General features: G+C 41.2%; 1 protein-coding gene and 3 long non-coding RNA genes across 12 annotated transcripts; 3 read left to right on the forward strand and 1 right to left on the reverse strand.

The window, feature by feature from the left end:
* Positions 1-11,337: 11,337 nt before the first annotated feature.
* LOC133720218 (uncharacterized) lies at positions 11,338-13,151 on the forward strand. Of its 2 annotated transcripts, none has more exons than XR_009851765.1 (5): positions 11,338-11,719; positions 11,808-12,003; positions 12,169-12,380; positions 12,713-12,983; positions 13,088-13,146. It is a non-coding gene; the product is annotated as an uncharacterized LOC133720218 (long non-coding RNA). The 2 variants fall into 2 exon arrangements; XR_009851766.1 differs by having other exon boundaries at positions 11,340-11,719; positions 11,955-12,003; positions 13,088-13,151.
* A 1-nt stretch (position 13,152) lies between these two features.
* Positions 13,153-15,836, forward strand: LOC133720217 (uncharacterized). Its single transcript, XR_009851764.1, has 6 exons — positions 13,153-13,393; positions 13,732-13,810; positions 14,399-14,527; positions 14,885-14,955; positions 15,151-15,350; positions 15,518-15,836. It is a non-coding gene; the product is annotated as an uncharacterized LOC133720217 (long non-coding RNA).
* Positions 15,837-36,443: 20,607 nt separating this feature from the next.
* LOC133721929 (uncharacterized) lies at positions 36,444-40,568 on the forward strand. 8 transcript variants are annotated; one of them, XR_009852388.1, is made up of 8 exons: positions 36,444-37,270; positions 37,929-38,054; positions 38,789-38,875; positions 38,968-39,033; positions 39,304-39,361; positions 39,852-39,942; positions 40,087-40,161; positions 40,265-40,568. It is a non-coding gene; the product is annotated as an uncharacterized LOC133721929 (long non-coding RNA). The 8 variants fall into 8 exon arrangements; XR_009852383.1 differs by having other exon boundaries at positions 39,852-40,161; XR_009852385.1 differs by having other exon boundaries at positions 40,087-40,568.
* Positions 40,569-44,321: 3,753 nt separating this feature from the next.
* LOC133721670 (transcription factor UPBEAT1) lies at positions 44,322-45,229 on the reverse strand. The gene has a single exon (XM_062148352.1). It carries the CDS (start codon positions 44,859-44,861, stop codon positions 44,439-44,441), a length of 423 nt encoding a protein of 140 aa, XP_062004336.1. The 5' UTR covers positions 44,862-45,229; the 3' UTR covers positions 44,322-44,438.
* Between the last annotated feature and the right edge of the window lie 26,860 nt (positions 45,230-72,089).

Raw genomic sequence — 72,089 nt, forward strand, 5'->3', positions numbered from 1 at the left:
CCACTTCACTCCATACCAGTACAAGGTGAAGTATTGTACATATACCTAGCGATATCAACACTAGCGGTCAGATGTGCTATTGTACAAAGAGAAGGGCAGAATGAGCTCCTGGTCTTTTATGCCGGTAGGGGTATGATTGGAGCAGAAACAAGGTACACTCCCCTCAAGCAATTGGCCTTAGCGCTCACTATGGCCGCTAGGCGCCTCCGCCAATGTTTTCAGGCTCACACCATTCATGTTTTGACAAACCAACCACTGAGGCAAGTCATGCAAAGCCCTGAGCACTCCGGCCGCTTAAGTAAGTGGGCGATCGAGCTCAGCGAGTTCGACATTGAATACAAACCACGAACAGCCATGAAGGGCCAAGCGGTAGCGAATTTCATCACTGAGCTCACTGAACCACAACCGGAACCCACTTCTGGGACGCCGGCAGAGAATACCACCATAACCACAACTGACATGGTCTCCATCGGTCAAAAGTCAGGATGGAACCTCTATGTCGACGGTTCAGCTTGTGCCAAGGCTTGTGGCGTCGGAATACTCCTAACGAGACCAGGGGGACTGAGCGTGGAATACGCCCTAAAATTCAACTTCAAAGCTTCGAACAACATGACAGAGACAAACCGCTCATCACTGGGCTACTCCTCGCCATAGATTCAGGCGCTTATAGCGTAAACATTTTCAGCGATTCCCAACTTGTCGTCAACGACAGTTTTCAAGCCAAGGACAGACAATTAATGGCATACTTGGGGTATGCAAAAATCCTCCTTGGAAAATTCAAGTTTCACTCCATCACACAGATCCCTAGAGAAAGGAATGCCAAGGCAGATTCTCTTGCAAGGCTAGTGTTTATGGTGGCTTTCTCCGGGTACCTCACGCAGAATGCTGTACCGTCTGGGGTACCAATCCAACTCCTAGATCCTGAATCAAGAACACAGCGTTAGAGGGATAAACCGTACCGGACTGTTTACATCTCTCCGATGCCTGAGTGAGAAACTAATATATAAGTGTATAAAGTAAATAGTGGATGAAGGAGTTATTACCCGTAAAAGGTAGTTGTTCTGATGCTTTAATACTCGAGCATGGGAAAGGAGTTTCCCCTATCTTTGATGTGGGACGCAGGTTGTTCTCCTGATGCCTCATCAACCTTCTGCTGTGTAATCAGATGGGCTGTGCTGGCCTTGCCCCGGGCCCTGGGTGCTCGGGGTGACATCCCATATGAGTCCCGCCATGGTGGGTCGTGAACCTGGCCCATGGCATAGTACCTGGGAGTACCGATAGGGCCCAGTCGATAGTGCCAAACCTAGTTAAGACTTCCCTAGTATGTACAGCTAGCAACCGCTCAACCACATCAAAGTCCAACTGACATAAGGGTGGAGTGCCTTGACAAACCAAGCATCACCAAAACTCTAGCGGAAATATTCAACATTGAGGTCAATCTCTGTTGGATGGACGAAATATAGAGTACAAGTGCAATGGAATGCTGCTAACCGACAAAGTCGAAGCACGACAACTCAAGGGGAGAGCCACCTGCTACAACATCCAAAATGGTAAACTTTATCGCCAGGGTTTTACTCACCCAAATCTAAGACATCTAACACCGGAGGAAGGGAAGGCAGTACTAGCAACGCCGGAGTGTGGAAATCATTCAGACACACGATCTTTAGAAAATCGAACCATGCGTCAAGGGTACTTTTGGCCCACGCTCGGCGACGACGCTAAAGAAGTTTCCAAGTCATGCTACAAATGTCAACAATATGCTGACCTCCGACATGCACCAGCGGAACCTCTCTCAATCATCATCGGTCCTTGGATCCACTCAACTTAGGGCCTTAACCTCATTAGCAAGCTACCAACCGCCAAAGGTCAATTTAAGTATATCATCGTCTCCATCGACTACAACAGCAAATGGATTGAGGCTGAACCACTAACAGCAATCACAACAGCCAAGGTAACCCATTTCCTCTGGAAGAACATTTACTACCACTATGGCGTACCCCACACCAGTAATTCAACAACGAAGAGGTCATCAATTTCATCGCTAAGTTGGGCACCAAGATGCGCTATGCATCTGTGGCGCACCCCCAAACCAACGGACGGGTCGAAGCGGCAAACAAGATCATTAAAAAGTTGCTCAAGAAGAAGCTTGATGACGCCAATGGCTTATGGGATAAAAAAATCCCAGAGGTCTTGTGGGCCATTAGGACAACCCCAACATCCGCCAACGGGGAAACACTGTTTTGCATGATGTTTGGCACAGAGGAGGACAGGTGGTCCTCCCAATCGAAGTCACACGGCCAACCACTAGGGTTGAGGGCTACTATGCCAAAACCAGTGATGACGGCATCTGCCTCGACAAGGACTTGCTCGAGGAATAACGCCGCAAGGCACACTTGCACAACTTGCAAAACAAGCAACGAGTGTCGCGTTTCTACAACGCCAGAGTCAAGGCCAGAAACCTCCAACTGGGGGACTGGGTCATGAAGGAGGTCATTCCACCGCCAACCGCCTTCCGCCCCACATGGAAAGGTCCATACCAAATTATAGAAGTCGTCGGCTCTGGCACCTTCTACTTGAAGGACAAAGGTGGCGCCACATCCTCTGACCCTTGGAATACCAAACACCTCCAGTATTACTACAAGTAATTTTACCGCCAACCCATGAGCATCTTGACTTAGCTAAATTTTTGTACAATGTTTAGCTAAGAGAAGCTACCCCACGGGGGTACTCTCATTCTTTTGTAAACGCTGACCAGTCAGCTATCAATGAAATGAGGAATTATTCAAACAATTATTCTTAAACGCATAAACAGCCAACTGGCAGTGCCAGCAAGGTCGACCAGACCATGTCCGCTACGTCGTGCACTTAGAACAATCTTAATTCCTTTAATGTTTCATTGAGAGACAAAAGAATCAAGCAAGAACTCTAGCGGTCTAACGGCAAATAAAGGTAAAAAAACATTTGCCAGCAGCAACCCAACACTTAGAAAAAAAATTCACAAATGCTAAACAAAGGCATAATTTTGTATTAAAAAAAAAGGGTAATTATCATAAATGGTACCTGAACTTATCATCTATCTTATCGATGGTACTTGAACTTCAATTTTGATCACAACCAGTACCTGAACTTTTCGATTTTATTTAAGTGTGAGGAGGGGTCCCTTTTATAGGTAAGGGAACCCCTGTCATTTACATGTTCTTCAATGTGGGATGCAAACCCATTATTCTAGTGTAGAAAGGCTCATTATGGAGGCAACTTGGCAAGGCCGGGAAGGTGGCTTCCCGGCGAGGTATTGACCGCTTCTGACTACCGTAGCGTAGCTTAGACATCGGGCTACAAGATGCAAGTCGCGGTTGGGCCCCACCAGGGCTTGTGGGCCCCCCAAGAGGGTGTTACTTATGCTTGGTGATGTAGAAAATAGCCTTGCTAGTAGAGGTATCTACAAGGATGAAAAACATTAGAATAAAAACTCAAAGATTATTGCTTCAGTTGTATCTATATAGTAGGAATTTAAAGTTGTATAGTAGAGATTTAACTTACCTAGACATATGAAGCAGTAAAAAAAACATAGAATATATTACCAATCTAATCAAAAGGTACAAATATGTACATATAGAACCTATACCTAATTAAAAGATAAAAAGTATGAAAGAGAAAGTGAGAGATAATGAGAGAACCTTAGATATAGAGAAACTGGAAATTTTTTTTTTTTTTTAACTTGTGAAATCTTACCCATGAATAAGGCATGTAAATGTGAAATAAAAATGTCTAACCAGTTCTTGGACAAATGTTACCTATAACACCATAATTGATTCTATATCAAAGATAAGCAAAAACTTCTTACTAAAGTTAATAATAAAGGTAGCTGCAAATTAAAAAAGTCACATTAGTACTTAAAAAATAAACAAAGAAATGAGAAGTATTTTTGGAAAGAAGATATGCATGGAAGAAGGAGAGGAAAAAAGAGATGATTTCGGTAGAAAAAAAAGAAAAAGGAGGAGGAGGAGGAGGTAATACGTAATAGGTAAGATCAAGGAAGAATAGTGTTAGCTAAAATTTAAAAAAAAAAAAAAAAAAAAAAAAAACTAGGTTCCTCTAAGGATGAGAACGGTGTGCTGCTTTGGTATGTCGTATCTAGCATCTTCTCCCTTAGGCATGGAGATTTTTCTAGGCCTTAGCCTAGCTCTCTCACTCTCTTTCATCACTGACAGTGGAGGATTTGCAACAAGCCCGATTTGGGCAGAAGTTTAGAGCAGCGAGAGTTGTCGCGGGAATGGTGGTCGTGGTTCGTGGGTTCAGGAGCACAACAGTGGATCGTGGTTCGTCGATTGTGACGGACTTTGTCTAGGCCTTTTAGAATTTGGGATTGGCACATTTTTTGGGTCGCCTATGGTAGTGATGGTGGTTGGGAGGCGCTTAGTTGTTGGTAGGCGAGTGTCTGGCTGTCTCCGGCAAGGATGGTGGTTTCACAGGTGATGGTGGTGGCTGGCTGAGGTTGGTTGTGACCAATGAATAAAATATCGAATATCGAGGATATTTCGACAGTCTAGAAACAGAAATTTCGACGGAAATATCGATATCGATAAATATTCGAGAAAAATGATGGAAATTTAGATAAAAACCGAGAAATTTTAAATAAGACCTTTGGAATGTTATTTAATCAATTATCTACTATATTTCAAAAGAAAATGTTGAATATGTTATAGAGAAACTGAAATTGAGAGGAAATCGCTGTGTATTCTCATTGATAATAGGAGCCTCTTTATATAGAGGATTACAATGCATAGAGTCTGAATCATACAAGGAAAGATAATCTCTAGATTCTTCTAATTAAACCCTATTACCACTAGGTCAAGTAACCTAGAGTTTGGGCCAAACACAAATTAGGGTTTTACATGAACACTCCCCCTTGTGTTGCCCAAACGCGGTGCTTCTCTCGTTGCCTAGCTAAAAACCTTGCCGAGTAACAAAAACCCTGTGGGACAAAAATAACCTCGGTCGAAGGGGAAAAAGAGCATAACATACCCTTCACGTTTCGAGACTATACATGTAAACATCTCCCCCTGATGTGTGCATCTCCCCCTGATGACAACGGTCATTGGAGTTCGGATAATTTCCGTAAACGATGCTACCACTACACCAATTTCGAAATCAGACAACACATATCAAACGACAGCGAACATTTTAACTGTCGTCTGATTAAATCAGACGACAGCAAGAAATATTATGTCGTCTGAGTTTTTGAATCAGACAACAGTTTTTTCTTGGCTCTTGTGCAATAGCATTTCAGACAATAGTTGATTTTTTTGATGTTGTCTGAATTAATTCATTCAGACAACAGTTATTATGTGATGTAGTCCAATGTTCATTTATACAATGGTTGATTTTTGCTGTTGTCTGATTATTTTCAATCACACAACTGTTATTAGGTGTTTGTTGTCTGATATCTTTTAAGTCAATGCCTGCTGAAAGATGTTGTCTGATTTGAGTGGTTCACACAATGCTTTTTATTTGTCTGTTGTCACATGAGTTTCAGACAATGCACCTTATATTTGATGTCGTCTGAGTTTTACATTTTTTTTTTCCGATACAATAGCTGACTTTTAGCTAGGGTTGATATATTGCTTTAACACTTGGACAAAAATCAAAAATTTAACTTTTTCCCTCTCCATTCGACCAAAACACCCGAGCTCCCGCTTCTCTCTTCAAAATCACTTTCGATCTCCCCAACCCTCAGTCCTCAGTACTCTCAGCCATCTCTCTCTCTCTCTCACACCCAGTGACCAGTGACCAGTGACCGCCAATCGACCACCACAGTGACGGCCTCCATTCGATTCTCTTCCTCCTCCGCCTCGGAACATAAAAGATTAAATCCTTCGATTTCCTCCACCTCGAGAACGATCAAACAGCTTCATCTTCACCACCATTCCTCTCTCTTCTCTTTGAATTTTGCAATTTTTGATTGCATATTTCTTTCATTTTCGATTAATCGCAGATTTTCATCATCTATTTTTGTTTTCTCTGTGCCTCCTTCTCTTATTATTGTGCATATTTGTGGGTTCAGGTACTATGGATTCATCAAGAAAAGTTAAGTAAAATGGGGAATTTGATTCTACACCCAAATTCACACACCCCTTTTAGAATAAACCCATCCATAAGAGTGTTTTAATATACACCCAAACCAATTAATTAGGTTTATTCAAAATAAAAAAAACCTATTAAATAGGATAAATATTAAAACCCAATGTTGTTAAGAATCACTAAAGCTGCCACTATCAAATTCCCCACCTATTAAATAGGATTAATAGTCAAAATCATCTAGCAAAGATTATGGAGTTTGATTGACGTTATTGTTGTTATTACCTTCACTTTAGGTTTTAATCAGTACTTAATTTTAGGTGTTTACATTAATCTCATTATTATGATACAATGATGAATTTTTAGTATGTTTCTTCCTATATATAGAAGCTAAGGAATTCATTCGTCATTTTTCCTTTGGGTGGAGACCTTTCACAAAGTTGCATATGATTTCAAAGGATGATTTCAAACGACCTATTCATGAGATTTATTTCATCAATTTCTTATGGGTTAGAGACTTTCTTTCAAATAGGTACATATATCATATTCGTAATTCAAATTACTTATTCATTAGATTTATTTAGTATAATATCTTTGTTAATCCCTTGATTTTGTGTAAAGCTTGAATTGGATGGATTTTTAGTAATTAGAAATTTCAATTTATGCATCTGGTACAAAACTTAGTTTCATTCCTTCAAAATAGAATCGTTATTTCTAATTACCTGATACTTAGATTGCTTTAATATGTAATACCTATGATTTAGATGTTTGTTTTTGTAGTTTTAAATTATTTGTGTGACTCTATATCGTAGGTTGTTTATTCCATAACCTATAGTACATTGACAATTAATATACCTATAATTTAGATAATATATTTTGGATATATGTATGTAAATCCTAATAGAGTTTTACCTTTGAAATAGATCTATGAAGGTAATTTGCAATTGTATAAGGAATCACAACATGCAGGGCACTAGTAGTTGGGAGATTTTTGAAGACTACATTGCAAAGTGCTAGTCGAGATGACGGATGAAGTGTTATAATGGTCTTTATATTAGGTTCGAAAATGTAAAGTTTATATTTCAATTGTAAAAACAAATTTAAAATTGTTTATTTCAATACTGGATGAACGTCATTTACGGTTGTACTCATTGTCCCTATTTCAATAAATTTTTAGGCTTATTCCTTCAAAAAGAATGTGTATTTAAATTACCTTGATATTAGAAATAAATTTCTTAATATTGTAAAGTTCATTTTCAATTGTAAAACAATGAATGATAATAATGAGTTTGCTAAATTATAGTGCAAAAACTCTTGCACATTCAAAATTATTCAATGCGCCAAAATTAAGGGATAATTATATATTAAGCAAACTCTACAGTTACACATAACTATTAGGGCTAAATACAAATTACTATCCTGTGGTTTAGGTCCAAAATCAATTCAGTCCCTGAACTTCTAATTTCATCAAAAACACCCCTGCACTTTCAATTTTGATCTAATAGGTCCAATTTGTTAGTTTTCCGACAATTGAGTTATTTAAATTGTTAATGTGGATCATATATGACCTATATTTTATGATGTGGTGTCAAGGTGGTCTGCATTATCAATTTAGGAGTGAGTCCTACTATTAAAAATAAATAGTTTTTCAACAAATAATCCAACTATTTGAAAGAATATTAACGAATTGGACCTATTAGATCAAAATTGAAAGTGCAGGGGTGTTTTTGATGAAATTAGAAGTCCAGGGACTGAATTGATTTTGGACCTAAACCACAGGGTACTAACTAGTATTTAGCCCTAACTATTATGTGGTCCTTGACCACCCCATAGAATCAGGCACCTATGTGGAAAAAAATGTAGGGGTGAAAAAAAAAATCTTAAAGCAATCAATCTACATCAAGTACATTTTACATGGGCTAATTACATTAACTCGACCATTTTAGAAAATTAATGAATATGGAATGATTGTATAACTACACCTATTAGAACAGATAAGGAAAATAACATAGCTTAATGAGTGGATGTTTAATCATGTCGATAAAGAGAAATATTTATATAATAGAATCTGATAATACACAAGCTGGAGGATAGGATGTTTAATCACGTTGACATATCTAATGATAGGAATATCTCCACAAAAGGATGTTATCTCCACAAAAGGATGTTTAATCACGTTGAGAAATCTACGAAATCTAATAGGAATATCTACATAAACACATCTACTAAAAAATAGCAAATATATAGATCAAATCTGAAAGGAAGAGATATATATACAATAATTAGGCAATTAATATTTTAAATAAGGAATATCTACACAAACATATCTTCTAAAATATGGCATCAGTTACATACAATAATTAAGGCGCTTAATCACGTTGAGATATCTAATAATAGGAATATCAACACAAACATATCTACTAAAAAAGGGCAAATATATAGATCAAATCAGAAAGGAAGATATACAATAATTAAGGCAATTAACCGTCTTTAAATAAGGGAAAATAAATTGAATGTATAAAATTCTAATTTGTGTTTATAACTGATGCCATATTTAAATTAAAAAAAAAAATCAACAGCTATATTTGATGCATATTTTCCTTATTCAACCAGAAGGGTAAAATAGTCAAACTAAAAAAAAACGTGAAAAAACTTAATTATAGACTTAAAACCTATAAAGAAGGTTCAAAGTGTGAATGGGTGTAAATTAAAAGAAAACATATGGTTGGGTTTTTCTTAAAAGGGGCTTCATTTTTTGGGTTTTTTTCTAATTTTCTCAAAAGTTAAGTCCCGGTACCCAATTCAAGATCCGCTCTTTCCAAGACAGCATAGTCCAGAAAATGTAAGGAAACCTCTGGGTTCTTTAATTTGATTCGATTTTATTTCAAATTTAGGGTTTTTCTTTGTTAACGATTTGCCCCAATTCTGGGTTTCATTCTTTTTGAGAAAAAGAATGCAGCTTTTCTTTTGCTGATTAACATGTGTTTCTGGGTTTGATTAGTAATAGGATTTATAGTCTTGTTTCTTACTGGAGGGCCAGCTGGGGCATTGATTGTTGCTCCTATGAGGATGAAGCAGCCTGCCATTGTATTGATGATCTAGAGAAAATGAAAAGTAGGTGATCTTTTATTGAATGTCCTAGCATTTGATTTTGACTCGGAGATAATGTTGTAGTGCTTGATTGATAAGCATATTGTTTTTTTTTTCTCAGGGATTTATCATTGTGCAGTGGAGGGGAATGCTCTTAAGGCAATTGAACTGACTAAACAGCTGGCGAATGACTTACTGGAGAAAAATAAAGACTTGCATTTTGATCTTCTCAGCCTTCACTTTGTTGAACTTGTTTGCTCTAGAAATAAAGGGAGCACGGATCAGCATGCGTGAGTTTTCAATTTACTTTATTAAGTTTATCTATATCTTGATGTATCTTGTGCAGATACATCCAACAACTGAGAGATGCATGGCGTACACAATTTCTTTGTGACATTCATTGAAGTACTACAAGATAGGCCTCCTAGTCATGAACTAGAGAATGAAGTATTTCTTTTTTATTTCTCATATTATTATCAAATTTTGCAGTGTAAATCCGTTTAAGCTCATTGGACTTGGATTGTCAATTTGGACTTTTGCTGTAACTGGTTGTGGTTTTTCATTCAACTTCTTGTCTATCTTAATCTGCCGCATGTAAGTGACTTGATCCTTCTTGTTTTCTCAATACACCCCTGGCCTAGCTTCTTCTTGTTGATGTGGGATATTTTTATGCTATTTTGGTTGGTTTTGCCTGTATTAATCCAAGTTATGTTCTTTAAAGGCTAGTTGGTGTTGGTGAGGCTTCGTTTATTAGTCTTGCAGCTCCGTTCATTGATGATAATGCCCCAGCTCTCAGGTATTGGATCTTTTTTTTCTGTTTATACCTATTCTTTTGCATTTGTTTGACCTGAGGTAATTACAGTATTACTATTTAGACCATCATTTCTGTTAAAAATATGATGACACTAAGGCAGTGAGTATATGCTCTAGGATTCGCAACTTCTCTATTTTATTTGGATATCTTGACATCTGTGGCTTTTGCTCCCTCTCTGATAAGAACAAGTTTTGTCTATTGTGTTGGGCTTGGCTTCATTTGCTAAACTTTTAACTTTTTCTCTTTTAGAATGCTATACATAAGCCTTAAAGTTCTGCAGCATAATAGGTTGTCTTTCTGTAACAAAGATGGTGGGATATAGTTATGAAGACTAAAATAGAATCTCATCGGTCATAAGCTACAGATATTCTGAACAAAACAGTCTCATGATCAGTTTCATGTCAGCAACAATTAATTGGACAATGCTTGACCTTATAATTTTCACGTGAGCTCTTCTTTTACTATTCTGTTAAGCTGAGAATCTGCCGTGCCTTATAGTCTCTTGTGATGCTGTTTTGGTTTTGTTCTTGTTGGGCTTCTCTGCTTGTAAAGGTGTCTCACTGGTGTTGACAATTACTGCTCCTCATTGCATTTGAATAGAGGAGGGCTTTGGAGATGGGGTTAGATGTATATCTTAGATCTAGGTTGATGGGCGGTTTCCATTCTTTAAGTCGGTACCATAACTGTCAGCTGTTTTAATCGATGGAGGATTACCAGTCATAGAATGAAGCAATCTAAAGGTACAAGATAAAAGTTTGTAATAAAGCTAACTTTTCAGAATGTTCTTACAACATTTAAGTGAGGTGTGGATGGAGTATGGCTGAGCTATAGAAAATAGCAATCTATAAGATTCCAACAAATGGCTAAATTTAGCTCTGCATAAAGCTGCAAGCTTAGTTGCCATTTCGGCCTAGAGAATGGAGGGCTAGCTTATGAGTGATTTTTGTATTGTTCAATTCCCTGTATTGTGATGCTCCAGTAATCATTATCTTTTCCCATTGAAGCAGGGTAAACCTTTGTAGGGAAAATAAACAGGTGCATCAGTTGCAAAATGGAAAGAGAATAGGTTCATCACTAGCTTGCAATTACACATTTTTTTGTTAAAATGCCATGCTATGTACCACACAGTTTTTGAGCAACTTCTCAACTTTTAATTTTTGATTTTTGATTTTAAATTTTTTTTTTTTTAGAATGGGTGCTAAGTGTTCTAGAAATGCTACAAGAGAAGTTTCATAAACAGCTGGATAAACTCCAATCACTACTAGAAATCTGTTCATTTACATCACCACTATTAAATCGGTCGGAATTGCCCGCGATGTAAAAAAAACATATAAACATCGGCTTATGAAATATCGATTTCTATTGTGGTTATAAACATCGGTCGTTAAATTAACCGATGTGTAAACTTTCGTTCAAAAATTTTGAAAAAAACACGGAGGGACTAAGTTAAAAAGTTTGAGAAACGCGGGGTCCAAAATTTTAATTCCTCCAACACTTAGTCATTTTGTCTGAAACTTTCGAACCCTAATTGATAAACTCTCACTGCCTCCTTCTTCGCGTTCCCGACCTCAGCTCCTTCTCCAATTAACCTGACCCGCGCCCCCGACCACAGCTCCTTCTCCGACCTGACCCGGGGCCCCGACCTCAGCTCAGAGCCTGGAGCTCGTTCTTCGTCCTGACCTCGAGCTCATTCTCCGACCTAAGCCACCTCAAGCCTTTTCTCCGACCACCACCAGCGTATGTTCTCTCTCTTCTCTCCACCACCATTACTGATTTTGTCTCTCTTCTAATATGACACTGCTCCGGTGAGCCCGCTGTTAAACAGGTCCGGTTTCGAATTTGATTTCTTCTAGTTGAGGGATTCAAGTTGATTTTGCTTCCGCCCGAAACCCTATTCAACTCTTCCCGTGATTTGGTAATTTCTTTCCGATTGGCAAATCTCTCTTTTCTAACTTTGTTTCCGACTTTCCAGGTTGCCCAAGCGAAGAAGCCCATCATTGCTCCTCCTCCCAAAAGCCAGTGTGAGTCAATTTGCCTCATTCCTATTTGAATTTTGAATTTGGATTTGTTTTATATTTATTGTTGCTTCAATCCAGTTTTCTACTTTTCATATCCCTCAGATCCAATTCCTCTTCTTTTCGATTTTGACCTAACTTTTTTGGTTTTCTGAAATTTTTATTTTTTAGGGATTTTGATTTATGATGCGATTGCTTTTAAAATTGTTGCAATATGGGGACCAAGAGGGATTTCAGCACTGCGATTCTCGAACAGAAGAAGGCAGTAAATCTCCTTGTCGTCGATGAAGCCATCAACGATGACAACTCCGTCGTCACTGTCCACCCTGAGACCATGGAGAAGCTCTAGCTAGCTCTTTAGGGGCGACACAATCCTCATCAAGGTGCGATTTTGATGTGTTTTTGTTGGTTTATTTGGAATATTGTTGAAGAAAATTGATGGAATTTTGCTTAATTAGGTTTTGGGTAGTGAGTGAAGGATGGATTTATAGTTGGGTTGATGGGTTTTAGGTGTTTTGTTTGAGATCTGGTGACTGGGTGTATTTGGGTGTCCGGAAGTTGGGATTTTCTGCTGGCTCTGAACCCCTGTACTATTTTTTAATTGTCTTAATCACCTTGTTTAAGTTGCACTCTTGTGATTCCTAATTCTGACATTGCATTGGATGATAGAAAGATAGGGTGGACGGTCATTAATGCTAAAATGTGAATTATGCAGGATGTCTCAAAGAGTGTGACAAAACTTGCCGTGAGAGAATCCCGAGCTCAGGATTTGAGGAATGAAATTCTCACCTCTAAAAAGTGACAAGGTTCTGAGCAAGAAGCCCCCTACTCCTCACCTGCGAGTTGTGGCTGATTATCTGTTGGATGCAACAACTAAAGAAGCCAACAAGAGAGTTAAGCTTGCGAGAGCTGCAATGGGTAACAACAACCCTGGTTGCCGTGGATTCAAGAAAGATAAGGACCGCCTTAAGTCTCTCAGTGCTCAGGTATACTTTAGCTTCCTTTTTGTACTTATTTCTTCATGATTATACTTCATGTTGGTAGGCAGAGACCAGAAGTTGCTAATTGATTTGTTATAATCTAATGCTAGGGACCCAAGAAAGGAAGATGGGAAAGAAAAGATGGCAGTGACAACCATAAGCAAAAAAGGCAAAAGACTTAATTTATCTATTTATCTCATCCATGTGTTGTATAGACAGAGGGTTTATTAGCCACCTCCCAATTTGTTTCAATCCTTAGTGTTGGTATTTGGCTTTAAAGTAGCTCATGTATCATTCATTGATTAACTACAGAAACAAAGGTGAGATACAAAACAATGAGACAGAAATGATCATATAATCATCCTCATGTGGACGGACTACTTGCGTCAAATGGTGGCGGCAAGCAGAGAAGATTGGTATGTTAGTTGTATGATACTCATTTTTAGCTATTCAGTTTCTGTTCTTGTATTTTACAAATCATGGTAATGAATTTATAGAAAGAATTTTTAGATACTCCGATCGTTTTTTTTTTTCTGGCATTCACTTCTGGTCAGGATTTGTATTCAGGCACCACGAATCATAGACTAATTGGACTGTTTGTTTATGACTGGATGTTTTATCCTCTGGTTCAACAGTTCTAGTACTTGTGTCCCTTGGTTCAATTTCTACTAGTATATGCTATAACTTTCTAGTCACTAGCATTGTTTATAAACCCCAAGTCCTGGTTTTGCCTCATTAAATTTATATGTTGCAGAAATTAAAGGCTAGAATTTTCTTTAAAAGAATTATTGGCACTGTTGTGCGATCTATGCAAGCGGATCAAAAGGAGCAAGGTTGGTATCTTTATGTTTTTCCTTAGAATAGAATACGTACTGCATATCTTTCTTGTAGAATTTGATCGTTTCTAATTTTTATACTTTTATAGCCAAGTTACTTGCATGCATCTAAAACAATCAAAATATGTTGTCGTATTATTAAGTTTTCAGAGGATCATCATTATTTCTTTTCTATATAATGAATTTCCATAGTTGTTTTATTCAGTTTATCTCCCTGATACTCTCTCTCTCTCTCTCTCTCTATATATATATATATATATATATATATATATATATATATTATATATATATATACTCTGTCTTCAACTGTTTCTTTGAGCTGATGGATAGTAAAGATAATACTAGAGTGCAGAACAAGATAGAAACTAATTAAAATGCCCTTTACAATATCATTTTGTGTTGCTAATATATATCACTAGTCACTGCACCATCAAACTGTTCAATCTGAGAAAGGGGTTAATGGAGACTTTAATTTTAGGAGTGGGCAGACTAGTATAACAAGACTTAATTAAGTGATGACATCATTTTTCTGCCCTTACGTATCTAGATTTTCACTGTATTATGAAAGTTGGATTTATTTTACAGTTTGCCGTGTCTACTATGCCTAAGATGTATGCGGGACACATGTATACCTGATAAGAAGATGCTTAAAGATCCAAGGAGGCTGTATGCACCTGGCCGTCTCTATCATATTGTTGAGAGAAAGCCTTGCAGGTGTTGTTCCTTTGAAATAAACGTTGGCAAATATCTGCTTGATTAAATCCAGAAACTTAGATTTCAATTCATAAGAACAAGATTCCATTGCTGTTCTCGCACCTGTCATTATATAGTGTCTGTATATTCAGTTGTAACCTAACATATAGTATTATAAATGCATTTCTATTAGGGATGTTATACAATGCCACTCGTGTCAGTGGGATAGATTTAAAGTATATGATAATAAGGCTTTTGCCTTTAGCAATGGTTCTCAGTGCTGCTATGCTATGCTTTGAATGCCTCTTTTTTCTTTTTTGGTTTTGCTTGATATTTGTCTGAGGGTTTGTAAATGTTTATTTTGCTTGAACTTGACAGATCAAAGTTTCAAACTTTGCACTTATTAGTGCATTTATGACGGAGTTGGAAGCTGAACACCTGTTATCCAGGTTTATATGTGATCCTTTTATTGGAAATTCTACATGATTTTCAGATTATTTGAGTACTTATTTTATCAAGTGTTGCTGGACAGATTTCAGTCTAGATTGTGTTCAGATGCTCATCAATAATATCTACATTTGTAGGATTTTGATGTATGCTGCAGATAAGTGACACATGACCTTGTTTCTGCAATTTGTATGCAGAACGTTAGAGTCAACTAGCTGTCAGTCTGCTGATCAGGTGGAAGCAACATTAGTTAACAAAGGAGTCAGAGTAATATCCGAAGAATCAACCTGTTGGTGTTGTGCTTGTGCGGGCGTGGCTGGCCAGAGATAGCTAATACATGGGAACCCTTGGAGAATCTCCAATCTGTCTCTGATGTTATAGAAGCATTTGAAAAAAGGTATTATTTTGTTTCTGTTTCTGTTTTACGTTCCAGTTACTTCCAAGTCTTTATATTGCCAGTGTTGGCCTCTATAGATAGTCCATAGGGTTTCCACACTAATTATCTTCATTAGCTTGTTTACCCAATCACTGTGCCTTATGTGTTGCATGTTTATATATTTCTAGTGGGCGGTAAAGACGCGGAAATCATATAGCCAAAATCAAATTGACGAGGTGTGCATTGAAGTGGCTGATTATATACAGAGTTTGATGTAGGACTGTGACTGCCAAGATGTTTTTTGAGTAAGGCTAGCTAGTTTTGGCTTTGAAGCAAACCTTGGTGTGGAACTTTTGTACATTGTTGCTCATATGTTTCCAAGCTAGCTTTTGTAAGTTTAGGGGTTTATTTTCTGAATTATGTTGAATCATGAATTTGGAAAGAAAATTAATGGAAAGCCCCTAATTTTGGATGATGAGAAATGCACTTTTTTTCCCAGCAATAGCTAAATGCAAACTTTTCACATCATGCTTGTCAAAATGAAGTGAAGTATATTAAAGCATAATAAAACAGTAATGCCAAGGAAAACGAAGTCAGTTGAGAGATTAGAAATCAGTATCAAAAATGAAATCGATGTCCTATGATTATCAATATATCGAATTGTAACTCAAAACCGATGTAATCAAAACTACTGCACATCGATTTCTAATCACCAAACCGTAATCTATTATGAACATACAAATCACCTACAATGGAGCAAACCGATGTGTGGTCAAAAGGTGAACATCGGTTTTACGAACAAACAATACTCATGGGAACTGATGTCTACAAGTGTACTGGACATCACTTCTGGAATAGAAATCGATGCAAATGTTCAAGTAGGTATTGTTCGACATATACTTTTTTAAGCATAAAATGTGAAAATATGAAGAATTAGACATACCTAACATACAAAAATATGATGATTATAACGATTATACATCGATTTGTTTTTTAGAATCGATGTTGGTTGTTGTCTGGGACATCGGTTGAAAACGCGCTTATACTGATGTCTATACTTTTCTCTACACCCACTAAGACATCGGTCGAAAATTAGTTTAACATCGGTCCAGAACCGATGTCTATGAACAAAATTCTAGTAGTGAATGTTTGTGAAAAGATTAAACTTTGAAATTCTTCAACTTGAGGCCACGGTGTCGTGTTAGATCAGGTCCCATAATATGGCTTTTCAAAGGTTTTTGTTGAAACAAAAAGATCGGTGGTTTCAGCCTTGAATCTGGGATATTCTTGGCACACAAAAATTGCTCAGGGCACTGTCATTTACTTGGTGGCTGCTTGTGTGTCAGTTTGTTTTAGATATTTTAGATATATTCTCAACTTGATGTTCTTATGGTATGGTAGTGGCATATCCAATGACTCTTAATTCCATTAGAAGTATATTATAGAACATACTTGGATTAAATTAGTAGTTGCACTGCTAATTGTTGCAGTCATCTTGGGTTCATTTGGTAAGATTGTTGGCTTTTTTGAACTATTATTAGATTTCAGATATATGTTTAAGTTGTAGATTTTATTTACTACCTGCCATGCCTCCCCCCTCTCCCCTCCTTCCCTCTTCTTATCATGTCTGTTCTCTTAGATATATTGATTGGGAGTTGTTTTGGTGGGATGTGGTTTTGAGAAAATGGGATGATATCTGTAACATTCTACTACCAAGAAGAATTTTTTTTCTTCTTTGCTGTGCATTCATTTGGTTTTTGTTTTTATCTCTAAAGCTTCTATCCAGTATATACTGTATACCTGTTATAATTTGAACCTCTGTAAATTGAATACACTAGGAGAAGAATCATGTTTTATGATAATTTTTCCTCTACTCTTCAAAGTTCTAAAGGGCAAGAACTTTTGGAAAACACATTTATTTGTTTTCAATTTCCAGAAGAGGATGGACTCATATTCATTCTTTGGTATATGGGCTTCCTATTATTTTCTTTTACTTATTCAAAATGCAGGATGATGGGGACCAATTCGTGTAAACATGCATCAGGTTCATTTGACTGGAATTTCTTACATTTTCCTCCAACTTCTTTGCAGGTTCATTTGACTGGGATGTTTGTGTGACTTTTCGTCTTTTCCTTAGGTTTGCATTTTCCTTTATGCATGTCCCTTGTTTATATTATATGCATTATGTACTGCTTTTACTGCTTGTGATGTTGTAGTTATGGTTCTGAGCTGGGTGCTATTCCCCGTAGCCAGTTATCTGTTGGTTATTTTGTCTTTCGTATGAAAGAAGTAATAAGTGAGTACATACTTTGGTGTAGCAGGTATACAGTTGCTTTGGTTCTCCCTTTGTTTATTTTCAACATTTTGTTACTGAGGCTATTAAACCTTTCTGAATAATAATAGTAGAGATTTTTGATCAAATAACTGAGGTTGATGCTTTTTGATGCAGGGCTTTCCGAGGGTAAATAAAAGTATGTACTTAAAGCTGCTGGTGCATTGTTTTCATTTGTAAGGTTTAGGCAGGGTTAGTGTGCATCACATTTATGGACAAGTATAAGTTTATGGTTAGGGTTAATGTTGGGATGGAATGACTTTGTTGAATATATGGATGAATGTATCGGATCTTTACATAAATGAATTTGTTTTGAATGTGTTGTCATTTGGATTCCATATATGCAGAATGTCGGTCTTTTGAATGTCTCTCAGACCATTCTATTTTCCAGCTAAAAACTATTGTCTAATAATTATTCATCATAAAATGCCTAGCAAAAACTGTTGTATGAGCTATCTAACTATAATACATTAAGGACTAAAAGAATGAGAAAGCCATTGTCTAGCAAAACAACAGACAACAGTTTTTTGGAGAAACCTATAATATCAATAATGGATAGACAATGGGAATTTCAACTACATGTTGTCTGACCCAACCTTCAGACAACAGCAAGCATATAAGCCCCTGTTGTCTGACACAACCTTCAGACAACAGCAATCATATAACCCGTTGTTGTTCTTTCTGGTATTCAGACAACAGACAGCATAGTAGTCGCTGTTGTAGTAAACTTTATCAGACGACAGTTTTTTGGTATTGTCTGATCCATGTATCAGACGGCATTGAGATAGACAACAGCAAAGTATATAATCAGACGACAGTGAAAAACTGTCGTCTGATTGAAAAATTGGTGTAGTGTACCAAACATGTTTCTCGAAAGTGGAATTTAGGCAATGACTTAGTGAGCAAGCCTGCCACACTGTCCTCAGATTGAACCTAGTTCACTTTGATCTTGAGGAGAGTCTGTTGTTGCTGATTATCCTTGGTGTTGTCGCTTTTGATGTAGCCTTGCTTCATTTGTTCAAAACAAGCAACATTATCCTAAATGCTTGTAGGCTCATCTGTGGTAGACTTCAAACCACAACTGTTCGAACATGCGTAACTATGGATCCAATCCATATACATTCATGAACCACTTCGTGAATAGTAATAATCTCTGCATTGTTCGAAGATATAGCGACTAGGGTCTATTCTGTAGACCTCCAAGATATCACGGTCTTTACCCATGGTGAACACTTAACCAGTTTGGGAATGACTTTTGTGTGGGTCAGAGAGATACCCAATATCAGAAAAACCTTCCAAAACACATGTCGTTTTGGGATGGAGATAGAGGACGCAGGCCAGTGTTGGCGGCGTTCCTGGTGTGTGATGGGTCCGAATCCATCATCTCTCTGTAGGGATAAAACAAGCCCATATCAATCGTACATCTCAAGTATTGAAATATATCTTTTACACCAATCCTAATGGCGTCACGTTGGCGCAGAGCTATACCTTAGCTAACAAGTTCATGGCAAATGAGATGTCCGGTCTTGTGCATTGATCTAAGTACAATAATGCGGATATTGTACTTAACTAGGGCATTTCTGCCCTTAGCGCCTCTTCGTCGTCATCCTTCGAACGAATAGGATCCTTTTCAGGATCAAGACTACGGACGATCGTGGGGGTGCTTGAAGGCTTGACCTTGTCAAAATGCCTAAGCATCTATCGACACGATGCTCAGGTTCCAAACCGAGACATAATCGTGTTCTCCCATAATCTTTCATCTCAAAATCGGATTTCAAGTGTTCAGCGGTTTCCCTTAACTCTTTAAGGGCTTCTAATGAAGATCATTTCCAACATGAACCGCGATAGAATCCGAAACTTGTTATGGAAACGCGTGGGCATATCCCTTCCCGATCAAGTAGTCACTTTAGTGAGCGTTTCAACCTTATTGCAAACGCGCTCTGAGGTCTAGAGCCACTTGACTTGGGTAAATGAAGTCCACCATGAACCTTTATGTATATTTCGTATCTAGATCCCCATAGAGATACGTGTTGACAACATTTGTAAGCTGCATGATCAGTTATTCGGAAACTACCAAACTGACAAGGTAGTGGAGTGCAATGACATTCATTACGAGAGAATATGTCTCATCGTAGTCGATTCCAGGGCGTTTTATGAGAAGCCTTGCGCCTTAAGGCCAGATTGCCATATCTTTTTCTCATCACGCTTTCTAATGAAGACCCATTAGTCAATAGGTTTTATGTTAGGAGGTGTTGGCATCATTGGCTCAAAACCTTCCTTTTCGTTAGAGAATCCAACTTAACCTGGATCGCATCTTTCCATTTAGGCCAGATTTCTCTAAGTTGGCATTCATTCATCAACGGAGCATGGTTCGATATCATCTGACTCAACAAACTCATGCGCAACTACATCATCAATTATGATGGAGTTTCTATCCCACGTCTCATGTACACTAGTGTAATTTTCATAAAGCTCTATATTCTCAGGAATAGGTTCTGACGTTGAGGCGTCCCCCAACGATAACCATAACCCGGAAGATACTCATGAGACGGATTTTGAGTCTTGATGATCAAATGATTGGAATGTGCCAAAGTATCCTTCGAACCCACAGGCCTCCCAAGCATCCTAGCTGGGGCCATGGCCTATAACGTCAGAGTGCCACTCTCTTGACGTTGGCGCCATGCCTACCTCCATGTAGGGTGGCGCTACGTCCTCTCGTAGGGATGTACTTCCTTGCAGGCATATTTGCAGCAGATGTGTGATCTCGCCACTTTAGTAGGGGTCGAGATGAGACATAGTGGGGACAGGCCACGACAATTCCTGTCGTTCCTGCTGAACATCTGTGTTCTTATCTCCCCCTAATGACGGGAAGACTGTCTCATCAAAGTGACATCCGCAAATCTAGCGGTAAGGAGATCACCTTGCAAGGGCATTAAGTGGCTGACGGTTGTTGGAGTCTCAAATCCAACGTAGTTGCCCATTCATCTGTAAGGACCCATCATAGTACGCTGTGGCGGCGCAATTGGCACATAAATGGCTCACTCAAATGTGCGTAAGTACAATACTTGCACTCAGTCACTAGCTGTTACGCAGAGGTAGATTGAGTGGCGGTGGGTCGTAGACAAATTAGCATATCTGCATGCGATATTGCATCACCCCAAGCAGATATAAGGAGGTTGGTGCGCATTACCAATGTCCGGACTACCATCGTAGTCGTTTCCGTGAGACCATTTGGGTGTGTTCATGGGAATATGATGTCCAACATCAGTCCCATTGCAATAACCATTGAAAGTCTTCGATGTAAACTCTCTAGCATAGTCAAATCCAATTGACTGAATAGGATGTTACGGGGAGTGAGCCCGTTGTCATATGATATGTGCTAGGAGTGTAGCATAAGCAGCATTATAAGTGGACAATGGCACAACAAGTGACCAGCGTGTTTGCGTGTCAACCAACATCATGAGATATTTAAACGTCTGCAAGTTGGTTGAACTAGTCCACAGAATCCCTACGGATTCTATGTAAGAACAGAATGAGTATTTTCATATCCTTTGCTTAGGACGGTGTCAATCCTAACTTCCCTAAGGAACCGGCTTTGTAAAATGAGCGAGAGGCTTTAGAAGCAACCAATGAGGATTTTGGTTGGGTCTGAGCGTCTGAAACGCTATTTGAAGCAATTTGGTGATTGTAGCATCACCTGAGGCGCCATCACCATGATGGACGCCATCTATGGCGTCATGGATAGGGACTGTGCTAGCTCTAGGCTGGTGGTGGACGGAGGAGGTGCCCTAGGTAAAAGCGTCGGTCACACTTAGTCCAGGAATCAACTTTTGATTCATGCTTCGTTTCGCTAGAGAGAAAGGATGTCCATGTGAAGTCTTTCGTAGACGGATCATCATATCATGACCAGGATGACCTATCCTGTCATGACAAAGCCAATATGTGTCTAAATCTAAGAGATCTTTTGTCATAACTTCATTGGATTTAATAGCTCGAATAGTGACATAGAGTCCACTAGAGAGACACATAAACTTCTCTAAGATGCGCCTTTGTTCGCAATCGTTAGAGGTATTGCAAAGGAACTTATTTCCATTCTCTTCATGCGTTTTCGAATGAAATCCGTTGGCTATTTATAGGTGCGATTGGCCCTAGGAGCGTAGAGAGTTTCTGTGACAGTAATTAAGGTGCCATTTGGCAAGTGCAACTTGGGCTATTCCATGTCCTTGAATTAATTCTAATGGCCCAGCCATCGTTGTCACAAAAGTCATATGCTCAGAATCAAAGTGGAGTCATAAAGAACTCGAAATTTTATTCATAAGCCAACAGAGTTACATCATTGTCTCTTTGACCAAAGAAAATCTAATCCAAAATGCTAGCTAATGGAAAACAATGGTAGTCGTCTAACTTCTTTCGGTAATTCCAAAATAAATGTGACCAGGTGAGTAGAGAGATGTCGGTGGAGCAAGGCTCGCTTAAGTACCACTAATCTCAGAACCTTCCTAGACATCACACTTATTTTGGGTGAGCCTACTTTGAAGAAAGAGTTAAACCTTTGGCATTTACTACAAAGTATATCGCAATTGCCTATTACATCTCTTGGAAAAATAAAGACTTAAACAGGTGATCTATTGATCCCAGCCAGATTTGTAGTCTTCAACCCTTCACTCTAGATCATCTTCTTGATCTTCTTATTCCATATAGTGAGCTTCTCTTGCATCACAATATGCTTTGTAGGTGGTGACAATTTCTTCACGAGCTCTACAAATGTGTGCCCAATGATCAGACACTCCACATCGAGAACATATATCTCTTTGCTCAAACTCCATTAATTGAGGCGCTTTGAAAGCGTCATTTAGATGGCTCTTAGTGTTGGTGGCGACACCAACATGGCCAGAGGCGTTGCCTCCCTCTCTCTTTCCACGTTGACCTCTTCGGTTTCATGTACGCCTATATTGGCGGTTACCTTCCCAAGTAGAGCGATTATATGGACCAGAACGTCCAGAAGTATCCCTAAGGTTAGGGTTTCGCTCTTGGCGCCTTCTCTTAGGGGCGCGACTATAATTGGATTCTGGAATATGCTCTATTTCCACGGATCTCGAATTATAGTTCTTCACAAGGATGTTGTCATGCTTTTCAGCGACATTCATAGCTCCAATGAGCTTATGAAACCTTGTGATCCGTCCTGCAGTAACATCAATTCGATCAATGCAGAGACGGGGAAGGTAGAGAGAGTCTTCTCAATCAACATCGCATGTGTGATATCTTTACAACAGAATTCCATTAAGGATTTAATGCAAAGTGCTTCCGAGTTGTAGTCAAGAACTGACTTGAAATCACAGAAGCGGAGGCTATGCCATCTCACTTCTAGGTCAGGAAGCAAGGAGTCACGGACGTTGCCAAATCTTTCTTCGAGTGAGACCCACAGCCTTCTGGGGTCTTCTTCATTCATACACTCGTACTGGAGCGAATCATCCATATGACGAGTAATTAGGATGATGGCTTTTGCCTTATTTGCCTCTAAGGTTGCTCTATTTGCTTCCAAAGCTTGAGCTTACTCAACAGTTAGCACGTCCTGGCTAGGCTCGAGAATTGTATCCAAGATTCCATCGGCCTTGAGATGCTGGCGGACATCACGAACCACTTGTGATATCCAGAGCCAGTTGTTCCCATTGGAGCAAAGTCCAGTTTGTTCAGGTTACTCATCCTGAAAGAGAACAAGAAATTAGGGTTAGTTTTGGAGCGAAAAAGACTACCACGAAAACATATGAAATTTCTGAGCGTAGTCGCTTCCAAGAAATTGGGAATTTCTGAGCGTAATCGCTTCCAAGAAATTAAATTCCAAGAGGTATTGGATTAGATCGAAACAATGACGTAAGTGGTCGACCATAAATTCTCTACAAACTCTAAGTTTGGAGATCTCAACAAGCTCTAAGCTTGGAGTGAGCACGAACCCCAGTTCAGCTTAATTTGGTCTCCCCTATGATGAAGAAAGGGGGGTAGAAGAAGGGATATTGGAAGTCCCCGAGAAAAGAAGAAAAGAATGAAAAACTTCAAAAACGGGAACTAAAAAGAGCCTTGAAAACATACCTAAAAAAGTGTCAAAATTTTGCCGGAAAAAGTGCCGGAAAATTCGCAGGAATTTGGTCGCCGGAGGTGGCCGGAAAACGGTGGTGGCCGGCGGTGGTCGCTTGCCGGAGCTTCTGCGGGGCTGCTGCGCTGGTGCTGCCGAGGGCCTGCGCTAGTGCTGTCGAGTGCTGTTGACAGATGTGCGCGGGGGTTGCTGAGACGCTGTCGACAGATGCGCGCGGGGGGCTGCCGAGGCTCTGTCGAGGTCCTGCCGAGGATCTGCGCGCAGGTACTGCCGAGGATCTGCGCGCAGGTACTGCCGAGGGTGCTGGATGAGGCGGTTCAGGGGTCTACTGCAGTTTCGGTGGCCGATTCAGTTACTTTCCGGCCGGTTCTGGAGGTGACATTTCTGGTGAAGGATTCCGGAGCTCTGATGCAGGTATTGCCCAACTATGATGGTGGAAGGTGACCTGGAACTATGCGAACCGGTCAAAGACTGTTTTTATTTTCTGGAGACCGGTTCGGAGCTTTTCTGGCCGGTTCCAGTGAATCCGCCGTCGGTTCTGGGCTCCTGGGATTGATTTCTTCAAGGTTTGAGGTGGAGGCAGAAAAGGCTTCAAGGTTTTGTATTCGGATTCAAAGTTTTTAGCTTCTTCAATTAGGGTTTGGCTATTTGTTTCAGGGTTAGGGCTTTGTGCTGATAACGTGTTATAGAGAAACTGAAATTGAGAGGAAATCGCTGTGTATTCTCATTGATAATAGGGGCCTCTTTATATAGAGGATTACAATGCATAGAGTCTGAATCATACAAGGAAAGATAATCTCTAGATTCTTCTAATTAAACCCTATTACCACTAGGTCAAGTAACCTAGAGTTTGGGCCAAACATAAATTAGGGTTTTACTTGAACAGAATAAACATCGTAATACATTGACTTATAGTAATTTAAGATAAATTAGTATATGCTGAATCGTCTGACATTTCATAAAATTTAACTCAATATTCTCAATATTTTTTTATACTAGATGAAAAAGTAGATATGATTAATTCAAATTAAAAAAATAGAGTATAGAAACCAAATACTTAGTAATATTAAATAATAGTATACTTAATTTTGTATTACTGAAAATAAGAGTATAAGAAATATGTCTATTGCGAAGTATGAAGCTATAGAAAATGAATTGTGTGATGAAAATAATCTTGTTTTAAAGTAATAAAGATTATTTCAGATTCAGAATTGTTGGTAAAAATTTTTTTTATTGTAAATTGGCTATTAATTAAATAGTTCTCTTAATTTCCAGATGTAGAAATATGGATATACTGGCATATGGCTTCGGGTTTGATTCAAAACTACAAACATGTATATATATTGGTTTAGGTATCGTGTCTATGCTATATATATATATATATATATATATATATATATATATATAGAATGCACTAAATAGCCAAATGGGATTGCAGCGGCTGGTTGAGTTACCTTGATTCTCATAAGCAACCGTGGTTCGAATCTTGTTGATTGCATGCGATTTGCATTTTTAAGTCCAAGTTCAAATCTCAGTAGGGTTAGGAAAATATCAGACCCCTAAAAAAAAATGAAAATTTCGCCGATATTTCGGCGATTTTTTCGATTTTTTAGTCCTTGGTTGTGACTGTGGCTTCATGGCGGAAGGTAAATTTGGTGACGATGGTGGGAATGGCAGAAGATGCTGGTAGGAGGCTGTGGACTTAGACTAGGCCAAATGGACTAAGGTTTTTTCCTAATCATAGGCCTGGAGCTTCGTCCATTTGGACCTGGGCTTCATTGGCTGGTGTTGGGTTGCATTTTTTAGTTTTTACTTTTACTTTCATTTTGTTAGAATTCCTTCTCTTTTTGGGAAGGAATTGGTAGGCTCTCAGAGTTGAGGAATGTCGCCAGGAGTACCCACAAAGCCTGCATTTTTTATTCTCCCGTAGGTACTGTAGGGCACTTTCTGGATGTGCTTTAATAATTCCTTTAAAAAGGTTGAATTACTTAGGTAATAGCTCTATCTGACAGCCCTGCATGGGCGAGTCATTATGTGTAATTTCGCTGAAGTTCAATAGAGTTGACTATTTCTCTCAAAAAAAAAAGAAAAAAAAAGAAGAAGAATAATGTCTTAATTGTTTAAGGACATCTAATTGTGTGTCTGGCCCAAACTCTAATTACTTGAATGAGTTGTAATAGAGTTAGTCTTATAGATATTCTCGGAGATATCTTATTCATTGTATGATTCAGTTTCCTTATAAGACTCATATTCTCTGGTTGTAATCCTTTATATAAAGAAGCCCCTATTATCAATGAAAGCACAACTCATTCTCTCCCAATGTTTGATTCCCTAAAACAAGTTATCAACACGAAGCCCTAACCCTGAAACTCTAAATTCGTAAACTCGAAACCCTAGCTACCTCCGCCTTACAGCTTGAAGCCCTCGATCCCAGGTGTCCAGAATTAGCGACGGAACCACCAGAACAGGCCGAAAAATCTTCAAATCGGCCGTCAGAAAACCTGAACTAGCCAGGTTAGTCTCACCAGCGCATGCGCACAGCCCAGCGCGTTAGATTAGCCTCTCCCAGCCTTGCCCAGCTCGCAAGCCCCTGCGCTAGCCTCGCCGACACTTGCGCGCGTCCCAGCGCCGTTAGCCTCGCTTCACCTCGACAGCACAGCGCGCCTCTGCGCCTGCGCTAGCCTCGCTTCACCTCAACAGCACAGCGCGCCTCTGCGCCTGCGCCAGCCTCGCTATCTGCCGACATCTGCGCTCGTGGATAGCCTCACTCGCCCATCTCCCTGCAGATTAGCCTTGCCTCAGCAACACCCTACGCAAGCTGTTAGCCTTGCCCACGCACGCACGCACACCCACCAGGTTAGCCTCGCCCAGCAACCTTGGCCAGCACCAGTAGCAACCTCCAGCCATCTCAGGCCACCGCCGGCCACCTCCGACCACCAGTTATTTTCCGACGACTTTTCCGGCCAATTTTCCTGCGACCCTAAAAGGGGGTAAATTTTTTATAAAAGTTCCCGCTTTCAGTACTTTCAATTCTTTTCTTTTCTCGGGGACTTTCAACCTCCCTTCTTCTATCCTCCACTTCTTCTTTTATGAGGAGACCTAAGCTAAACTGTGGGGCTTCGTGCTATCTCGAAGCTTGGAGCTTGTTGAGATCTCCAAACTTAGAGTTTGTTGAGATTATACAATCGACCACATACACATCATTGTTTCGATCTAATCTAATACCTCTTGGAATTGAATTTCTTGGGAGCGATTACACTCAGAAATTTCTAATTTATTGGAAGGATTACGCTCAGAAATTTCTAATTTCTTGGGAGTGATTACGCTCAGAAATTTGTTTTGTTTTCGTGTAGCTTTTTCCCCTCCAAAACTAACCATTTTTCTTGTTCCTTTTCAGAATGAGTAACCTGAACAAACTAGACTTTGCTCCATAGGGGACAACTAGCCCTGAATATCACAAGTGGGTTCGTAATGTCCGCCAGCATCTCAAGCCCCAAGGAATCTTGGAAATGATTCTTGAGCATAGTCAGGACATGTTAACAGTTGAGCATGCTCAAGCTTTGGAAGCAAATAGAGCAGGCTTGGAGGCAAATAAGGCGAAAGCCGTCATCATAATGACTCATCATATGGATGATTCACTCCAGTACAAGTATCTGAATGAAGAAAACCCTAGAAGGCTGTGGGTCTCACTCGAAGAGTGCTTTGGCAACGTCCGTGACTCCCTGCTTCTCGACCTATAAGTGAGATGGCATAATCTTCGCTTCTATGATTTCAAGATAGTTTTTGATTACAACTCGGAAGTACTTCGCATTAAATCCTTAATGGAATTTTGTGGTAAAGAGATCACAGATGCGATGTTGATTGAGAGGACTCTCTCTACCTTCCCCGTCTATGCTTTGATGGTTGCTAAGCACTATCGAATCAATGTTACTGCAGAACGGATCACAATGTTTCATGAGCTCAATGGAGCCATGGATGTCGCTGAAAAGCATGACAACATCCTTGTAAAAAACTATAATTCGAGACCCGTGGGAATAGAGACTATTTCGAGTCCAATTATAGTCGTGCCCCAAATGGAGGGCGCCAAGAGCGAAAATGTAATCCTAGGGAAGGTAACCGCTAAAATAGGCGGACACGGAACCGAAAAGGTCAACATGGAAAGAGAGAAGGAGGCAACGCCTCTGGCCATGTTGGTGGCGCCACCAACACTAAATGCCATCCTAATAACGCTTTCAAAGCACCTCAATCAAGGGATCCTGAGCACAGAGATGTATGTTCTCGATGTGGAGCATCCGATCATTAGGCACACATTTGTAGAGCTCGTTGAGAATATTGCCACCTCCTATAAAGAGTATTGTGAAACAAGAGAAGCTCACTACGTGGAACAAGAAGATCAAGAAGGTGATCTCGAACTAAGGGTTGAAGACTTTAAATCAGGGCAAGATCAAGAGACTGGTGATTTTGAATAAAGTCTTTATTTTCCAAGAGATGTAATAGGCAATTGCCATATATTTTGTACTAAATGCCATTGGTTAAATTTTTCTTCAACTAGGCTCATCTAAAGCGAGTATGATGTCTAGGAAGGTTTTGAGATAAGTGGTACTTAAGCGAGCTTTGCTCCACCGACATCTCTCTACTCACCTGGTCATATTTATTTTGGAGTTACCGAAAGAAGTTAAACGAGTACCTTTGTTTTGCATTAGCTAGTCTCGGATTAGATTTTCTTTTGGTCAAAGAAACAATGATGTACACCGTTGGCTTATGAATAAAATTTCGATTTCTTTTCACTATGACTCCATTTTAATTCTAAGCATATTCCTCTGTGACAATGATGGATGAGCCATCAGGATTAGTTCAAGGACATGGAATGGCCCAAATTCCTCTTGCCAAATGGCACCTTGATTACTATCACAGAAACTCTCTACGCTGCTAGATAAATTGTACCTTATTGAGTTATTCAAGCCAACAGATTCCATGCGAAAATGCATATAGAGAACGAAAAAGAGTTCCTTTGCAATATCTCTAATGACTGCGAATAAAGGTGCATCTTAGAAAATTTATGTGTCTCTCTAGTGGATTTTATGTCACCACTATTCAAACTATTAAATTCAATAAAGCTATGAGAGAAGATCTCTTCAATTTAGACATATATTGGCTTTGTCACGACATGATAGGTCATCCTAGTCATAATATCATGATTAGAGTTTACTAAAGACTTCACACGGACATCCATTCTTTCGAGCGAAACGAAGCAAGAATGAAAGGCTGGTTCCTGGATTAAGTGTAATCGCCGCTGCTGCCTCTGGCGCCCCCACCATCTACTCCCAGTCTAGGGCTAGCGTAGTCCAAATTCATGATGCCATGGATGGCGTCCATCATGGTGGCATCCCAGGTGATGCTGTAATCACCAACTTTGCTTCCAATAGCGTTTCAGACGCTCAGGCCCAACCAAAATCCTCATTGGTTGCATCTAAGGCCCCTCGCTTGTTCTGCAAGGCATGTTCCTTATGAAAATTGGGACCGAGACCGTCCTAGGCAAAGGGTACAAGAATATGCTTATTCTGTTCTTACATAGGATTCAGGGGATTCTGTGGACCGATTCAACCAACTTGCGGACAATTAAATATTTCATGATGTTGGTTGACACACAAACACGCTGGTCACGTGTTGTGCCATTGTCCACTTGTACTGCTACTTACGCTACACTCCTAGCATAGATCATATGGCGACGAGCTCACTCCCCGGATCAACCCATTCAGTCAATTGGACTTGACAATGCTAGAGTGTTTACATCAAAGATTTTCGATGATTACTGCATATCATTGGGACTGATGTTGGACATCATATTCCTATATACACACCAAAATGGTGTCACTGAAACGACTATGATGGTAGCCCAGAGATTGATACTGCACACCAATCTCAGACATTGATACTGCACACCAATCTCCCTATATCCGCATGGGGTGATGCCCCGCCGCCACTTAATCTATCTCTGCGTTACAGCTAGTGACTGGGTACTAGTATCTCGTACTTATGCATATTCGAGTGCGCCATTTATGTGCCAATTGCGTCACAACACTGCACCATGATGGGTCCTCACAGACGAATGGGCAAATACGTTAGATTTAAGACTCCAACAATTGCCCGCCACTTAAAACCCTTGCTAGGTGATCTCTTTACTGCTAGATTTGCGGATTGTCACTTTGATGAGACAGTCTTCCCGTCGTTGGGGGGAGATAAGAACATGGATGTTCAACAGGAACGACAGAAATTATCATGGTCTGTCCCCATTATATCTCATCTCGATCCTCGCTAAAATGACGAGATCACACATATCTACTGCAAACATGCCTGCAAGGATAGACGTCCCTACGAGAGCACGTAGTGCCATCCTACAGGGAGGTAGGCATGACACTAACGCCATAGAGAGTGACACTCTAGCGTACAAGCCAAGGCCCCAACTACGATGCGTGGGAGGCCCGTGGGTTTGGCACAACTCAATCCTTTGATCATCGATGCTCAAAATCCTTCTCCTGAGAATGTTCCGGATTAAGGTTATCATTGGGGGACGCCTCAGTGTCAGAACCTGTAATACCCCAGAAATTCAATATTATTTTCCAAGGATTTCCCGAAATTTATTCTGTTATCGTTGGCATGAGTACATAGTTCGAGGTTGAGGTGGAAGTATTTTAGACAATTATTCACTCGAAATGCTTCGATTCAAAGGTTGAATGTTTTATATGTTAGGATTCTGTGTAAACTTCCTTCATGAAAGTTGTAGACCACGTCAGTACGATTTCGTGGATATGTGGAACGCGAAAATCAGAGTTCGTATGAAGAAGTTATGGCTTTCGGAAAAACTTTCCATTTTTGTATAAAGGACGAAATTTTCAGAAATTGCAAAGAAGGACCGAAATTCCTAATTTGGAAACCCGGCCTCTCTCTCTCTCTACCTGAGTCGGAAACCTCACTCTTTGTTCTTTCGGCCATATCTTCGCCGTCCGGCCACCATTAGACGTGCCACCGGGCTTGTTAGCTTTGCCTCTTCCTCTTCCTCTTCCATCGATTTTTGGTAGCTTTTCCACCTATCTCTGCCCCTAGACGCGGTAGCCGAAGATCCTCGATCCAAAACCTAACTTTGGGTCAACAGCGATATCTCCGCCGTCCGGCCACCCCAAGTTTCGCCACCGGACATTTTGGAACTCTCTGAAGATGGTGATCATGCTTTCCAAGTGGCTTGAGCAGAAGTGAAGTGTGGACGGAGAAACAAGGGTGATCGAAAAACTGGGCAATATATGATCTAGCCACTGTTTTGGTCTTTTTCGGGCTTCTCTGTTTGATTTAGACTTTGTGCTAATTGTGAATGTTGTTGGGCATGTTGAGAGGAAGATTTTGGCATAGGTTTCACCACCCAACTCGGGGGTTGGCGGTGGCGTCGCCGCAGTTTGTGCGGGCGCTTTGCTACGGCTTCCGGCCACCCCAGGGGCAGTTTCCGTTCCTGATTTCGATCTACTCGTCGATACGAGTATTTCGATATACAACACGTAATTTTTGGAGATTGCATGATTAAGTTAGGGTTTTTATAATTTTGATTCGTTTCGGTTTTTGATCCGTGAGGATTAGGTCGTCCGATCGACTTGTGGTTTTGATTGTATTGATCATAGAAGTGTTTCGAAGACGTTGGATGGTCTCAGATGAGGATCCAACAGTTAGATCGCCGTATAATTGTGTTTTGTGATTTGTGTGCTAAGTTGAGACCGTATATACATTGAAGTGGCTGACTATTTGCAGACTTTTCTATAGATGGAGACTAGGAAAGTGATTTTGAGTAAGGCTAGCTAGATTTTTTTGAACCATTTTGGAGTAGTTGTATTGTTGCAGCAGCTACGAACAAATTAAACTACATGTAGTTATTGCAATTGTATGTTTTAGACTAGCTAGCCTTGAAGTAGGTTGGGGTCTTTTTGCCTATTTTTTGAACTATTAACATCTCTGATGTTGGATACAAATTAATGCAATGCCCCATATTCAAATTAATTTGGAATTTCATGTTGTCAAATGTGGATTTGGTTGATTTTGTAGCAGCAATTACAAAATTAGTGGACATCATGCTCATATAAAGGATATGATGTACCTATTTCAAATCAGTATTAAACTAGAAAAACGATGTCATTAAAGAGACGATACATCATATTTGAAACAAAAATCGATATCTCTTTATTAAGTGCATATCGAGTTATTAAGTAAGAAACGATGTAAAAAAAACGAATAGACATCGGTGTAGATCGCAAAAACTAATGTTTTATAAAGGAAAAGACATCACTTCACAAAAGGAAACGATGTTTAACACAATAATGGACATCGTTCATATAATACTAAAGAATGTAGATTGAATCTTAAGTAGCGGGATATATGGAAAGTACTCATAAAGCTTGTAAACAGTACACAAAACTTCAACAATACCGATGTGTAACAAAATATAACACATCGTTTCTAGAATGAGTAACGATGTTAAAATGCATACTTGTGCAGTCGGACTTATACTTCATCAAGCATTAAATGCAAAAATATGAAGGTTTAACAATATCTAAATACACCAATTTGTGATTATAATAACGGTTTTACATCGGTTCTCGTTGCTTATCCGATGTCTATTTTGTTATGGGACATCGGTTTTTAACTGATGTCTTTTTTTCCTAATCTTTAACATCACCCACTAAGACATCGGTAGATTTTTTTTTTTTAACATCGGTTTCTGCCCGATGTCTAAGGCCAAAATTCTAGTAGTGATACCTGAACTTACAATGTTATCAATGTGATACCTAAACTTATTTTTTCTGATCAACGTTGTACCTCTAGCTAATTTCCGTCACGGAACTGTTGAAAATGATCACGTGACACGCATGTGACTGAATTTCAAAGGGCAAAATTGTCTATTTATGTCTAAAAAAAAAATTAAAGCATGATGAGTTCTTAAACCCATATTAGAATTGGCCAAAGAAAGAAACCCAGATCAGAAGAATTTGTGTTTCCTTGGGCAAATAAAGTATCATTGTTTCATTTCGATTCCCTTTGCTTGAAGTCTGAGATTGTTAGTCATCAAAGCTTCGTCCTTCTAATCTCTGCTGTTTGAGGTGATTATCTCTTTGAATTTGAGTCTGATCCCAAACCGTTGGAGAAGTGTTTGTGAGATAATCACCAATTGCAATTGGAGTCAAATTCTTAGCCACCAATTGCAACAAGTAGCTGATTGGAGCTCGATTCTTCATCAAAGGCCATGAAGCCGCCGCCAATGTTGACGGTCCAATAACAACAATCAATGGTTCCGTCAAATTTCCATCTCTGAGAGACGACGACGGCCATGAAGGATGTTGGGGGCCTTGGGGCTTGTTTAGTTGCTGGCTTGCCAGAATTACAGACTTACAGTGATATGGCTGGGATTGGTTCTAGATCTGGTGGTGAATGAAGCTTAAGGCTTAATAATCAGTTCTGGAAATTGGGTCACTCTTTAGCTTTTTGCTTTGTTTAATCGAACTGATGCTCAGCTATTCAAAGGTCAAACCATCCTTTATGAGCAAGATTGTATTTTATTGGTTTATTCAATATTAATGGACATGAAGAGAGATGAGGTGAGACTACTGAGGTGTACATGTATGTGGGTATTGATTTTGGATCAACTTCAAATTATAATCTGAAACTTGGAATTGATAGTGTTTATGCCTTATATAGCTCTGTGAACTTGTAGTGTTAAGTCCATGTAGACTAGTTTAAATTTTTGTGTCCGTGATGAACATTGTATTTGAAGATCTTCTTTTGGAGCATATTTCTTTATGTCGCTACTTCACATGTGTCATTGTTGCCATTTTAAGCTTCAATGGAAACATTGTCCATGTCAGGCCTTAGTTAATACTTGCTTTGCTTCAAAGCACTACTGATGCCTTTTTAGCACTGATTTTCATGTGGAGACTGACTTCGTTGTACTCTATATCCCTCGACCTTGAGGATTCGTTCTCCTCGTTGGATTGTTTGAGAACCAATCTGCCCGCAACAAAATCTTTCACCAGAAATCAAATTACCCCTTGCTCGCACATTTAATCAACAAGCCGTTTGAAGTCTTGGGACGTCATATGGAAACTGAAGGAAAAACATGCTTCGTCACATGGACCTATTGTAGTGACGGTGCAATTTTGACATGCTTTTGAACTTTGACCATATCTCCCTGTACACACCTTTGTTAGATGCAATTCCTAATGCGTTGAAAAATAGACAAAGAAGCCTTTCTAATCATAACTTGATACCTCTGCCCTTTGAGGCTTTATGAGCTTTGTCCTTCTGCTTGTTTCCTTTGGTTTCTGTTTTAATGAAAGTTTTCATTCCCAAAAAAAAAAAAAAAAAATCATAACTTGATACCTGTTTATGCAATCTTGAATACTGAAATCAGTCCGAAATAGATTGCAGCCATAGTTGTCTCCACTTCTGACATGATTTGTAACTTTGAGCGTTTCTCTTTGCTCATAACTCGTTTTCTATAATTCTTAATGTGTTTGAAACTAGACAGACAAATGTTTCCAATCATGTATGACTCTCTTTTTAGGTTTTGGATATTGACCTCAAAATAGGCCCAAAATTGACATAGGCCCTCGAGAATTAGGGCACTGATGTAGTGCGGGCCAAGAACCCTCCGACGATAAAGTCAGTAATGATATTAAAAAAGTAATAGGATAGAGATACATTCTTATGGTGTAGAGAAAGGTTTGTATAGAGTAGTATATAGTCCTGAATTGGAAGGTAAGAGTTCTTAAGTCGTATTGGCTAGAAATCCTTGAAGGTTATGTGTACATGGGTTATGTTGCTTGTTTACCTTATTTCTTGTCCAAAAAGGCTTCTAGAAGCTTTCTCACGTTGGACAATGCCATATCGGGCACCATAGATTCTTTTTTTATATTTGGCTCAAGTCAGTCAACCCATTGAGTTTGGAATAAAGACCTTAGGGATTTTTGGAGACTTAATTTCATTGCCTAGATCTTTAGTGCTTCCTTAATGCTAGGAGAAATGCTGACATGGCTAGGTGATGTTAAACTATGCCTATATATTCATGGGAGAGGATCCTCTCCTGAGCATTGGTTTTGCCTGAGCTACCTGAGCTATGAAGGAGATTAAGACACGTAGCACTATGAGATCTAATGGTCTACATCTCTTATTTTTATTTGCCTTTCTATTTGCCTTTCTCCCTTCTGTTACCTTTCCTCTCTGTCTCTCTTCTTTTCTTTACTTCTTTTCCTTCGCTGATATGAAACTCATACCAGGTGAGAACTATTTTTGGGTTAGAAATCTTCTACGAAACTGTTACCAAGACATTAGAGCAAACCCAGAACACTCATTCCTCTCCAATCGGTCAAAAACTAAGCAGCGTGATTATCACACCTCAACATTCACGACCAAAATGCAAAAAAGCAAAAAACCTTTACTTAGTAGTAAGATCAAGAACAAAAGCCCAGCTAGGAATTTTAGCAGGGGAAGCTAAATATGTGATCTGGGTTGCGTTCAAAACTCGAGGGCTCCAATGCAGCAATTGAAGAACAACATGCACCTCAAAATGAATCCTACCAGTTAATTCTCTTAGATTGATGAAATCGGCCACAACCTGCAATCAATTTTTGGCCTTAATTCAATAATTGAATGATCGACAGTGAAGGAAAAGAAGAAGAAATCAAACTGATTTGTCATGTTCAGATCTAAGAATTTAATTCCGATAAACCAGAATCAAGTCATGAAAATTTTTCTCTACAATTTTGGGTTGTTTTCTGTGATAGTGAAAAATATCTGATTATTATATCAGAGAAGGAAAAGAACAGAAGAAAATGAAGAGAACGAGAGAAAACAGAAGTAAGAAAAGAAAAGGAGAAGGGGTGCAGAGAAAGATTAGGGAAAAGACAAAACCTAAAAGAGAGAGGAACATTTCAGTTAAGTTGTAGACCATTAGATCTCATAGTGCTACGTGTCTTAATCTCCTTCATAGCTCAAGTAGCTCAGGCAGCTCAGGCAAAAACAATGCTCAGGAGAGGATCCTCTCCCTATATTCATATAGTGTGCACTTAAAACTTGGCCTTCAGAAGTTAAAATCCGCAGATGTTTACCACATTATTCACTACTACACAAAAGGCTTCACACGACACCTTTCAGACGACGTAACACTGTTTTCCGTGGTGTGAATAATTTCTCATTATTGAGACGACGGTTTTAAAATTTCCGTCTTCTAATATGAATTCAACCAACGGGTGTTTTTCATACTGAAATTATGTATTGCTTTAGAAGACGTTTATATATAAAAACGTGGTCTGATTGTGAAAAACTTTGAGCGCCAATCTTCCCACCATTTAGTGGTGCCCGTTTTCACCCCAAACCCTAAGCTTTAGCTTCATCTGATATCAAGAAAGTTAGAACATATATTGGTTGGTACAACGGATAAGTCTAAAACTGTGGTATAAATTAAGTCAATTAGCTAGAGAGAAATTAGAAATATGTCCCCCAAAGCGCAAACCCAAAATTCAAAATTTGAACATTTGGACAACATGATTGTATGGGGGCTTGTCCATTAACTAATGTGCCCGTGCCCGTGCCCTAAACAAGGGGTTGCCCTCTACACTTGGGCAAAAAATTAAAACTCTTTTCGACATAGCTAGCCTTTCTCTCTATCGTCGACAACTTTCTTCCTTGGCCTTTCTCTCGACAACTTGTATTCAACAAAATCATTCCTCTACAAACCGCGACCCCGACCACGACCACGACCATCACTCTTAGACAAACCCCGACCCCGACCGCAACCATCACTCTTCGACAATGCTAAGATTAGAGCCAACTCTGCTTCAAGGGTTCTTCAAATCGCTTCCCTTCCCATCCCATCGCTTTAGGGTTATTCCCTTCCCATTGCTGTAGGGTTCTTCAGATCTATTGGCGGTGGTGATTGTTGCTTTATTTGGTTGCTTGTGGCTTCGATTGGCTTCGGCGGTAGTGTTGGATTCGATTTGGCAATGGTTGTAGCTTTGCAGGCGGTGGTTGGTCTCGTGAGAGTTTGAAATTGAGTTCTGGCGACTGTAGATCTGAATCGAACTCTCAAATCAATTTTGTTATGAGGTAGCATAGTAGGTTTGTCTGGGTTTTGAGATTGGAAATCTAAATTTCTTTGATTTCCCCAGAATTTTATCTCTGCTACCATTTCTGTACAACATTCTCCATTGGCTAATCATACCAACCCACACAATGACTTTAGGTACCTTTCCTTCAACAACGACGAGGCCAGATCCCCATTCATTCTTTGCTGAATTCGAAATCCTCAATTTTCTAGGGTTTCAATTTTCAACCTCAATTTCCTGTTGTTCTGATATCTGTTTTGTTTGATAGTTTGTACTGATTTGGTTCGCGGTGCCAAGGACAAGAGGCTTAGGGTGAAGGGACCAGTGAGGATGCCTACCAAGGTTCTGCACATTACCACCAGGAAGTCTCCCTGTGGAGAAGGTATATATGTTTCGGTGTCAATCGAGCTTTATTTAGCCTATGGATTCTTAACTGGGTTACTGCATCCTTGTTTTTGTTATTGAATTAGATAGATGATGCTTTATGTCATAAAGATGTCTGCAAGTGTTTCCTCTTTTTTGGTTCGTCACTCAAGAAGTAAAAAGTTAAAAGCTCTCTAGTTTATAATGAGTTTGAGAAATGTAATCTGTTTTTGAGTATGGTGTCTCTGCATTTGATTTTCATACATGGATAGTCATTTGAGTATGGTGTCGCTTCATTTGCTTTTCATACATAGATAGTTGAGTATGGTGTCTCTGCACTTGCTCCTGGGTTTACATTTGTATCTTGAATTTTGGATTTTGATGCCCAAATTCAGAATTCATATGTGGGGTGTGTAAAGAATCCAACTTTGTTTTTTTGGATGGCTGCAATTCAATGTTATTGGATCTCTGAAATATGTAGGGTTCTACCAATATAGATAGGTGGACATGAATCTTGATAGAACTAGCAGAGGAGCTTGTGAATGCTTTTGCTTTTGCTTTTGTTAAACTGTTTCCTTTTCTTTTGTTCAGCTTGTTGCATTAGGTTTGGTATTCATTTAAAAAAAATAAATTAGTTTGGTGTTCATTTTAGTAACATATATATGGTTTATTTGCAGACAAAGTTTGACCCTGTGAGTATAGGCTGTATAGCTATTTACTTGCTCCCAACTGGGAATGTTTTGTGCCTTCATTGGATATCGTGTGCAGAAATATGACATTTCTACCTGGGAGAACCTCTTACGGTACGCTTCAATCATGGTTTATAACTGAAAATTTGAAATTTGAAGTAGTCTGCATTCACCGCCTATAACCATCTTTAATTACCACACTTACATAGCTAAGAGTTAATTGTATTGCCTATGCCTGGAATGTGTTTGCTACATTTGTTATTACTTGAGGGATTTCATGTCGGTAGCTGCATGATTGAGATTTGTAAGTATAGACAATTGGGACAAAATGCAGTTGACTATTTTCAGGTGGAATACTTAAAATGGATTTGGCATTGGGAATTTGAATTAGACACAGATGACATTGGGGATTTGGCGCCGTTGTCTCTCCCCCAACCCCCAATCCTTATTCTTCATGCCAATCAAATATGTATTCCTTTCCAATACTCCAATTGATTGTTTGGAGTGGGTTGGTTGTCTTTAACTTGTTTGTTTTGATTGTTTTCTTGCTTATTTCTTCTGTTTCTGTTTTCGCAGGTTTTTATGCTTTGTTTTCTTTTAAATAATTAGCATAACAAATGATCTCCAAAATCCCTAAAAATTTACCAGTATCTAGGTCAGTGTGTTAACTTAGTGTATATAAAATTTCATTGAAATCGGAGTAGTTTAGGCTAGGTTTTTATTTTCGTTTTGGTTTCTGGTCAGAGTCGTAGTTAATATGTTTTTTTTTTTTTTTCATTTCTCTGAAACTCATTCCATTTAGTTGTGAATTGCTATGGGGGCTCTTAGACTCCTTTCTTCCTGTGCAGGTGTAAAATTTCTCCTTAACAGGAGTTCTGGAGGTGTATGGGACGTTGCTGCATAAATTGTTTACCTCTGAGCCTTGATGCTCGATGGTATAAATTGTTAATATCTAGTTCAGTTTTCTCTGATCCCTTCCTTTTATTTATAAATTGTTACCTCTGAGCCTTGGGGGGTTGATGTGCAGATTTCACTCTCTTTATGGCGTGCAAGTGAAAACATAAATGTGGTTTTGCTCATATTTTCATAAGAGGTCAGTATAGTATACTATGACACCATAAACATTACATAAACAGATCTGATAGAGTGCACATAATGCAAGCTTGTTGTTGTTTTGACCTGATTAATTGTTTGGTTGCAGTTTGTAACTGTTATTTTCTATCAAATCTGCAGTTTTGATGTTTGATTAATAGTGATTAAATGAATTGTTTGTGAATGTATTTGGAAATATATATTAAAAGTGTTAGCATTTGGAAGCAATGGGAGAGAAAGTGACTGCTTATTCATAGGGTTGTTTTTGTAGCATTGCAGATTAGCTTGGAGAGAGCTTGGACAACAACTTCAACTTCAACTGTTATTTGGTAAGTTTATTTATTTATTTTTTTTTCTGATGACATCTATGTTGAGAAATCCTTACTTGGTAAGTTTATTTATTTTTTTCTGGACTAAACTCTCAGCATGACTGTTGAGAAATCCTTAATTTTCTTTTGTTCCTTCTTAGTGATTATTGTAATAGGCATGTGCCTAGATAGTATATGCTTGTTTTGTTGCATATATATGTCGCTGCTCAAAGGTATTCTAAAGCTTTGGTGGAGTAGGATAGGGTCTGCTATTCATTTACATCAGTTGATTTTGGTTTCTGTTTCTTACAAGTGAATATGCTTTTCTATTCTTCCTCTAAGCATTCAAGTCTTTTCTATGTATCAATATTTTATTTATGTTCTCTTGGCCTACTCGGAAAGTAGCTGCATGATTATTTTATTGTCTATTCTGAAGCTTAGATGCTTTTTATAAGTCGTTGTGCAACATTAATCTGTTCTTGATGGTTGATATGATTTCCTTCTGCATCAGGCTATGTCAAGAATGCCAAACTTTGATTGAAGACCATGATAAGATAAAGCTTCTCAGCAATGCGAGGAATAACTTGAATACAACCTTAAAGGTTTGTGAACTTTGTTCTCATGAATTTTCAATTTTCGGTTCACAAAGAGAAGGAGATTGTGCAAGTAGTTAGAACTGTTTGCTTCATGCAAGAATGATGATTGATGAATACTTTTCATTATGTCTTATTAGCACTTGATTGCAGGGATCCCATACCTTCGGTAATGTAACTTTCCATTAGCCTTGAGAGTAAACCAATTGTCACTCTGTAAACCAGTTGGTAAAGCTAATAGTTTTTTTAATTGTATACAGGACGTGCATATATAGACTAAAACTTTATTCTTTGCATAGCTGCTAAGCTTATTTTCTTGTCTGGTTAGCAGCAGTGAGGCAGCGGTGGATTCTGAGAATGCTGTAGCTGCCGTAAATGTAAGTACTTGGAGCACCAAATGAGAGTATTTGGCTGCTGTATAATTAGCACAACAACTTCCTGTATTTGGGGCACTGCAACATCCTAGAACTCTTTCAATGAGGAAGCCCCATTACTGTTCTTTAGGCCATGGAGAGTGCCAATGTTATGAAGTGAAGCCTACTTTTGAAGACAAAAGCTAAGAAGAGCAGGAGATCAGTGAATAGAACTTGACTTGGATTTTTTTCTGTTCTCTTATTTTGTAGATACAATTGCATTATCAGACCCGTTTAGATTGTTATGGGATTATAACAACTATCTATTATGATTAATTTTATGTTCTTTTGGTCATTTTCATTCCAGAATCTAAATCTTGCCATTACAACAACAATATATAGAAAAATATGTCGTATGATGAGGATTATAGGGTGGAATCAAACAAAATTTCTATAATTCACACGACGGTTCTTACTGATATCATTGTTGGATACACACACAGACAACAAGTAAGCAAAAACCATCGTCTCAAATGTCACAAGACAACGGTTAGAGTTATATTTGTCGTGTGAAAGCGCACGCACTGAATTTTTAAGTCATCACACCGCATTTTATGCTGGAAGAACTGTCGTGTGTATACAATTTACACAACGTCTTAAAAATAAAAACCGTGGTATGAGTAGAAGTCACACAACGCTAGAATCCTACAAACCGTGGTATGAGTAAAAGTCACACCACGCTGGAATCCTAAAAACTGTGGTATGAGTAGAAGTCACACCACGACATATTTCTGTCGACAACTTGTCGACAGCATGTCGGCAGATCTGCCGGTCTATCAGACGACGAATTTAGCTGCAAACCGTCGACTCAATGATCGGTATACCACGGTTAAAAACCGTCGTCTGACAGCGTTTCATCAGACGACGCCTCGATAGACCACGGAAATGTAAAACGTGAGACGACAGTTTTAAACCGTCGTGTGAAGGCTTTTGTGTAGTAGTGATTATTGTGTTGATGCTTTATATATATATATATATATATATATATATATATATATATCCTTGGTTGTTTCTGAATATTCTGGTTTCTGGGACAAAATCTTGGTTGGGATTCCAATTACATATTTGCGTAGTATTCTTTAGTATCTAGGATTCCATTTCTGATTTTTATTTAAGGAGGTTTAATTAGGTTTCATAGTTTTAGTCTATAATAAATTGTTCTTTTTATTTAGTTGTATTAGGTTTATGCTATGTGCTCTATATAAGGCACCCCTTAGATTGTAATTTTCATTCAAGTTATCAATAAAAAAACCAAATATTAGAGAAGTTTCTCTATGTTTCTTACGGTTGTGCCCGTAACTGCTAGTGGATTCTAGCTCATCTCATATGGCTTTCGATGCTTGACGGAGCCTCTTGCTATCGTGTTCACGCTTCCTGCATAATTTGGTATCAAAGCAGGTATCGCCCGCTCCTTAGCAGACGACGATCCAAGGGAGAAGTTCACTACCACCAACCTCAACGACGCTGGTCGTAGAGTATCTATCAAAGAAAGTTTAGTTGAAGAGAAACACGCCAAGGGATTCGCCCTAGGACAACCTCATCAATCCAAAAAAAAAGAAGAAGAAGAAACATGGAACGTTGGATATTCACAAGGCCAGATTACGATGACTTCCGAACTACATGTATCATCAAAGACAAGGTATGCTCGGTAATAATTGACAGTGGTCTACGAGTGAACTTTATAGCAAACAAAGTTGTGGATTATTTTCAATTACCGACAGTGAAGCTGAGTGATCCATACTGGATTCCATTTGGGGAGGATGAATATGCACAAGTAACAGAGGTTTGTAAAGTTCCTGTCTCTGTGGGAAAATTTTATAAACAAGAGATTACTTGTCATGTGATTGACATGGACGACACTAATGTGCTTTTTGGAAGACCATGGCATGAAAGAGTCAAAGGTGGTTATTGCAAAGGCAACACGTATTTATTTAGGTGGGAGTCGCACAACATTAAAATCAAGCCTGGAAGGAAGACATCAAGAATGACCATCTTGTGGTGTGTAAAAAGGAACATGAAGAAGCCACTTTGAAGATTGAAGAGAAACTCATTAAAGACAAGGAAGATGATTCATTAATCACATCGATATCCATGTCATGCATGCCTAATTGTGTTCAAGATCAACCCAAGGAGAAGTCAATGCCCATTCCTTTTCAAGTGGAGGAGTTCAAGTTTCAAGATGCTTATTCTAAACTTGTCTACGGTATTGGATTCATGGTGATATCTTTTAATTTTGAGAATATTGAAGTTGATGGCTTATCATGTTTTATCCCTACTAATGATCGAGCTGCATTCAAGAGGAACTCGAGGTCGAGGTCTTTTCAAGTGGAGGAGACTGATGTAGGACAAGATTTTAGCTAATTTCAACAAAGAATCTCGAAAAGAAAGAAGCGTCTTCACATTAAGAAGAATAATTTGAATATTGGAAATTGGTATTGAAATAGGCTTCTTAATGATGGAATTAATCATAAATTACTATTTTGGATATATCGGGATTCTCGAGCAAAATCTTGGTTGGGATTCCAATTACATATTTGCGCAATATTCTTTAGTATCTAGGATTCTATTTCTGATTTTTATTTAAGGAGGTTTAATTAGGTTTCCTAGTTTTAGTCTATAATAAATTGTTATTTTTGTTTTCTAGTTGTATTAGGTTTATGCTATGTGCCCTATATAAGACACCCCTTAGATTGTAATTTTCATTCAAGTTATCAATAAAAAAACCAAATATTAGAGAAGTTTCTCTATGTTTCTTACAGTTGTGCCTGTAACTGCTAGTGGATTCTAGCTCATCTCATATGGCTTTCGACGCTTGACGGAGCCTTTTGCTATCGTGTTCAGACTTCCCGCATCTTGGAGGTAGACGCCTAACTATTGATACGAGAGAAGATAAAGCAGTAAATCCAATGACAATCACATTTCCTCCATGACATTGTGAAATCTAGTAAATTGAAGCACTCAAAGTTGTCAAAATACAATTCGAAATGATGCGAGTATGAATATAAGTTGTTGGTGAAGATAAATGACTACGTTAGGCTTGGAAAGATAAACGAAGGGCAAAGTTCTTCGGAACATATCTTCAAAATAAAGTTGGTGAGCATTAGGATGGTATAAATCCGATCAAACTTTGGAAGTACAATGACTAGGCCCGAGTTGAAAAATGCCGACAATAATTGACTAGCGGTGAATAAATATTGCACTATATTAATTAGATCATCAGCACCCTCGACATCCCACATGAGAAATGAACATTAATATTGAAGTTGTTCGAACCAGGGCACTATCAAGATCCATAATTTATCGGTTGTCCATTCTTAATCCGGCAAAGGAACACTAATAAGAGCCATATTTTCCTCGTCCGTAACCATAGATGGAACCACACACGAGGCAGAGTCTCTATGCTTAGCAGATCCATAGATAATCCATAACATATATGAGTCTAAATGGAATAAGCTAGGGTAAGTCACCGGTTAAGGATCGACCTGATGATCGATCACCATCCTTTCTGAATTCCCTATTAATTTGGCTCTCTGATTATCTGTTAATTATTTGGTATTTTTCGGAATCAATCAACAAGTATATATAGAGCCTCCTTTGCGTGTGGTTTACTCGATCTAGAGATTAGTTTTCCATAAGAAGGTCACAGCGTTGGAGATTAATTCGAACAACAAAACAAAATGAATATTCATATTTCTGCAAAAAAGTTGGTTTTGTTGGTACCACAGTTCCCTTCCACCAACATATATTTATTGAGCGTCAGCATTTAATTCCCCAGAAAATACAGACCAGAGCCAGAAGACTTATAAGTAGACAAGCTATTCGTATGTACAGTAAATTTCAGATGCAAGTAAATTATCTAATTAAATTTATCACTTAACAATATCACCAGGATAGTTTTCACACAAATAATTAAAGGGACCAAGCTCTGTTGTGAACTGTTGGCATGAGATCAAGCATCTATGCACGAACCTGAACTTTAGAAACAAGCTTCTATATTTATAAATCACAAGAGATTAAACAGTAAGAATAAATAAAAAGTAAATTAAAAGAAGCAAAGAATACTATTCTTTAATTACAGAAATGAATGAGTGACTACTCATCAGAATCTGCCAATGCCTTAACCATCATCTGCATGAGCGTGACTCTACTTTGCAAAGACAAAATGTAATCAGCTGTCTCCCTGAATAGTCCGTCCAAACCCCCAACGGATTTGGAATCACTATTCGGAATCAGTCTCTTCAAGGTTCTCACCCTTCTTCGGATCCCATTGTTTTCCCTTCTTGCTCCAAATTGGAGGCTTCTCCTTCTCTTCTTCAGAATCCTTTTACCATCTGCTCTCTTCTTGTTCTTCAAAACCACTCCACTTCTCTTGGTGGTGGTCGTCATCACCCTCTGTCTTGTTCCTTGAAGAACATTGTTCCACAACGCCCCATCTGAGTAGGACTTTTCCTCATGTTCTTGGACCATACTCTTCAAATTAAGGGAAACAAAGAGGGGATGCTGATGAGAAGCCATGATTAAAAACTTGATTTCAAGCAAGAACTAATTATCCTTTTTTGCCTTGCTAATTCAAGTGCCAAATTTGGTTGTGAATTGTGATAGAAACAAAACCCTGTATCAGAAATTGAAGGATGAGGGGGGATTTATATGGAAGGTTTGGGTTGGTGGCCATTAAGGATTAGAGTAGGGCCCACAGGACAATTTCACAGAAGGCCTCCGAGGGAATTGGGGAATAATTCAATCGGATGGTGCCAAGTGTACCCTAGTTACTTTGGGGCATGTTCTCCACATGGAACCACATGATTCTTCTTCTTATACAGAACGACCTAATTGAAGCTATCCCCCTTATAAGCTTTAAACCACCCCTTCCATCACCACCCATCCCCTGAGGAACACCCTGGATTATTCTTCCTCCCACTTTCCGAATTCAATGCTTTATATAATGTGAATTAGGGTTTTGGGGGGGGGGGGGGGGGGGGGGTCCTTAATTTCCTCATTCCAGCTCAAATCAACATGGCATCCCACATTTATAATTAAACTTCTAGCTAGGCTAGCTAGGTTTCATTCATGTATGGTGGTTAGGCCGGCCTTGTTTCAAGGCAGGAAACCTCTAATAAACTAAACTATAATGAGGAGGGATTACTTACTTGTCCATATTTGAGGTTGAGAAGAATGGACAGTTTAGATCTTAATGTTGGGATAAGGTAGATTTGGTTCTGACATTCATGAACCCCAATTTGCATCAAGGCGATGATTGATGTCTGTAAAGTCTTAGAAAAACAATTCGCAAACCATGTTTGTAACATGTCTGCATCATAGTACCCCCAAGAAACTTAAGACTTGGACAACCTTAGAGACAAAGATGCATATGCATCTAATTCTGTCAATTCTTTTCCTACTTTCGGTGGAGATACCGGGCTTTTGATTGAAATGGATATATTGCACGAATATATCAATTAATTCCCTGAATTTATATATCTTTGCTTCTTGTCAGCAGAAATAATTTCTCCATGGACTAATATTAATGAAAACACAGACAATTACCAGTGCTGAACAAAAATTAACACCAATTAATTTTTTTATATGTAATAAATGATCCTTAACAAATTTTGTTTAATTCGATTAGTGATTATGCCCAAAACGGTATCATTTCAGAGTTTGAGAATCAACTAAGCATCATGGGGGGACTAGGATTAATTAGTTATGATATAAGATTTACAATACAAAATAAATGCAAGATATATCAAGATAACAGATATGAGCGGTCGCTCTTCCGATCCCGTCGTTTTTTTTTTCCTCTTCTATCATGAACTCTTTTAGAATTTAGCTGTAATGATGAGTAGCTTAATTTTCTATAATTAGGCTCAATTGAAGCCCTAGACATGAGTTGTTGATATTATCATTTATTCAGCACAAACTTCTTTTTCTCGGATGATAATATGTTCACTGTTCATTAATTGTTTATTTTTATGCATATCTCTTTGTCGGATCAGCAAATGTAGTACTACTTATTAGCATGTGTCTATCCTGCGTTACGAGATTTCATTACGGTATGTATGTGAACATGTTTTTAGGACGCCTAGTATACCATGCTCTAGAATTTTAGCTTCACTGATTTACTCTTTTTTAAGAAAAAATTTCTATGCTCGAACTCCAGTAAATCCCATGGTAGCTAGATTGTGCTTTATAAAATTGGTTATGATATTCTTACCACACGCTTAACATATGGTATGCCATGTTGTCTTAGTGTTAGTCTACATTATACATTCGAACAAAGTAAACCTAATTAACAGCAATTAATCCTTTAACTTGCGCACCAAACTAATGGAATTAAAGTCTCTTAATATAATATAATAGAGGTAGAGTACGTGATTCCAGCATTTTCCCCTCCAAACCAATTATTTGCAGTGTCTAACAGCAGCTTAAGCATGAGCCAGAGAACATGAAGCACATGCATATATATGGTGCTGCTGGCTACCATTGAGCATTTGTAATCATGACTCATGATATCTAGTTATCTGGCCAGCTTTATATACAAAGTCCATATGAAAGATGGAATGGTTCTTAATTATGCAACGTGGAACAATTTAGAACAGGTCTCATGCCTTCACATACCATCGACGGTTGATAGGCTACTTAATTAGTTAAATCATTATAAGGGGGTTGTGCTGGCTAATTACATATTATAAGGGACATATAAGGATTGGAATGTGTAGAGAGTGTCTTGGATCTTCTTGTCATAATCCCTTTTTGGCCTGCGGTTTACTTAATGTTATTTCACGTAAATTAATTGGTGATGAACTCAGTTTACCAATTCATCAACAAACGTTGTGACGGCTATGCACATGGATCATCCTATCCCATGCATATAGGTGATGCAATGCATTATTGGTTGATCCTTCTTTTAAAAAAAATATGTACGTTGTATCACTTGTATGTTAATAATATAGACGTAAATAGTGTACCGAAAAATGGGTTTGGTAAACTGAGTTCATCATCAATTAGTTTAGGCGAAATATGAATTTGTAAACCAAATGTACAATTAACAAATAGTTCACGATTATTTTGAATTAAATTTACAATACTGACGACAGATTTACTACATTTAAACTGTTTACATAGGGAAACTCATCCGTACAGTACCTAAAGTTTAAGCAATTCTAAACTTTTGTACCTCAAGTTTGAAAAACTTCAAAATGGTACCTGGAGTTCTGACCAGACCGACGGAGGCTGCCGGCTGGCATAATTTGAAGGGTATTTTCTTCCATTATATTTGTATGTTAATTCATTATTTTTTTTTTCTCTAAGCATTTTTATATCTCTCTCTCTCTCTATTTTTTCTTATCTTCTTATCTTCGATTTGACCTGTTTTGGTGGAAGAAATCTAATTTTTCTGGCTTAAATTGATTCGTTTTGGGTCAGATTTAGTTTTTCGATTTGACCCGTTTAAATAAAAATTTGTTCTCTATGCCAATTCAAATTAACGAGGAATTGCAATGAGAATATGTCAGTTTTCTCTTAATTGTGCCTAAATGTTCAAGAAATTGGATAATGGAATGGAACAAGGATTGAGTGGAGCCTGAACCGGCAATGAAGGGATTGAAACGAACGAAGGTGTAGAAGCTGCGGTGGTGGTGGTGGTTGTTGAGGAGGTGGAGGATCCGACTCCGAATGAAGGTTCAAAGCCAATCATGGAAAGCACCTAAAGCCTTGAACCCAATACCCAAATTCACACAAAATCATCATTTGTTAGCTTCCCAATTTGGGAAGGCCTCTCCTTTCGACATTGGCCTTGTTTTCTTCGCCATTCTGTAAACAACTTGAGTTGGGATGACCGAGATGGGATTTTTGAGTTGATTTTGGGTTGTGAATGGTGGCGTACGTTATCTGGGTTTTGGCATGAAAAAAAATGATGAGTTTTAAGTAAAAAGGATGTTGTTGTTGTTTTTTGGAAAATTTCATCACTTTTGGATTTATTGTCGTTTTTTTTTTTTAAAATAAGAAGAATATTATTAGATACGATTACGATCGTACATGAGGGCATCCAGTACTAATTCTGGAGCATGAGTAAACCATTCAAGATGACAATCTGTCTCAAAACTATTGCTAGCTAGACGGTGAGCAACCGTGTTAGCTTGCCTGGGTGCAAAGCTAACTGTAATCTCCCCCACAGCAGCCACCAGACCTTTAATCTCGGCAATCAAAGCACCTAAGTCGGACATATCCTCAGTCTCCGAGTTAATGGCCTGTACAGCTGAAAGACAGTCACTCTCTATGATGGCCTTGGTGACCTGCATTGCATGTAGGAGTTCTAGTCCAGATTTCATAGCCAGAAGCTCCACATGTAGAGCAGAGCTAACAAAGGCAACTCTATACGAAAAGCCTGCAATGAATTCACCCAACTGATTCCTCAAGACACCACCGGTTCCTCCAAACTGGACCGAGACCAGGTATGCCCCATCAACATTGAGTTTATAGAAATCTTGCATCGGAGCATACCATTGTTTCCGAACAGGAGGTCCACGACTAGCAGTACCTGCTGCCACAAGATTAGCTTGAGAGTACTCCTCGTAGCAAGCCATAGCCGAGGCCACAATACCAGAACTTGTTAGCGACCGATTACGCCACAGTTTATCATTCCTATATATTCCTCCATATACTCCATAGCAGAATGAGTAATTTGTCAAAAGAAGTTGCTGATAGCGAAGTGACTCACTCTAAAAACCAATCTTTCCAAGAGACAGACGACGGAGGAATGGAGAAAGGAGGAGCTCCTATAATCTCCCGGGCTAGACTGCAATGACTAAACAGATGTTCCACAGTCTCAACTGCATTAGAGCACACCACACACTGCACATCACCGGAATAACCTTTCCGAGTTAAGGCAGCCCGAGTGGGAAGGAGATTTTGGACCACTCTCCATCCAAATATAGCCACCTTACTGGGAACCTTGGCTTTCCACAAGGCTCTCCAAACCAGTCCATAAATATTCCCATGAGAAGAGGACGCAAAAACATTGCCAGTGGAGATGTCCCTAGCTATTACATACGCTGATTTAACAGTAAAGAAACCTTTCTTATGTAGCTTCCAGGCCACACGATCATGACCAAAGCGACAACTGAGAGGAATGGAAAGGACTCTGGCCGCTATCTGGGGTTCAAAGCAAGAATGAACAGCTGCTTCATCCCAAGACCACGAAACCGAATCAAGTAAATCAGCAACTCTTTCGAAAATAGTATCAGGAGGTTTAACCAAGGAGTGATGAGAAAGATTAGGAATCCAATCATCGTCCCAAATGCTCACCGAGGCCCCATTACCAATCCTCCAATGTAGGCCAGCCTCCAGTACAGGTCTAGCTTCCATGATGCTCCGCAATGAATAGGAAGGTCGCTCACCCATATCCGCTGTAAGGAAAGATCCATACGGATAATACACCGCCTTAAACACTTGAGTCACAAGTGAGTTTGGACGGGTCAGGAAACGCCAGCCCTGCTTAGCCAGCATAGCTAGGTTATGAGCGTGCAAGTGTTTGAATCCCATACCTCCTTGCTCTTTAGGGAGACACATTCTCTCCCAGGACCTCCAGTGTATACTACGCTTACCATCCTAGCTGCCCCAGAAGAATTGACAACACATCTGCTGAAGATCATCACAGAGTGATTTCGGTAAGGCATAGCAGTTCATAACATAGTTAGGTAATGTTTGGGCCACCACTTTAATGAGTAACTCCCTACCCCCAACACTCAGAATCTTAGTTCTCTAACTAATAAGCTTTTTGGTGAGACGTTCTTTCAGATAGGCAAAAATAGCCGTCTTATTATGCCCGACATGTATAGGAAGCCCTAGATATAAACCATGCTCCTTAACGCATTCAACACCCAAAATTGCAGCTAACTAATTCCTCAGATGCAAGCTAACATTACCACTGAAGACCACACTAGACTTCTGAAGGTTGACCTGTTGCCCTGAGGCCTGAGCATAGAGAGTTAGGATATTCTTGAAGGCTTGACACTCCCTAACAGTCGCTTCCCCATATAGAAAGCTATCATCAGCAAATAACAAGTGATGGATAGTGGGAGCAGAATGCGCTAATGTAATTCCTTGAACAATTCCACGTTGTACTGAAGAAGATATCAAAGCCGAAAGGCCCTCTGTAAAAAGGATGAAGAGATAAGGGGATAGAGGATCGCCCTGCCTGATTCCCCTAGTCGGTAAAACAAAACCTGTAGGAGCACCATTGATTAGTACAGAATAACTGACCGATTTCACAGTAGCCAACACAATCTTGACCCAACTCGTACAAAAACCCAACTTGAGAAGGACTGCCTCGAGATAACTCCATTCCAATCGATCATAAGCTTTAGAGATGTCCAGCTTGAGAGAGAAAAAGCCATCAACCTGTCTACGGAGCTTTTTCATAAAGTGAGCTATTTCAGTGGCCACAAGGGTATTATCAGAGATCAAGCGCCCCGGAACGAAAGCACTTTGCAGAGGGGAGATAACCTGAGGAAGGACAGTCTTCAATCTATTGGCCATGACCTTGGAAGCAATCTTATAGACAACATTGCACAAGGCAATAGGTCGCAAATCGGAGACTAGCTTAGGTTCTTTGATTTTCGGAATCAAAGTGAGATGAGTAAAGTTGGATTCTTGGGAAATCTGACCTGTAGACAAAATCTCTTTGACAGCCATACACACGTCCTTCTCTATAACATTCCAAAATTTCTGAAAGAAACACGGAGACATCCCATCTGGCCCCGGAGACTTGGAAGGATGCATTTGGAATAGGGCTTTCTTTATCTCCGCATCCGAGTAAGGTGCAGTAAGCTGTTCATTCATTTCACTAGAAACCTTAGGCTGCAAGCAATCCAGTACTACATCCAGGGCTGCTGGATCAGAAGCGTTAGCACTAAAGATAGACTCGTAGTACTTAATTATCATCTCATTAATTTCGTCCAGGTTGGTAGTCCACTACCCATCATCCTTCACAAGACCCTTGATCCGGTTCCGGGCTTGTCTATTAGAAGCGCGTCTGTGGAAGAAGGTCGTATTGCGGTCACCCTCCTTAAGCCACTGAACCCGTGACCTCTGCCTCCAGTAAGTTTCATTTGCAGAGAGTAACTCATTTAGGCGAAACTGTAAGGCTTTTTGCATTTCAAAATGACTCGGTTCAAAACTTTGCTTCATCAGACCCTCCAGCTTTCCTTGAATCAATCGCATCTCGGTTTGTCTCTGTTGGAAAACTCCAGAATGCCAACGCGTAAGAAGTTGACCTGTCTGCTTTATCTTTCGACCCACCTGCAGCATGGGGTCCCCTATAGTTGGAAGCATCCAACCCTGTTGGACAACATTAGAGCAATCTTCATGCTGCAGCCACATCTCCTCAAAGCGAAATTGCTTTGGAGTACGAAGTCGACCAACTACCTCTGTTGTAACTTCAATGAGGATGGGACAATGGTCAGACCTACTGAGGGGAAGAGTAATACACCTAGAGAACGGGTACAAATCACGCCATAGCACATTCTGGCAAGCTTTATCAAGGCGCTCCTTTGTGAATCGATTCGACCACGTAAAACGAGAACCTATGAATCCCATATCGAATAACTCACAGTCAACCAGAGCTTGGCGAAAACGGTCCATTTGGGGTATAGATCTAGGAAGACCCCCAGATTTGTCAGAATGAGAGAGGATCTCTTTGAAATCCCCAGCAACAAGCCAAGGGAGGCAAACCAGCGCCGCTAGGGTTCGTAAGAGATTCTAGGTAGTAAGACGATTCGCTGTGGTAGCAACCCCATAGATACCTGTAAAGCGGAACTCGCCTGCAGAACCTCTAACACCCACTTTTGCATCAATATGATTAGCAGAATAGTGTCTGAGACGAACAGGCACTTCATTGCGCCAGAACAGCGCCAACCCTCGACAATCATCCTCTTTCGGGGCACAGACAACTCCATCAAAACCGATTCGACGACGAACCGTTGTGAGCAGATCTGGTGATGCAAGGGTTTCGGAGAGAAAAACCAGACTAGGGTTCTGCTGACGAACAATATTCACTAGGGCATCCTGGGTTTCAATATTATTCAGACCCCTACAGTTCCAAGCGATAATCTTGAAAGCTTGCATGGGGAAAGTAGGAGATGAGAAGACTGGCACCGGCCAGTAGGCTAGCTAGACGAGAGAGAGAGAGCTCTCCTAGGGTTTTAGTAGGTCGGCATGGTGTAACTTCCTCTCAGTGTTAGAAAACTTTGAATTTTTTTTTTGGATTTATTGTCGTTGCCTAACGACTTCCATAAGAAAGTGATGTGTAAATCATGGTAACATGGGTATATTGAAACGAGTCTTTCTAAATGTACCCAGTAAATATCTAACTACACCGAACAATATAAATTATGATTATTATTTCCAGTATTACCCCTTATATTAATTTTAGGAAAAAAAAAAAAAAGACAAACAATAAAAAACTGCACTTGCTATACATCGATGGCGGTTTTCTTCCTCTTCCATTATTTCTTTGTTTTCTTCTTTGATGTTCCCTCTGTCTATCTTCCTCTCACGTTTTGGAGCCAGTAACTTGAATTGGTCCTCTTCCATCTCAGTTTTACTTTCATATGATATATATGTTGATTAACTTTTCAAACTGGTAATCATTCATACTGATATAATTTACATGTCCAACTAATGAACAACGGGATTTATGCTTTCAGTATTAAAAAAAAAAAAAAATCAGTTTCAGACTTTCAGCCAAAAGAAAAAGGAAGAAGAAGAAATTCCAGCATGTAAATAGGGAAACACAAATATATATATATATATATATATATATATATATATATATATATATATATTCATTATGCAGGGTATTATATGACCGTACGTCAAAACTCAAAAGGTTTGGGCAGAAAAACAGAGAAGAGGAGATGGAGTTTGGGGGTCACCAATGTTTTTTTTCTTTTTTGATATGAAGGAGGTCACTCTTTATTGAAATGAGGAAAAATTACATAATGTCAAGTTCTGCTGCAACTGCAGCTAGTAAAGGAGTAGATGAAAACAAAAATTCCTGACAAGTAGATGAAGCATAGGCTGCCATCAAATGTGCAACAGAATTTGCACTTCTTCTAACATGTACAACTTTCAAGGCCTGACCATGAACTAAAGTCTCCACCAGGTCATCGTATAAACGACCCAAAACGGAGGAATTAATACCAGAAGGTTGGAGAAGGTGGAAGAGTGCAGTCTAGGGATATTCAGGCGAGTTTTTTTTTTTTTTTTTTCAAAATAAAGGATAATATTGGAAATATGAAGCAAAATATTGAAATGCTGGGTACATTAAGAAATTTGCTGGGTACATATAGCAACACCCTATTGAAACAGATGCAAAATAGGAGTGAAATTGAGCTCAAGCTTCTCTAATCTCTATACCTCCTCTATTTTTGACTCTAAAAAACACAAAATGAAATGAAGCAGAATAAGAGGGCTCCTATTACTAGACCAATACTTTATGGTATTAGTATATAAATGTCAGCTAGGTAAAACCCAGTAGCTTGAGAGAGAGATTTTTCTTTGATCTGGAAAGAGAGAGGAAGAAGATAAGAAATAATAGAGAGGGGCATACAAAAATGCTTAGAGAAAAAAAAAATGAATTAAGATACAAATGGACGAAAATACCCTTTAAATTATGCCAGCTGGTAGCCCCCGTAACAGAGCTAACGTCTCCAGGTACCAATCTTGGGTTAGGGTCAGAACCTTAGGCACTGTTCTGAAGTTTTTAAAACTTGAGGTACGAAAGTTTAGAATGGTTGAAACGTGAGGTACTATATGGGCGATTTTTCCATTTACATAATACATGATTTACAACAATTTGAGGGCAGCCGCACCAGTCCTTTATTCAAAAAAAAAAAATTACATGATTTACGACAATTTTTTTCACAAACTTGTAATAAGTAGGTTGTAGGTGAAGTAATTACATCTAATAGTAGTAAGATTACATAAAAAATTATTCATTATACCATAATAACAGTATTTTTGTTGTCACATTTGTAAATATATGTATGAGATACATGTATGTACTGTGAAACTTCATTCGATGATGTACCTACATGTACGTTTGCAAAGCATAATTAGCTATAATCAGCCACGTTCATCGTACCGCCAGAGGTACCAACTACCGTCAAAGGAGTGACCCACGGATAAGCAGCCAGGCGGGCCACGGCCTGAGCACAAGAGTTCCCCGGGATCACCGCTGACGCGCCGCCACGCACTCTGCCAAGACAGCATCAGAAGCTACTGAAACTGGGAACTGAAGCACATCAGTCCCACATCGAAAACAGAGAGAAGATCAGACCTCTCCTCACCTATAAAAGGTCCTCTCTTCTCTCTTCATTATTACGCATTAACTACTCATTTATTATTGTGCTGTCTATATATCAACTGACTTAGGCATCGGAGAAGTGAAGACCGCCCAACGCGGTCTCCCTCTGACGCCCTGTCTTTCATTTGGCAGCCAGCAAGAATCACCAAGTATACCGAGTAGCGGTCCGCCTGCCGGACCAGCATTAAACGAAGGTTTGGCTACCGCCAGACTTTGAGCATTAACATTGGCGCCGTCTGTGGGAACCCTTGAACAAAAGGTCATCCCATCACAACTACCATGACTAGCGGTAGCGGGGGAAACGCCGATGAGCAGGCAGACCAATCCGCCATCCCCCAACCATCCAATCCAGCGGTAGGTGTTAACCGCACACTATTCAACACCCCAACTAACCCCGGCGGTGAGACGAATCCAAGCAGCAGCCGCCCACCAGGCCAGGACCTCTCCGCCATGTACGAGCTGGCACTGGCAGACCTTCACAAGGCGAATAGAGAGCGTGAAGAGGAGCGCAGAGAGAAGACCGAGGCCCAAAAGCAGGTGGCTACGCTGATGTCACGTTTTGATGACCTGAAGAGGACGTTGGAAAGAACCGCCAACCCGGCACAGAGCGAGCATTCGCATAGCACAAGGCGTAGTCTTCCCAACCCTGGTACATTGGGACCAGAACCAGTCGTGCAGATGCAGGTCCCGCTGGATCCCCCTGAACTACTGGGGATGGGACCACCGCCTATTCCCCAACTCATGTTGGAGCAGGAGGCAGAATCAGTACCACGCACCAACCGCTCGGAATTTAGGGCAATAACTGAGGGCAATCCGCCTGCGCCAAGGCGTAGGCAAACCCAGCGAAGTACATACGCCGGACCCGCCGGCGACGCAACAGCCCAAATTCTGGAGAGGATGCAACAGTTGGAACAAAGGTTGGTCCGGGCGGAGTCGGGCGCCACGCCGCCAACTCAAAGTCCACTTTTCACGTCCAGACCAGGGCCCTTCACCGCTGCAATCCTACAAGCTATCAGGCCTGCATACGCAAAAACTCCAAAGATGTCGCATTACAGCGGTACAACCGACCCCTTCGTCCACATGGACACCTTCAAGAAGGTCACCAACAACAAGGGATTTGACGACCCCACTCTGTGCCACTTGTTCAGCGAAACACTGGACGGAGAGGCAATGAATTGGTTCTTCGAATGTCCGCCAGGATCCATTGACTCATTCGACGCACTATCACATACCTTCCTCTCCCGGTTCATCTTATTGTCCGCCGGACATCATAACACGAGTCAGCTGTTCAGCGTTAAGCAGGGAGAGAACGAATCACTAAAGGCATTCGTCACAAGGTGGCGAGCGGCAGCATCTCAGTGCCGCGATCTAGACAAATCGATGGCATCGGCGGCCTTCAAGCAAGGACTCCTCAAGGGGCCATTCCTCTATCACCTCAACTACAATCATCCAAATGCGGCATATGACCATATCATGAGTGAGGCGGTCATTCACGCCCAGGCGGAATTCATTACATATGGAGAAGTCCCACCGCCACCGGCAACGCCAGCAAAGGCAACACAGCCCACCTCCAATCATGAGACCGTTAATAAAGCACCCGCCGCATCGCCAACTGACAAGAAAAGGGAATGGCCACAGGGCCACTACCAGAGCAAGCGGCAGAAGGATCAATACCACAAGGGCAACCGCCCAACCCAGGAAGATAACCGCAACAGACCAACGGAGTCTTCTCAGCGGTATGCAGTGTTCACAGTCCTCACAACCTCGTACGAGGAAATTTACAATCAGTGCAAGGATCAAATCCCGCCACCTCCTCCAGCAAAATACCCAAAGACGGGCAAACCTAAAAACACCGGCAGATGGTGCAAATACCATGAAGACAGCGGCCACAATACCAACAGCTGCAACGCACTGAAGACGGCAATTGAGACCTTGTACCGTGAAGGCAAGATGGAACAGTTCAAGGTGCGCCAACCGCCACCCGTGATCGCCAACGTAGAGACGTTGGGTCGCATTAACACAATCGACGGCGGTGCTCCAATCACGGGCTTGTCTCACAGAGCCAGGAAGCGTTATGCACGCATTAATCACCCAAAGGAGGTCTGCCATATCCGTTACGAGAGATCCGCCAAAGTCCCAAAGGTGGGTTGGGAACCTATTACATTCTCTGAGGAGGAGAGCGCGGGGTGCACCTACCCCATGATGACCCCTTCTTGGTCGACGCCATTCTTGGTAGGTTCTCAGTGGGGAGAATATTGGTAGATAGCGGGTCCGCTGTCAACGTCATCTTTAACGGTTGCTACAGCCATCTTAAGCGGAATAACAAGTTGCTCCAGGACCATGAGCCACTGCTCAGCTTCTCTGGTGACGTCACACAGCCGCTCGGTTCTGACTATATGCGGTTGACTATTGGCGCTAGTCCATGTATGGCGGAGGTACATACAGAATTCATAATCGTTGATTGTCTCAGCTCATATAATGCCATCCTCGGACGACCGGCGCTCAACAAGATTAAGTGCATTATCGCCGGATACATGCTTCTTATGAAGTTCCCCACACCTAACGGCACGGGCAGTGTGAGGGGAAGCCAGCAGTTGGCACGCGAGTGTTATTCAACGACTATGGCACGGTCAACACGCCGCCATGATGTCCTGACAGTGGGAAACCAGGCACCGCCACCAAATATCTTCGAGGATCCTAGGGATGAGGAGGAGAAGTATGTAAGGAAGGAGCCGGTCAACCCGGACACATCCTTAAAAGTTGTCTGCATCTCGGATGAGCACCCTGAGCGGACAGTCCGCATAGGCGCCCAACTAGACCCAGAAGTAGAGGCAGAACTCATTCAATTCCTACGTCATAAGGCCTCCGTCTTTGCATGGTCCTACTCGGACATGCCAGGTATCTCCCCTGAGATTATCACTCATAAACTGACCATCAAACCCTCTTTTTGTCCCATCAAGCAGAAGCGGAGGGCCTTTGATGAGGAGAAATACCGGGCAATCGGAGAAGAGGTCGCCAAACTCCAGGACATTGGATTCATCCGCCAAGTCATCTATCCCCAGTGGATCTCAAATTTGGTAATGGTCAAAAAGCCCAGCGGCAAGTGGCGGATGTGTGTTGACTTCAAAAACCTCAACAAGGCATGCCCAAAGGATAGTTTCCCGCTACCCCGTATCGATCAGTTGGTCGATTCAACCGCCGGACATGAGCTCCTCAGCATGATGGACGCTTTCTCCGGATACAATCAGATCAAAATGCACCCCAGCGACCAGGAATGCACAACCTTCACCACCGACAAAGGCCTCTACTGCTACAATGTCATGCCTTTCGGTCTGAAGAACGCCGGTGCCACGTACCAGCGGTTAATGAACGCCATGTTCGCGGAGCATCTGGGAAAAATCATCGAGGTCTACGTGGACGACATGCTAGTTAAGAGCATAAAGGCCGGCGGACATGTGGCAAACCTCAGGATCATAGTAACCATTCTCTTGGCCTATGGTATGCGCCTCAACCCGGAAAAATGTTTCTTTGCAGTCACCGCTAGCAAATTCCTGGGATACATTGTCAGCAAGCGGGGCATCGAGGCTAACCCAGACAAGGTCCAGGCCATCCTTGACCTGGCGGACCCTGAGTATAAGGTGCACGTCCAGTGCCTCCAGGGCAAGTTAACCGCCCTTTCTCGATTCATCTCTCGACTCACTGATAAGTGTGCCCCATTCTTCAAACTCCTCAAAACAACGCACAAGAAGGTCATCGACTGGAATCCAGAATGTCAGGCGGCGTTCCAGGGCCTGAAGGAATACCTGGCGGCAGTCCCTCTCCTCTCCGTCCCTGTCCAAGGAGAAACCCTATTCATATACCTAGCGGTATCTGCATCAGCGGTAAGTTGCGCAATTGTCCGAAGGGAAGGCCAAGATGAGCTCCCGGTTTTCTACGCCGGCAGAGGCATGAACGGAGCAGAAACAAGGTATCCTCCCTTGGAGCAACTGGCCCTTGCACTTATCGTTGCCGCCAGGCGCCTCCGCCAATACTTCCAGGCCCACACGATCCATGTGTTAACCAATCAACCGCTGAGGCAAGTAATGCAGAACCCTGAACACTCAGGGCGCCTCAGCAAGTGGGCCATCGAGCTCAGCGAGTTCGACATAGAATACAAACCAAGAACCGCCATGAAGGGCCAGGCAGTGGCGGACTTCATCGCTGAACTCACCGAACGTCAACCTGAACCCGGTGTAGAGATAGTACCCGGAGCGGAAGTGGTAACCGTCGGGGAGGCAAGTCCCCTCCAGTCGGATTGGAACCTACATGTGGACGGGTCCGCCAGCGCCAAGGCCAACGGCGCCGGAGTCATCTTAACAGGACCCGGGGGACTGAAAGCGGAGTACGCGTTGAAATTCAACTTCAAAGCTTCAAACAATGTGGCGGAGTACGAGGCAGTCATCGCCGGTCTGCTCCTCGCCATTGACTCAGGGGCTGACAGCGTCAACATATTCAGCGACTCTCAATTAGTCGTTAACCAGGTCAACGACAGCTTCCAAGCCAAGGACCAGCAGTTAGCGGCATACTTGGGATACGTCAAAACATTGCTAAAAAAGTTCGACTTTCACACCATCACACAAATCCCCAGGGAAAAGAACGCCAAGGCTGATTCACTGGCGAGACTGGCGACCGCCCAGCCACATCAAAGTCCAGCGGACACAAAGGTGGAACGCCTTGACAAGCCAAGCATCACAAAGACCCTAGCAGAGATCTTCAACATTGAAATCAACCCCAGCTGGATGGACGAGATCACTGCATACAAGCGCAGCGGCATATTACCAAAGGACAAGGTCAAGGCACGCCAAATTCAGCGGAGAGCAACCCGCTACAATATCCAGAATGGCAAGCTTTACCGCCAGGGGTTCACTCACCCCAACCTCCGTTGTTTAACCCCGGTGGAAGGAAAGGTCGTGTTGGCAGGAATCCACGGCGGGGAGTGCGGAAACCACTCGGGCGCCAGATCCCTGGCCAATCGTACAATGCGACAGGGCTACTTTTGGCCTACGCTTGGTGAGGACGCCCGGCAGGTATCAAGATCTTGCCACAAATGCCAGCAGTTCGCCGATCTCCCACATGCGCCGGCGGAACCGCTTTCAATCATCATTAGTCCATGGGTCCACTCTACATGGGGCCTCGATTTGATGGGAAAATTCCCAACCGCCAAAGGACAGTTCAAGTACATCATTGTTGCTATCGACTACAACAGCAAGTGGATAGAGGCAGAGCCACTGACGGCCATCACTACCGCCAAAGTCATTCACTTCCTCTGGAAAAACATTTACTGCCGCTATGGTGTCCCACACACAATCATTACAGACAACGGCACACAGTTCAACAATGAGGAGCTCATCTCATTCACCGCCAATTTGGGCACCAAGATGAGCTTCGCATCTGTCGCCCACCCCCAAACCAACGGCCAGGTCGAAGCGGCAAACAAGATAATCAAGAAGCTGCTAAAGAAGAAACTCGACACTGCCAAGGGCTTGTGGGCGGAAAAGCTTCCAGAAGTCCTATGGGCTATCAGGACGACTCCATCCTCCGCCACTGGTGAAACCCCTTTTTGTATGACGTTTGGAACTGAGGCCGTTCTACCTATCGAGGTAACTCAACCCACCGCTCGGGTCGAGTGCTACCACCCAGAGACCAACGGCGATGGCATCCACCTGGACTTGGACCTCCTAACACAAGGCCCATTTGCAAAACCTGCAAAACAAGCAACGAGTATCGCGTTTCTACAACGCCAGAGTCAAGGCCCGGAACCTCCAGCTGGGGGACTGGGTAATGAAGGAAGTCATTCCAGCACCAACAAAACTCCACCCAACTTGGGAAGGTCCATACAAAATAGTAGAAGTCGTTAGCCCAGGCACCTTCTACTTAATGGACAAGGACGGCGTCACTACGACCCACCCTTGGAATACCGAACACCTTCGGTATTACTACAAATAGTCATGTCGCTACCCAGGAGCATCTTGACTTAGCTAAATTTTTGTTCAATATTTAGCTAAGGGAAGCTACCCAACGGGTACATCCCCACTTTTGTTAAACACTGACCAGTCAGTTATCAATGAAACGAGGAATTATTCAAACCATTGTTACCAAGTCTAGCACTGAGGGCAGCTGGCAACGCCAGCAATCGTCAGCGGACCACGTCCGCTACGTTGTGCACTTGGACCAATCTTAATTCCTTTAATATTTCATTGATTGCAAAAGAAAATCCCAAGTCAAAACTCTAGCGGTATAGACATGTCATCACACAACGTCAAAAAGTCCATACTTCATATATTCAGGGCTGGGACTCCCCACCCAAAAATGTTCCTTACATTCAAAAAAAAAGAGTACATATATTTTCAGCCTCAGCGGCTGCACAATCAAAACAGGGCACGTCCGGCATCTCAGGGGTTGGCCCCGGCGTCGCCTACTTCGGACTGCGGCGGCTGTACGCAGCTTGTTTGGTCAGTCCCTCGAGCGGTGGGACTTGGCGTCTCTATGGTCCCATCCGCCGGAGTATGATACCCACTGCCTGAGCTGCCACCTCCTGCTGGGGGACTGGGTACTGGCGGGGGTTTCTTCGTCGGCGCTACATTTTTTGCTTGCGGCGCCTTGGGCAGGGACGCCTTGGCCCAGTCAATGGCACCCTTCGCTTGCAGCATCTCGACATTCGCCAGGGCGCCGGCCTTCGCCGCTTCATTCATCGCGTTTTTGTATTCCGCCGACTGCTTGAAATTCTCCACAGCGGCGGCGGCGGCTCGGCTTCCATCGTCCCTCAGCCGGGTCACCTCACCCTCCAGTCTCTTCACTTCCCCTTGCCTGGCGGCAGACTCCCGCTGCAGGATATCAATTTTCTTCTCCTTGGCGGCCACACGCTCTCGCAGCAAGGCCATGTCTTGCTCCAGCTTTGAGACATGATCATTTCGTTCTAGGTCCCGCTGGATGGCCACGTCTAGCTTGCCTCGAGCATCCGCAGCATCACAGTCCGCTTTCATCAGGCGTCGCTCCACATCCGCCAGCCTGTCCTTGGCCTCCGCCAGCTCCCTCTCAAGCCTCTTAACCTCTTCCCAGAGCTGTCCCTCAATTCGGGGTTGCTTGGAGGCCGCCAAGAACATTTCGTTCAGCCCAACCGCCAGGTGCCCAAAGGCTGAGCTAAAGGGCGACTGCTCGATCGCCGTTGGCCGCGTCATCCCTGCCAGACCGAACCCCAACCGCTCGCACAGGTGATAGAGAAACTCCCGCTCACTATCGGTCATGAACTCGGTGAAGGCAGCGAAAGAGTCCAGATCGCTCACGGGCATCTCTCTCTCGGCCGTCACAGGGGCCTTCGACGGGTCTTGTCGGCTCTTCTTCTGCCTGTGGACCTCGAGGGTCTCGTCATCATCCTCCTCCCCGGCCGAATCACACTGGCGCCGCCTCCGCAGGGTCGACCGTGTATCTCCAGTGGGCGCAGCCCTGGACCCCTTCGGCGGTTGTCTCCCAACCGCAGTAGCGGCAGCCCCCACTGGCGCCACGACTTTTTCTCTCTGTGGCCCACGTCGAGTGGCAACCACTCTTTCCTTCTGCGGCACAGTAGAGGATCCTTTTTTTCCCCCGCCCGCTTGTCCATCCGCCTGCACGCTGGGCAGACCATCGGCCCCTAGGTGAGAGTGGTGCGGCATGGGCAGCGTCACCGGAACCTCGGATGCGCTCACCTCCAGTGTCTCCGGGTTCACAACTGTCATTTGGGCCGCCTCGCCCGAAGCGTACATTGCCTCCAAGAAGTTGTCTATCTCTGCACGGTCCATGGCTTTGTCAAAGGCGTCACGGCTCGCGTTGTTGCCTGGCAGAGTCTCTGAGAACATGCAAACACCCGTTAGCTTTAACCAAGTTACCAAGAGATACAATGTGGCGGAGATCTCTTACCAATAGCGCGCGTTAGCTGCTGATCGACCAACAGCTCCCAGCCGGTGAGGAGACGGAAGTCCAGCAAATTGCGATTCTTCCAACAGCCTTTGATGCGCGCAACACGGCACTCTTCCTCACGCGTCAGGTTATAACGCAGTCCCGCTACAAAACAAGAAACAAGGCGTCAGTACAACAGTTGAAATACATACAGTAAACCGCCAACTATGTTCAGCGGAGATCTACGAACAACCTCGGATTGGCTGAAACTCCGACTTAATCCTAAACGTCGGTTCCCCCTCGTTCAACTCCGATTGGTACTCCCACCCTGTCATTTCCATGCAAAACGTCCCCCGCCAGTAGGACATCGAATCCCTCAAATTCTCTATCAGTTTGGGCGCTCCCAGCCGGCGGCTCAGATTTACTTGCCCTCTGCACCCTTGGCGATTAACGTACACCAGTTCGTAGAAGTGCAAAACCTCCGCCACAGTCGGCCCTTCGCACCCGGATAGCCGCCACAAGGAGTTCATCGCCAGCATCAACCGCCACATGTTGGGACAGATCTGCCCAAAGGCGACGCCGAACTCGCACACCAAGATCTGAAGGTTGGGTACGAGCGGCAATGTCACTCCTTGGCGGAATATTGCCTCGTGAACAGCGGCGAACCCTGCTGGAAGAATTGAGGCATTCTCGTCCGCCGTCGGTTGACGAAGTTTCACCACTCCCGGCAGCCGGTATATCCGCTTCATCCGGTTGACAGCGGCGGCAGTCATCCGCCCTCCCGCCTCGTCAGCGGGGGTCCCATCCTGGAGAACCCACGCCGACTCTGTTTCTTCCCCCGACACGTTTCCCCCGTCAGCGGAACCACTGGCGGCACTGTTACTTGCTAGCCGCTCCTCATCCCTCTCCCGCGCAGCAGCATTTTCACCCGCCCTAGAACTCTCCGGACGCGACGTACGGCCCATGACAACTTCCCAGGGTATGGTTTGTAGCGGCTCGATGTCTAGCGGCTCTGGCAGTGAGGTTCCTGCACGGGCAGACGGACGCAACGAGTCAATAAAAACCCTATCCGCCGCACTGATTGACACGTCAGACCCGGAGTCCTCACTGCTCGAGATCTCTATGACGTTGGCCATCCCAAAACCCTAAAACCCAAATCAGTTAGCCCACAGAAGGATTTAACCTATCCCTATATCAGGCATAGCACAGAAACACCACGAACAGCTACCTAGAAAAAACCAAAATATGAACAAACCCCTTCAACCCAGATTCAAGCATCTAGTAAAACCCTAACTGACAACTCTCTGTCAAACACCATAACCTACCCCCAAATCTCATCTTACACCCCCGACGAACATCAAGAAACCTAGTTCACACACCAATCCCAGAAACAAACACCAAACCCATAAATCGACAAAAACACGAAACCGAAGCGAAGGATAACCAGAACACTAACCTCAGTCGTGAACTCTCCGGCGTACTGATGCTCGCTATGCCCCGACGACTTAAGTTTTCGTTTCTCCGACCACGAGAACTCCACCAACGCGCGGCACTCTCTCTCTGCAAATCTCGGATGGGCAGAGCTTGAAGACGACTAAGGTTCGAATGGGTTCTGCGATATCCCTTCTCGATGCGTTCCCCCCCTTTTATGTCAACATCAGAAGCTTCTGGGCCGTCCGCTAGAAAACGACATCACACCCCAGCCGTACACGTGTCCCCTGCTCGCATTAACCCTCCGGGTTAACCGAGGCGTCGCCTCGGTTACGAAATCCATCATTACTCGCATTAATGACGAGACGACGGCCGGACTGAGGAGACGCGTCTCCGCACGCTAACCCTCTAGTTATTTGCCACGTGTCACCCTCCGTCAGACAAGGCGTATCACGGAAGCCATCACAATCACACCCTTCTCCAAGTGACGGTCTCCGCTAAGCGAAACCCCGCCAGCGGAACTTCTCACTTGTCCTCTCCAAGTGACGGTCTCCGCTGAGCGAAACCCCGCCAGCGGAACTTCTCACTTGTCCTCTCCAAGTGACCGTCTCCGCTGGGCGGAACCCCGCCAGCGGAACTTTTCACTAGCTGTTATTCACGAAGTCTCCTAACAGCGGAACTTCTCCCTTGTCATCATACAAACGGGGCGCCTTCCGCTACACACCTCTAGCGGAAACCCCTTTTATCTGGCAAGTCGCGTACTTTATTCAGCGCGGTACCGCTCAATAAAGTAACGCCAAGCACGTCCACTGGACGCTGTTTACTGCTATAAACCAGCGGGGGGACACCCGCCAGCGGCGGATCCCGAGGCCACGCCTCATTCTGACAAATGACCGCCACGCGGCGTTACAGTCAGATCGTCCCTACGGGACACGGGGACTAGTCAACAGTCTACGACGGCCCTGATCAGGTACGTTGACCCCCGTCACTCGGGTACTAAGATTGGGTTCGCTACCCAACACCCTCTGCTCCGTGCAGCTCCCCCTCACCAAACAAATTTTGCGACCGTCCGGAGGTCCATCTTAGCCGGGGAGTGGGGGACTCCCTGGGGGGCCTAGCAGGGGCCCACCCGAAAGGGTATAAAGCGTTTGCTCAGTAATATCCATGGTTGACAACGCACTGACGCTAATTATGCTTTTGTAAAGTCTAGCGGAAGAAAACGCTTCAAACCGCCGATCAACTCCCCAACCAAGATTGCCCTCCTTGACTGGGGACTTGGGGGACTTGTACCTACATGTACGTTTGCAAAGCATAATTAGCTATAATCAGCCACGTTCATCGTACCGCCAGAGGTACCAACTACCGTCAAAGGAGTGACCCACGGATAAGCAGCCAGGCGGGCCACGGCCTGAGCACAAGAGTTCCCCGGGATCACCGCTGACGCGCCGCCACGCACTCTGCCAAGACAGCATCAGAAGCTACTGAAACTGGGAACTGAAGCACATCAGTCCCACATCGAAAACAGAGAGAATATCAGACCTCTCCTCACCTATAAAAGGTCCTCTCTTCTCTCTTCATTATTACGCATTAACTACTCATTTATTATTGTGCTGTCTATATATCAACTGACTTAGGCATCGGAGAAGTGAAGACCGCCCAACGCGGTCTCCCTCTGACGCCCTGTCTTTCATTTGGCAGCCAGCAAGAATCACCAAGTATACCGAGTAGCGGTCCGCCCGCCGGACCAGCGTTAAACGAAGGTTTGGCTACCGCCAGACTTTGAGCATTAACAGATGATTATAAAACACTAAGTTTTTGACCACTCTTCAATCACATATTCACATCTTAACCATTTAGTTTTTAGGTCATAATGTATCACCTCTGCAAAATTTCAGCCAAATTGATGATCGTTAAGGCATTCAAAATTGCAATTTATAATAATGAACACGAACGGTTCCGGTTCCACAGATTCGGTTAGTTCATTGGTTTAATCAAGTTCGATACCTTAACGATCATCAATTTGGCTGAAAATTTGCAGAAGTGATCTATACATTAGGACCTAAAACCTGAACGGTTAAGATGTGAATATATGATCGAAAAGTGGTCAAAAACTGAAAATCCGTTCCTAAGGCTAAGGTAAGCATATATATATATATGTGTGTGTGTGTGTGTGTGGACACACACACACAAAACTTTTCTCTGCTAAGGAGGTCCTTAGATATTAATATCTAAGGATTTCCTTGATATACCCACTTTTCAATCGCATATCCATATCTCGACCGTTCAGTTTTTAGTTATATATGAGTAGATCATCTCTGTAAATTTTCAACTAAATTGACCATCATTAAGGCATTCAAAACTAAATTGACCATCATTAAGGCATTCAAAACTATCATTTACAATTATGAACACGAACGGTTCAGGCTGGATAGATTCGGTTTGTTCATTGATTTAATCTAGTTCGATACCTTAACGATCATCAATTTGGTTGAAAATTTGCAGAAGTGATCTATACCTTAGGACCTAAAAACTGAACGGTTAAGATGTGAATATATGATCGAAATGTGGTCAAAAACTGAAAATCCGTTCCTAAGGCTAAGGTAAGCATATATATATATATGTGTGTGTGTGTGTGTGTGTGGACACACACACACAAAACTTTTCTCTGCTAAGGAGGTCCTTAGATATTAATATCTAAGGATTTCCTTGATATACCCACTTTTCAATCGCATATCCATATCTCGACCGTTCAGTTTTTAGTTATATATGAGTAGATCATCTCTGTAAATTTTCAGCTAAATTGACCATCATTAAGGTATTCAAAACTAAATTTACCATCATTAAGGCATTCAAAACTATCATGTACAATTATGAACACGAACGGTTCAGGCTGGATAGATTCGGTTTGTTCATTGATTTAATCTAGTTCGATACCTTAACGATCATCAATTTGGTTGAAAATTTGCAGAAGTGATCTATACCTTAGGACCTAAAAACTGAACGGTCAAGATGTGGATATGCGATCGAAAAATGGGTCTATCAAAGAAATCCTTAGATTAATATCTAAGGACCTCCTTAACATAGAAAAGTTATATACAGTTCCTATCCAGAGCGGAGCTTCACTTTGAATTTAACTTGTGAAGTTTGAGTTTTGGGTCACTTTTCGGTCGCACATCCACATCTCGACCGTTCAGTTTTTAGGTACTAGTGTATAGATCATCTCTACAAATTTTCAGCCAAAATGATGATCGTTAAGGCATTGATAACTGCCTTAAAGCTAGTACGGTTCAGGTTGACAGATTCAGTCCGTCCATTGATTTAAGCGAGTTAGATACCTTAACGATCTCAATCACTTCAAGCACATGAAACCCTCAATCTATATCTCTCAATATATATTTCTTATGTTATGACAAAGAAGTTTACAATGAAACCCTAGAGATTCTTATATACATCACATATTTCTCAGCTAGACTAGTATTTGATCTATTGGTGATAAATACAGTGAAATCTCGATAAATGAATGTTCGATAAATTAATAACCTCGATTAAATAATAAATTTCTCCAGTTCTGAATCGAGACTAGTGTATATTACTAAGGACATTGCCAAATGCATAAGATAATAATTTTTTCAGACATCCTTAAGTACCTAGCAAATATATAAAAAGTAATAATTGATGAAATAAATAAATAACAAAAAATATTAATAATTGATGAAATACAAAAAAAGAAAGTATACAAAAATTTAAAAGATTGTTGTAGAACAATAGAAAAGAGAGGATAGAGATTCAAGAGAAGTTGTTGTGTATTCCATTGATAATAGGGGCATCTATTTATTGAGGATTACAAGCACAATACCATTGAGTACATGGAATCCTATTCTAATTCAGACTAGGATATCTAGAAGATTCTACCTCTATTCCAACTGGGATACATAAATCTGTTTGGACTAGGCACACTAAATTACGATTTCGGTCAACACTCCCCCTTGTGTTGTCCGAACATGTCATCAATAATGCTCCTCACGTTGTTAGAAACCTTGTAAACTAACAAAAATCTAGTGGAATAAAAATAATAACCTCGGTCGAAGGGAAAAAGAGTACAACACGTACACCCTTCACATTTTGAGATCAAAACAGGTAAACATCGAGCCTCCCTTGTATGTCAACATCCCCCCTGATGGCGGCGATCCTGGGAGTTCGGATAATTTCCGTAGACCAATATTTTTCACATGTTTCTAGAATGTGGATTTAGGCAATGACTTAGTGAATAAGTTTTCCATATTTTCCTCAGATCGAACTTGATACAGTTTGATCTTGATGAGACTTTGTTGTTGCTGATTGTAGAATAATTTAGGCGATATATGCTTAGTGTTGTCGCCCTTGATGAAACCTTGTTTAATTTGTTCAATGCAAGCTGCATCGTCCTCAAAAATGCACGTAGGGAGTTCATTTGTGCTAGATTTCAAACCACATGTTTCTCGAATATGCCTAACTATGGATCTAAGCCATATAGATTCACAAACAGCTTCATAAAGGGGTATAATCTCTGCATGATTCGAAGAAGTAGCAACAAGAGTCTTTTTAGTAGACCTCCAAGATATCATGGTGTTTCCCATGGTAAACACATAATTGGTTTGGGAACGACCTTTATAGTGGTCAGAGAGGTACCCGTTGGTGGCGATGACCAGTTTTCGAGGTATGATGGGTCTGATTCCATCATATTATCCTTTGTTTTCTCTCTGTAGGGATAGAATATGGCCATATCTATCGTACCTTTTAAGTATCGAAAGATATTCTTTACACTCATCCAATGGCGTTGCATTGGCGCAGAGTTATATCTAGCTAACAAGTTCATTGCGAATGAGATATTTGATCTTGTGCATTGTGCTAGGTACAATAATGCGCATTTTGCACTTGGGATAGGGCAATTAAGCATCTCATCAACACGTCTTTGTCATCATCCTTAGGATGAAAAAGATCATTTTTATGAGAGTGCTAACATGCTTGACTTTATCTTCATTAAAGCGCCTAAGAAACTTTTGTGTGTAAGATGATTGATGAATCAAATTCTATAGGCACGGTGCTTATTTCTAAACTAAGACAAAACGGTGTTTTCCCAATATCCTTCATCTCGAAGTCAGATTTGAGTTGCTTTGTGGTTTCTTCTAACTCTTCTAGAGTTCCAATTATATTTATGTCATCGACATATGCCACAACAATAGCAAACCCGGAACTTCTTTCTTAATGAAAAAGCATGCATGGGCATAATTCATTGTTGACATATCCCTTTCCGATCAAGTAATCACTTAGACGCTTATACCACATCCGTATAGATTTCTTTAATCCATATAATGAGCTTTTTAATATGATTGAAAACGAACTCTGTGGTCTTAGAGTTACTTGATTTGGGCAACGAAAATCCATCAGGAACTTTCATGTGGACTTTCCCGTTGTTAGGGGGAGATAAGAACACTAATTAATGTTCAACAAGAACGACATGAATTGTCATGGTTTTTCCCCACTTTGTCTCATCTTGATCCCCGAACCGCTCAATTTGACATTAAAGTGCGGAGAATTCTAGATCTTCATAACATAGCAGATTTGATGCCTGATGTGTTTACTGATATCGCTAAAGTGATGAAATCACATATACCTGCTGCAAACGTGCCTACAAGGATTGATGTCCCTATAAAGAGAGGGCATGACGCCACCCTAAGAAGGATTGGGCATGGTGCCGCCATCCTATATGGTGATGGCGTAGTGGCTCAAGCCTCGGTTCCTTCGAAGAAGCGCGGTAGACCCACAGGTTCAATGGATTCTTTTCCAAGAAAGAAAGTGAGTTTGGAAAAAAATAATCTATTAATCATCGACACAAATAATCCGTCTCATGAGAATATTCTGGATTATGGTTATGTCTAAGAGACATCATTGGGGGATACTCCAATGTCAGATCCAATTCCAGAGAATATAGAGATTTCAATGAATTACACTAGTGTACATGAGACGTTGAACAAAGATTCTATTATCCTTGATGATGCCTTTGCATATTCTGTTGCACAAGGAATTATAGAACAAGATGATATCGAACCTTTCTTTGTTGAAGAATGTCAACGAAGAGCAGATTGGCCTAAATGGAAAGATGCGATCTAGGCTGAATTGGATTCAGTAACAAAGAGACAGGTATTTGGGTCGGTAACGCTGACACACCGAAGTGTAAAGCTTGTTGGCCATAAATGCGTCTTTGTTAGAAAGCTTAATGAGAAAAATGAGGTTGTAAGATACAAAGCCCGCCTTGTGGCGTAAGGTTTCTCACAACACCCTGGAATCTACTACGAGGAGACATATTCTCCCGTAATGGACGTTATAACATTCCGCTACCTTATCAGTTTGGTAGTTTCCGAAAAACTTGACATGCAGCTTATAGATGTAGTTACAGCATATCTCTATGGGGATCTAGATTCATATATATATATATATATATATATATATATATATATATATATATATATATATGGAAAATTCTACAAAATATTAACGTATGACATGCATACAATTGCCTTAAAAGTGGTAATTGAGTCCTCAAAATAGTAATATTAGTCCTCAAAGTGGTAACATGAGTCCTTAAAGTGATAAATTTTCTTAGTTACCACATGAGTCCTCAAAATAGTAATATTAGTCCTCAAAGTGGTAACATGAGTCCTTAAAGTGGTAAATTTTCTTAGTTTACCATATGAGTCCTCAAAATAGTAATATTAGTCCTCAAAGTGGTAACATGAGTCCTTAAAGTGGTAAAAATAGTTTATGTATGAGAAATGTTAACATACTATAGCTTTACCCTATATATATATATATATATATATATATATATATATATATAAAGGTCCCAGATGGACCTCAATTACCAAAATCAAGTGGCTCTAAATCACGGAGTGCGTTTTCAATAAGGTTAAAACGCTCACTATATGGATTGAAACAATCCAGACGGATGTGGTGACTACTTGATTGGGAAGGGATATGTCAACAATGAATTATTCCCATGCGTGTTCATTAAAAGGACAAGTTCCGAATTTGCAATTGTAGCAGTTTATGTTGATTACATGAACCTAATTGGAACTCTAGATGAGTTAAAGGAAACTGCTAAGTATTTGAAATCCGAATTTGAGATGAAAGATCTTGGGAAAACACGGTTTTGTCTCAGATTAGAACTCGAGCACCGTAGTGATGGGATGTTGATCCATCAGTCAACATATACTCAGAAAATATTAAGGCGCTTTAATGATGATAAAGTGAAGCCTGTGAGTACTCCCATGATTGGCAAAAGTCTTGAACCTGGAAAGGATTTCGTCTAAAGGATGAGGGCGAAGATGTGTTAGAGGCCGAAGTTCCCTATCTAAGTGTAAAAGGCACGTTATTGTACTTAGCACAATGCACAAGACCGGACATCTCATTCGCTGTGAACTTGTTAATCTTTCGATACTTAAAGGATATGATAGATATGAGTTTGTTTTATCCTTACAGAGAGAAAAGAAAGGATGGACCCCATTGGCCTAAGCGTCGCCGTCCCTAACGCTGTGACCGGCCAAGGGTGGCCAGAGTCACCCACCTCCCTTACATTAAAATGATGGTGATGTTTTGATGGGTTTTGCTGATGCAGGGTATCTCTTTAACCCTCACAAAGGTGGCTCCCAAAATAGTTATGTCTTCACCATGGGAAGCACTGCGATACCTTGGAGGTCTACAAAACAGACCCTTGTCGCTAGCTCTTCAAATCATGCAGACATTATTGCTCTACATGAAGTTGTGCGTGAATGCATATGGCTAAGGTCTATAGTTGGACACATTCGAAGAACTTTTTTTGGAAATGGGGGTCAATTAAGCTGCCCCAAATCTAGCCCAAAAGGCTGAACTTATTACATACTAATAAGTCTGATGGACATGCCCAAACAGACAATAGAGAAAGGAAACTTAATTTCCCACTGGGCTCAACAAGAGCCAGTATAAGGAAATTAACCCTTGTAAAACAACTGAAACAAAGG

Source organism: Rosa rugosa, chromosome 7 (genome assembly GCF_958449725.1).
Source record: "Rosa rugosa chromosome 7, drRosRugo1.1, whole genome shotgun sequence".
In the NCBI taxonomy this organism is placed as follows: Eukaryota; Viridiplantae; Streptophyta; class Magnoliopsida; order Rosales; family Rosaceae; genus Rosa; species Rosa rugosa.

Coding starts and splice junctions, on each gene's coding strand:
- LOC133721670 (XM_062148352.1), bottom strand. CDS start 44,861: ATGGCTTCTCATCAGCATCCCCTCTTTGTTTCCCTTAATTTGAAGAGT.